At 40.1% G+C, this 72,089-nt stretch overlaps 2 protein-coding genes across 3 annotated transcripts in view; both read left to right on the plus strand.

Moving 5' to 3' along the window:
• The first annotated feature begins 5,502 nt into the window (after positions 1 to 5,502).
• On the plus strand, positions 5,503 to 57,345 carry Qser1 (glutamine and serine rich 1). Its single transcript, XM_051184102.1, has 12 exons — positions 5,503 to 5,733; positions 22,870 to 22,976; positions 24,311 to 28,006; positions 35,185 to 35,507; positions 38,067 to 38,183; positions 38,738 to 38,871; positions 40,271 to 40,488; positions 46,873 to 47,010; positions 48,516 to 48,613; positions 51,486 to 51,638; positions 53,857 to 53,952; positions 56,301 to 57,345. The coding sequence occupies exons 1-12, from the start codon at positions 5,573 to 5,575 to the stop codon at positions 56,439 to 56,441; spliced, it is 5,382 nt and encodes a 1,793-aa protein (XP_051040059.1). The 5' UTR covers positions 5,503 to 5,572; the 3' UTR covers positions 56,442 to 57,345.
• Positions 57,346 to 71,225: 13,880 nt separating this feature from the next.
• Positions 71,226 to 72,089, plus strand: part of Depdc7 (DEP domain containing 7) — a 21,209-nt gene continuing 20,345 nt past the window's right edge. The window contains exon 1 of one of the 2 annotated variants that reach the window (XM_051184075.1): positions 71,226 to 71,388. In XM_051184075.1, coding sequence (XP_051040032.1) covers positions 71,316 to 71,388 — 73 coding nt within the window. In that variant the 5' untranslated portion in view covers positions 71,226 to 71,315. The remainder of the gene's footprint in view (positions 71,389 to 72,089) is intronic. The other variant, XM_051184074.1, reaches the window with a different exon arrangement.

Genomic DNA, 72,089 nt, shown 5'->3' on the forward strand with positions numbered 1-72,089 from the left:
GAGTTTATTAGGGGGCTTGCTTACAGTTTAAGAGAGTGAGTCCATGACCTTCATGGCCCAGAATATGGGAGTACAGCATGCTGAGAGCTCATGTATTGAGACAAAAACCCACAAGGCCCAGAGAAAGCTAACTACGAATGGTGTGGCTTTTGAAATCTTAAAGCCCATCCCCGGAGATATACATTCTCCAACAAGGCCACACCTTCTAATCCTTCCTGAAGAGTTCCACCAACTGCTGACCAAGCATTCAAATGTATACCTAACATTCCAAGCTACCAAAAACTTAAACGTTCCAGCTAGACCTGTCTGTCAGCCACCTGGTGAAGAGATCATGCCTGATCTACCTTATGCCATATTAAAGTGATAGGAGGAATAATTACCCTGTCTCTGGTGCAGTTATTTATGGGGCTATATGCAAGCAGCTCTGCTGAGGTCTGCCCGCTACTTTCCTGTGTCATAGCTTTGAAATTTGCTAACATTTCCATTTTCTCCCCCCCCCTCTCTCTCATACACACACACACACACACACACACCTGCACCCCGATCCCCACCCCGCCCCGCCTCACCCTGGTTGTGCCTAGGCATGCTTTCCCAAATACTCAGAATTTTCTCATTTTTTCCTTCCCATGTTGTTTTCAGTACCCACTTCCACATGTGGCTACTTACAAATTGCTTGGTGCTCTGCCTGCATGCTGATATGCCTCCTGCCATGACAATAATGGACTAAACCTCTGAACTGTAAGCCAGCCCCAATTAAATGTTTTTCTTTAGAAGAGTTGGCTTGGTCATGGTGTCTCTTCACAGTCATAGAACACTGACCAAGGCAGGTTGCTTTTAATCCACTATACATCTAACACTAAGTCTCTCCAGGCATGCAGGCAGACATGGTGTTGGAGTGGTAGCTTAGAGTTCTAAATTGGATGAGCAAGCAGCAGGAAGCGAGAGCCAGTGGGCCTGGCTTGTGTTTGTGACACCTCAAAGCCTGCTCCCAATCACATGCTTCTGCCAACAAGGTCATACTTCTCAGCCCCACCCCACCACACAATCCTTGCCTTAATGAAATCCCGGATCTGTGACAGAAATATGGTGGGTAGTTATAGACCAATTGAAATGCTGTGCTAGTGTTAACTATAATAGAAGTTAGACCTACTGTGGTGACCTTCACCTGTAATTAGGGAGATTCCCAGGAGTTTGTTAGGTCACAGAAAACCCTGACAAAGAGCTGAGGTGCCTATTAAAATATCAAAGTGGACCACTGGCCAGCTCTCCCAGCACTACTCAGTACCTGTGGCTCCTCCTATCACTTCTTACCCAGTCCTCTACTCTAAATGTCTCCCTCCCAGGGGCTGGGTTTCTATGCTCCTTCCCCTCACCCCCATCCCCAGTCATTTTGGCTACAGTGCCTCTTGGTCTCGTCCCTGGCTGCCTCTCTTGGTTGATGGCTGTGGGACCCAGAACAGATTTTGTACACTGTTGCTATGGAATGCTTAATAATATAAACCGGCTAAAATGTAGGCCTGGGTTTCGGTTTATTGACAAGCAGCATGGGGTTCCAGGAAAAGCCATAAGCTGACACCACCCGGAGGGGGCCCAGCATCTAAGGGGAAGTACCTGACATTCCATGCATCCCAACCATTAGATAAGATTAGATAAGATCGCCAGATGTCCTTGAGCCCAGCACAGCACTGATTCTCCCTTTGACAAGACTCCCCTAGACAAATGTCTGTGGTGATATATTATTTATGATTTACTAAAACTCGCCTGAGGATTAGAAAGTAAAGTTAGACACAAGCTATAGAGGTCAAGCAGTGGTGGTACATACCTTTAATCCCAGAACTCAGGAGACTAAGGCAGGTGGATCTCTCTGAGTTCAAGACTCAGTCTAAAAGAGTAACAGAGTTTATGTCTTTAATTGTATGTATTTAAGACAGTAACAGAGTCTCAGAGCTGGCATTCATTCTCCAGCCATGCTGAGGAGAGGTTACAGTCTGAGGCTTGGTGAGAGCTCATGGAGACAGGATCAGCCCTTTTAGCCTGAGGTAGAGGTAAAAGCTAGTGCCTTAGCTGCTTTGCTAATTTGACCCTCAGCTTGAACCCCAATATCTAGGCTTTTTATTTTTCATGTTACAAATACCAGCCAATCAGCATCTTGAATCCTAAGAATCACCTCACCCCCAAATCCTACTATAATAAAAACCCGGGCTGGGCAGCTTGTGGCCATATTGGACAGTTCAAGCTCACAAAACTCGGTCTCCTTGTTAATTTTGGGGGCCCCTGTGATCTAGGCATAACAGTGGCTCCTCTCTTGCTCCCCTCCCATTGTTCAATTTAATCTGCTGCTGGTCATGTTCCATGTTCAGCCTGGAATCTTCCCTCTGCCTGCTTTTTCCCTTATAGCTACAAAAAAAAAAAAAAAAAAAAAAAAAAAAAAAAGGTCTCCATTAGGAGTAGTCATGTCCTTTGATTTAATTTTTTCATCCAGACCTATAATGCATAATGTGAGTTTCAAATCAGCCTTGTGTGTATAATGAAACCTTATGTCAACAAAACCAACCAGCCAATCAATCAATGAAATACATAGTAGAACTTAAAATAGGACAACTAAATTTGAGTGACTGATTTTGCCTGGAGTTGTGGAACCATAATGGAAGGCTTATCATTTCAAATAAATGAGTTTTTGACAAGTTAATGAGCAGACATTTCACAAGCAAAAAGAAAAGGAATAGTGTTAGGAATACAGCAGGTGGGTGAGGAACAGTAGATGGGAAACACAGACCTGCAGATGTGACGTTCTATGAATAGTTTATTGATGGAAGGTTTATCAGAGAAAGAAACAGACAGACAAGAGCTGCCTCCTCAGACAGGGGACTTAAGAGAGGAAGTGGCAGACTTTTTCTCTTAAAGAGACCTCCTAGCCTGCATACAAAGCCAGGGAGAGACACTGAACCAAATTCAAGGGGGGCGAGGCCAGATCTGCCTGGATTACAACAAATGGATTTTTTTTTTTTTAAATCTACTTTTCAAGTCTGGGGATGTCTAAGAGCACTGGCTGCTCTTCCAGAGGACATGGTTTGATTCCCAGCACCTACATGGCAGCTTGCAACTGCTGTAACTCCAGTTCCAGGGGATCTGACACCCTCTTATGGCCTCTGCTGGTATTCAACATGCACATAATGCACAGACATACATGCAGGCAAAACACCTACACACATAAAATAATAATATAAAATCATTATTTTGTAAAAAGCAAATAAAAACTCTACTTTGCTGTATTTATTTTTAGCTGTTTTGCAGTGCTGGGGGTTCAGGACACAAGCTACTAGAGAGTTGTACCTGTGAACTATGCCACCACCAACACACACACACACCTGGATATCCTATTTAACACAAGAACAACAATGTTGATTTCTAAACTTTCACCCTTCCTGGAACAGGCTTGGTTAGGGATTTGCAGCAGATGTGAAAAGTTTGCAGGGGTGGGACTTTATCTTTGCTAAAGACATCCTTCTGATGATCAGAATGCATTTAAAATTCAATTGTACATAGTTTTTCAATTTTGAAAGATTTGCTTACCTATATCAAAATATCCCATTATGCCCTATAAATATGTATAATTACATTATATTAAAATACTTACTGATGGTATTCGTAGACATCTAACAGTTGAGAATAAGCTTGTGTTGATATTAGATTAGAAAAAAATGTTATGCAGCAGGCAAAGGCACACACGGTAATAAGAGCAATATTATTTCAAAATACTAAAAAAATTTAAATATCTTTTCTCTTATGTGGCATAAACAAAAACTATGTAATGGTGTGAGAGACTATAAATGTTTTATTGGCAGTTGTTTGGGTTTTGCCTGTAAACTCACCCTGAGTACCAGTTGTGGGTATCTCAAACTGAGTTCCATAAAACATTTATAACATGCCACTTCATTTCCTACATTTTTCCAGAGAGACAAAAATTTAGTGCTCACAACTTAGAAATATAATAGCTACTTGTGAAAACTTGTTTCATTTAGACTCCAGATCTACGGTCTGCTAGAAGAAAAGTAAATGTTGTAAAGGTTATTTGCGGTACTTTTCAGCAGGATCTGAGATTTGGCAAATTCCTTTCCCAAGAAAAACTACCTTTCAAAGATATCCTTGGTAAAAGCTTACTGAGATTAACATGAAACTGGGAAGGTCACGTGTGTCCACACCTTCGAATTCACTTGTAAATAACCACTACCTTTCTTTACTTCCCCACCTAGAAGCCTGGTTGCAAGAGTCACAGGTGCAGAAGGGCTTTACACTAAAGACTGCATAGAAACAAAAGGAGGTTGGCGCCAGGAGGAAAACAGTCTTGCAGAACAAAATCAGTCTAGGAAGGAGTAGCATAATCTAATACCAGGTATAACAGACGTTTAGATAATCACCGAGATAGTGTATCAACTTTATTAGATCTTCCGCTACGCCTGTCCGATTTGCTTAAACCTTTGTGTTAAGTCTTTATCTCGAGGGCTAGATCTCTTTGCTAAGCACATGGTTAATTTTAACTTTCAATTTTTGGCTCACCAGCCAAACGATTTCTATGATCCCTGAATTTCATTACTCATAAGGAGAAACCGCTTTAATAGGCACAGCCTCAAAGTCATTAAATTACCCACACTACACAGCTTGGAAGTCAGATAAGGCAATGTTTGGGTAGAGTTCTGCAGAGATTACAAATCTTGAGCAGAAAACCCCAATACAGAGTGCATAGTGAGTTCAAATGTATTGTAATTAAAGTCATCCAGATGGTAGTTGGATTAATCAATGATGCGGCAGTATTTATCTTGGGATAGAAGATTCTGAACTCCAGGGTGAGAAAATCCCTTAGGTGGGGGTGGAGACAGTTAATAAGCACCCCTGGGAAAGGCCCATTCAGCGAGGGCTGGAAAATTCGTTTGAATTTGAATCAATTTGAATAGAAATCTCCCCTAGGAAGCAGGAACTAGGAGGAACCAGATCCTTTAAGCCCAGCAAACTTTGGGCATGAAGCGAGCACTGTAAAGCAGCAGCCTGTTGTCTGTGATTTGGGACGCAGGGAAAGAAATCCCAAGCTGGGAGTCGACTGTTTGAGTTCTTTCAAAGAACCCGGGAGGGTAGAGTAACGAACTCCAGGGACAGCGTTGGCAAGCCTTGCCCGCTCCGCACCCACGCGGGTGCTCGAGCGCCTAGGCCTCGTCTCCTCCGCCAGGGTGTCCACGGAGCAGCCCTCGTCCGGCCCGGCCCCCGAAGCCGCAGCCCAGGGCGCGGGGCGCCGAGGGGGCGGGGCGACGAGCGGGCGGAGGGCGCGGGAGGTGCATCCTGGGAAATCCAACAACATGGGGCGCCTGGGCTGCGGACGCTGTGGCCGCCGCGAGTCCCGGCCGCAGGCGCCGCCGCTCGCCTGACGTCCAAGCCGAGGCCCGCCAGCCGCAGCCGGGTTCCTCCCGCTAGCCCTCCCCGCCCCCGTCCCCCCTCCCCCGGCCGCGCCATGTGAAGGGCCGCTCCCGCCGCCTCTTCCTCCCCGCGCCTCCCGCCCGCCCCCGCCGCCTCAGACCCCGCCATGGACGCGCACTACGCGCCAGCGGGCTTCGCTGAGCCTCCCGCGCCCCCCGCCAGCGCCGCCACGCAGCCCGCCGCCCCCGCCTGGGCCTACGAAGCCCGGGTCCCGACCGCCTCCTCCAGCCCCAGCTGCAGCGGCAGCAGCCCCAGCCTCAAGGCCAGGTAGAAAGGGTGGGCTCGGGGTCTCACTGGGCCAGGAAAGGCCGCGGATGCGCCGGGGCCTGTGCCGCCCCTCTGGGGGTCCGGGCCGGGTGGGGACCTTCCGGGCGCCCCTCATCGCTCTCAGGAGAGCCGGTGGACAACTCCTGGCGGGTGGTCCTGCCTTGGTGGGGGCGCATGGGGCAGGATTCGCGCCTGGAGCGGTTCGCGGTGGGAGGCTGAAGGGAAGGTTGGGTGGGAGTGGAGGGGCTCAGTCACCCCTCGGTGCTGGAGTCCCACTTGGTGAAGTTTAGGTTCCAGGCTGAACTCGGTACCTGGGGAACCGGGACTGACTCCGAGGGGAGGCCTACCGGAGCGCCGCAGAGCCCTGGGCAGTGACATTCCATTGTACTGGAACCTGGGTGGCCGACAATATGGTGTAGGGGGCCTCGCAGTATAAAGGTGGGGGCGGTGGCCGAGGGGACGAGGCACGGGGTGGTGTTGCTGACTGACACCGGGGGACCTGGGGTGGCTGGGCTGCAAGGGAACCTCCAGGGCGGTACGCGAACGCTGAACAGGGGCTGGGTGACATATGTTTGCAGTGGTGGCTCTGTTCCACGCGTTCAAAGTTGCTCTTGGGTTTCCTCTCCTTTTAACAACGGCAGGAAGTCAAGAATCCCTCTTTGCTGTCTGTCCCTGAGGGTGACTGAGTGTTGGGAAGCATTGAGGGCTGGCGGTCAAAGAAGGCTCTAAAGGTCGAAAACCCAAAACGTTTCTCCATCTCGGCTTCATTCAATAGCGCGGGCGTTGAAGAGTTCATCTTTGCTCTAGTATGGCCAAAGGACCCCAAAATGTGGACCCCTGTTTGATATTAAAGCTCGCGGGAAATGTGTAGTAGTAGTAGTACCACACTTTGAAACGGTCCCATTCGAAAGATAACTGGAAGGCGTGGTCTGGTTTGGAGGCTTTAGGGAGCGGGTTAGTTTTAAAGCCACCTCCCCTGAACAATACTGAATCTGGTAGGTGCCGCTTCTGGTCCAAGAACAGGGGAATCCTGGCTTGTTAATTAATGACTTCATCCTCAGCTACCAACAGGAAGCTTCGTTGCCTATATGATCTCACCAGGTTTCTAAATAATTTTAATGACACGAGTGAACTTTTTATTTCACTTTACACGTTGCAGTATTCTAATTATCTTTGTTTAAAGGAAAGTGCAGCTTTCGTGATTTAGAATAGATGTGTAAAGAGTAGCTGGTCTTTGTCTTAGATTGTACCTTGGAATTATTCTGAAAGAATGAAAAAATAATGCTTCAACAAAAGGATAATAATAAACCTCAGAAAATCTTAGCCCTTTTGTTTAAAAGAGCCGGGATTTTTAAAAAGAAAGTTAATTTTTTCCAGTTTCGAGGTAACTGGTGATATGCTGAGGTCTGTTGAAAATAACTATAGTTTGTGTTATGTAAGTAAGCTATTTTGAAGAATTTTAGGAATGATATTTGGACCTTCCTTGAATATTTTTGGTGGTAATTTTACTATCATTTTACAGAGAGCATTTTCATTGTCTATGATAATTTACAAATTAACTTTTCTCTTCAGTGGACAGCAATGATAGGTAATATGCAGCATTTCTTATCGCAATTTTAAAAAATGTTCTATTAGGTAAATACACTGAAATGCTGCCTAATTATTGTCTGTTATTTCTTTGAACAGAATACCCCCGAGACAAACAAAAACTGGCTGGTCATATTTTCCAAATGTTATCAGAGTAACACAGAACCACTCCCAAGCCTGTTTGAAAACAAGTTTAAAAGATTTTTGTTATTATTATTTTTTTAGATGTTAGTAATACTTAAATGTAAACCTCCCCTCCCATTGCTTTAAAACATTTTTGGAGGGGTGTGGTCAGAAAATGCAGGCTTTCCCCCTCCCCCACAAAACCTGCTTTGTTAACATGTTGTGTTAGGATCAGGCCATCTGTACAGGGCTGCTCACACATCTTAATTGTACTTTACTTTTCTTTAAAATAGGCACATGTCTTCTTTGATTTTAGTTACATCAGAAATAACTGTATCTGGAATATGCTTTAAGAGTCCTTAAATATTAGGCATTTTGGAAACAGTCATATTTTTACAATATTTAAGAAAGCTGTTTCATAATTCCCATATCATTTGAATGTTTTTGTTTCCCTTTTGTGGCAGTTTCTTCTGAAGGTACAAATGAAGACTAGCTGTGATGATGTAATATGGATATTTATCCATAAAGAATTAGCTTGTCTGCCACCTTATTCCCTGTAACTTATTCCGAAACTGACAAATGGTAATGGCATTCACTTGTTACTGAGATGGGATTTAACATCCTACACTATGTCTTTGCTTGCTCCTAAAATGCACTTTCATCACTCAGTAGGAAGGTGCCTGGTAAATGAGTTTGAAACAATATTTTCTTTGGTACAGCAGTTCCATCAGATGTTAGATTTTAATTTATTTATTTTTTGGCTAGTTTAATGATTTTATTGGTTTTTGAGGCAAGGCTGTCCTGGAACTCAGGATGTAGACCAGGGTGGTCTCAAACTCACAGAGATCTATCTCTGCCTACTCTTTCTCCCCAATGTTGGGACTTAAAGGTGTTTGTGATTATGCCTGGCCATATTTGATTGTTTTAACAGTTGGAAAATGATGAGAAACTCCAGGTTTCTTTTTTGTTGTTGTTTTTCTCTAAAAAGGATTTATGGAGAGGATTTTGGAACCTACATGTTTCTAAAAGAGCACTTGATAATTATTTGTGTAGTTTGGTAATAGGAACTGGTCTTGTACATTTCCGCTTGTTTGTGCCCCTCAGTTTTAGAAACCAGATGATCGTTTACCCATCATCATGACCTTTTAAGGGGTTGTTTGCTTTTGTGTTTTCAATTGTCAATATGGATGCTTTAAGAAAGAATAAACTGAGGAGAGTAAGAAAGGCTAAGGTGGCTTTAAAATTAGGGAGCTTTATAAACCATGTGAGTGACTGATTGGTAATAGGAGCTTGTATCCGCACAGAATGGAGACAAAGATATATTTAACAGTAGCATGGTAACTTGCACCTGTAATTCCTGTAGAGAGGAGGATTTGAGTTCAAGTCTCGCCTTGTCTCAGCCCCACAAAAGGCAATAAGGCTTGGTGACAACACATAAAAAACTCCCAGGTTTCTGGACTGAGCAACTAAATGACTGGAGGTGTGGACAAAGATGAATATGTAAGGAGAAATAGAGGTCAGATGGGTGTAAAAACATGATCTCATCATCAAATGACCTTTATTTATTCAAGTAAAAGGTCAGAGAGATAGTGGAATATGTGTCTGGATGCTCAAAGGAGGTTTGAACTGAAAACAAGTAAGGTCGTCATCTCCTTTGAGATGGCATTTAAAAGCACCTCAACCCCAAGCTTTGTGTAAACATGAAGGATTAGTTAGAAGAATTAAAAACTAGTCAAGAACAAGGAAAAGCTATGGGTCAGAGATGATGGAGAACCAGGAAAATGCAGTACAGTTGAAAGAAGAATGTTCAGTCCATAGCAGAAAGGATACTGAAATAGGATATTGGTGTTGTTTCTAGGCCAAATCATGAAAGCTTATTCATTTAACTGTCATGTGAGAGAATGGCGCCATTAGACTTAACCGTACAGCATCAAAGTATAATAGCTAAACATAGAAGTTCAAGACTCACAGTGCCCAAGTTTAAATCTCAGCCCCATCACCTAGAAGCTTTGTGGCTGCAGGTATATTGCTTAATGTATCTGTGCCTTAGTTTCCTCATCCATTAAAGAAAAGTAGAAAGAATACAAACTCTAGGGTTGGAGAGATGGCTCAGCAGTTAAAGGAGGGCATTTGCTGCTCTTGCAGAGGACCCAGGTTTGACTCAGTTCCAACCACCTCAGTTCCAGGAGATTTTAATGCTCTTCTCTGGGGGCACCTTGCATCCGTGTGATGCTCATATATACATGTAGATACAACATTCATACACATAAAATTGTATTTTAGAAAAGTCTATTGCAAAGGGTTTTTTGTGGAAAACATTATATGTGGCTTAGAACAGTGGCTAGTACAATCAATTGCTCATGAAATAAATGACACTTATTACAATAATACTGTTTCCATGAGTTAATAGTTTCGAACTGTACTACTAGAAGTTTGGTTGAAATAACCTTTTGCTAATTTGGGATTGTCTTTACTTATACATTGTGAATTATAAGAGCTTTTGAAAACTTGAAGAGCACTCGGGCCTTAAGACTTTAATCCTAGCACTCAGGAGGCAGAGGCAGGTGGATCTACAGCCAGCCTGGTCTACAGAACAAGTTCCAGGCAACTAGGGCTACATAGAGAAACTTTCAAGACTCACTCAGAGGCTGGGGATAGTTCAGTGAGAAAATTGCTTGCCTAGTATGCTGTGTAGGCCTTGGGTTCACATAAAAACCGGGTATGATGATACATGTCTTTGATGGAGTGAATGTTGTGGGTACATCTAATTCCCCCTCCACCCTGTAGCAGGGGTCAAGATGAAGGGTTTGGATGTTTGTGATCATGGAAGCATATGGGTCACTTCTTGTCTTCACATTTCCTTGCTGTGCTCTCTGGAACCAATACTAAAGTCTGCCATAGCATACATGTTTTTTCTTTTGTTCATTAAATCGGTATCCAAATACCTGACAGATGTGAGGTAATGTAGCCTTTATCATCAAATATTTTTTTAGTGAAAGCTCAAGAAATCTAATGACTTGCATTTAATGACTCATTAAAATGTACCAAATATTCGAGTTCCTGATACTAGACCCAAGTAGAAGTAGGAAAGACACTGTCCTGTCTGTCTCTTGTGATCTACAAGGGTGACAGGGTAATTAATATACTTGTTACTTGGCTTCTAAATGCTGGTGTAAGCTGGTGCTTAGATTTCATCCTTCTCTCTTTATCACTTGATACGAATGAGATGACATATAAAATTTATATCTTTATTTTTGCATCTAGTGCCTGACATCTTCATGTAGATATTAAATAGGTGTTTCAAACATAGTAATTCTAAAACAAATCTTTCCCATTTAGTAAAGACTGTTGCTGTTTACCATAGTTCCCACAGAAACTTAATTTTTTCCTGTTGCTTTCTTTGCTTCTACTTTAGGCCTTCTAAACTTTGTTTTAATTATTTGTTTTATAGGTATGAGTGTTTTGCCTGCATGTACATCTCTGTACCACATGTACAAGATGCTCTTACAAGTTGGAGGAGGGCTAGGATCCCCTAGAACAGTAGTTACAGATGATTGTGAGCCACCATATTGGTACTGGGAATCAAACCCACGTCCTCTGCAAGAACAGCCAGTGCTTTTAACCTCTGAGCCATCTCTCCAGCCCCATACAACATTTTATTATGTATAGATGGGTAGAGTTAACTTTTCACAACTCAAATTGAGTGATGCTTATCTTGTTTTAAAACTTCCAGCATTACTCAGAGTCACATGTTTTTCACATTGCACCATCCCTGTAGTCTGGTTGGCCTTTTCTCCTGCAACATGCTGAAATTAGGGCTTGTGTGCTGGCTGTTCTTTCACCTGGAGTTGTCTTTCTTTGCAGTTTCTGGGCAATTCAGCTCTTTCCCAGATGTTTTCCTGACTGCCCTGATGGAGGGACACGGAACTGTTAGTAGTTCCTTTCAGAATGCAGTTTCCCCTTCACATCATCTTCAGAATCTTAATCTTTGAACTAATTCTATTGATTTTTCTGTAACTTTGTAGTGTTGCTATTCTTTAACCATCTCACTAGCCCTACTACTAGGATACACATTTCATGAGACTAGCATTCATATAGTAATTGATAGCATAAGCTAGAGAGTAAGAAAGGGTTTGTATTTTGACTCAATTAGTTTCAGTATGATTGTAAACAAGTTTCTTTTCTTTTTTAAAAGATTATTTATTATATATACAGTATTCTGCCTCCATGCATGCCTGCATGACAGAAGAGGGCATCTTAACCACTGAGCTATCTTTCAAGCCCCCTAGTTTCAGATTCCTAAGGATTAAGTAAAAAAAAAAAAGCATATAGAACAGTGCATACAGCAACACGTATTGCCATCATTGCTGCACTCTGAATGCCAGTAAACATTCAGCAAATGTAATAACTGCTACCAGGTACATAGTTTGTTTCCTTCAGGAGAGGTACAGATATGGCTGGGGGACTTACAGTAAAAATTCTTTCTATTTAAGATGATCTTAAAGCATTTGTCAGTTAGATTGCACACAAACTGACTTGCATTATTAGTGTTGCCTAATAGAAAGGGGTTAACACAAAGCAGGAGCTTCGAAGAAAAGGTGTCCAAGAGAAAGGACTTGGACTCCGCTCTGCTAGTTTGGGGCTGGTCTTTGAACTGGCATAGCATCACTTCTGTAATGTCAGTCTGTGAAGTCTATGGGTAAGTGCAGTCATTATGGGAGGGAGACTGTATAAAGGTATGTGTTTAATTGTGGGGGCTCACTAGAGTCATACTACCATAGAGTGCGTACTAAATAGTTTAGTCTCCATAAAGATTAGGAAACTAAAAGATTTGTAGAAGGCTGATATTGTGAATGAATTTGTGTTTATGTCTCTGTAAATGTGTGCCAATGGTGTAATAAAGAATTTTTATTTCACTTAATGTTTTTATTAATTTGAGAATTTCATACTGTGTTTTGATCATAACCATGCACATCCCTCAACCCTATTTTTTGAGATAGGATCTTACTTTATAGACTTTGACCTTGGTTACATATTCACGGACCCATCTGCCTCTGCCTCCCAATTTCTGGATTAAAGGCATGTGTTCCTTTTATTTTTCTACAAGTATGTTTACTTTTAATGTGTGGGGTTTTTTTCTTTTTTTTTTTTTTTTTTCTTTTCTTTTTTTTTTTTTTTAAACCTGCGTGTATGTCTGCACCATACATGTGTACTACTTGTGGGGGCCAAAGAGATGTCCCTAGAACTGGAGTTACTGGGAATTGAACTTGGGTCATTGGGAAGAGTAGCCTCCGTTTTTGATACTGAACCATGAACCATCTTTCCAGCCGCACCACCACAGTTTTGGTTTTGGCTTTTTGTTTGTTTGTTTGGTTGGTTGGTTTTGGTTTTTAGAGACTGGGTGAGACTGGATTTCTCTGTGTACCAGTTCTGGCTGTCCTGGAACTCATGCTTTCCGGGCTAGCCTTGAGTCCAAAGAGATCCATCTACCTTCTTCCTCAAGAGTGCTGGGATTAAAGGTATGTGCCACCACTGCCTGTCCACTGTTGTTTTTTTAAGTGACAGAAATTGTTCATAAGTTTGTCAGTATTTAACTTTGTGTGTTATAAAAATATTTGTATTCATAGCACGTGCATTCGATCGTGTGTGTGTGTGTGTGTGTGTGTGTGTGTGTGTGTGTGTGTGTGTACATGGAGCCAGGGGTAAGTGGTATCTTTATCACTCTCTACTAGTTTTTTTTTTTTTTTTTTTTTTGAGATAGGGTCTATTACCATACCTGGAGCTCATAGTTCAACTCTCTTGAACCTTGGGATCTGCCTCCTACAATATGTGCCACCATGCTTGGCTTTTTTTTTTTTTTTTTTTTTTTTTGGGGGGGGGGGGGGGATACTGGGAATCCAAATCCAGTTTCTCATACTTGAGTACCAGGTACTGTTGAGCCATCTTCCTAGTGCACCACCTGTTTTGAACTTAGTATACATTGCATAAACATAGGCCGATTCACTTTTGTCAGTAAATACTATACAACTCTCATAGGCATTAAAGATTCGGTAGCAGTAATACAGGAAAAAAAAAATCTTTGTTCTTAGCCAGTCATAGTTATTATTCTAGCATGCTTAGCAGGAGCCTGAGTTCCAGAGTTACATAGAGAAACCCTGTCTTAAAAACAAAATGAAAGTTTTGTGGGGGGGTTTTGTGTGTTTGAGATGGAGAGTCATTGAGTTCAGGCTGGATTCTATCTGGCTGTGTAGCTGAGAATGACCTTGAGCCTCTTGAGCCTCCTTCCACTTCCCAAGTGTTGGGATCACACATGAGTGTGCTACCATGCATCAGCCAAAAATCTTTACCCTTGTTGAGCTTAATTTAACTACCTAGCTCCTAGGAAGTCAGAGGGACAGTTCTTTGAGGAACTAGCTAAGGAAGCAGCATGTGCAAATGTCCTACGGCAAGGAGTTTGACAGTTGCCTTCCCTGATACAATCTCAGTGGTCTTGCAAGCCCTGAAGGACTTGCTGAAATTACTGGCTGCTGGCCCCATGATCTGAATCTGTCCTCTGGGATACAGCCCTATAATTTGCATTCCTAACAAGTTCCTATGAGATGCTATGGCCGCTCACTTAAGAAGCACACTGAGAACATTGATGTGGATCTTGTCTCTCTTGGCAACTGTTTAAGTTAGAGCTACCTCTTCACAGAGCTTTCCTGACCACCAAATTTATTTTTAGTTTTATGTAGGTATCTTCATGTGGGTATGTGATTACAGATGATAAGAGGTGTCAAAACCATTGAAGCTAGAGTACAAAAAGTTGTGATCCTCCTGATTTGAGTGTATGGAACGAACGGACCCTCTGGAAGAGCAGCAAGTGTTTTAACCTCTGAGCCATCTTTCCATCTCCCCTCCCAATTTAAATAGAACCAAAGTAGTGAGTTTAGAGGTTTGTATAAAGACAAAGGATGTTCAGAAATCAAGGTTTTTGGGGATGACATATTTATTCTCAGGCTTTAGCTGAGAACTGATGGCAGTTATTAGGTTCCAGATATTGTGTACTACTCTAATAATTTTTTTTTGTGTGTGTGTGTATAATCAGCTCCTCTGGCTATGCAATAGATATTCTTGTTAACCCATTTTACACTAAACTGAAGCATAGAGAGGTTAATTTTCTTAAGACCATTAATGCTGTTAAATGGCAGAGGCAGTTTTTGAACTCTGGAAATGTGATGGAGAACATGCTGTTAACTACAAGGTATTTTAGTACTCTGGGGAAAATCCTTTTGTAAGGTCGAAGCTATAGGATAAAACAAAACTGTTAAATGAAGTAAAAAGTAAAAGAAAGGGATGGAAGACTTTGAAGAAGGGTCTTTAAGGCTTAGCATCTGAACTGAGGCTGTGCTCACATTTGTTTCTTGTTTTTTGTTTGTTTGTTTGTTTTCTCCCCCCTCCTCTTTCCAAGACAGGGTTTCTCTGTAGCTTTGGAACCTGTCCTGAAACTCACTCTAGAGACCAGGCTGGCCTTGACCTCACAGAGCTCTCCACCTGCCTCTGCCTCGCCTCTCAAGTGCTGGGATTAAAGGTGTGTGCTACTTATGGACATCCATTTGTTTCAAAGGATTGGGATTCTTTTTCCTAAAGCATACTTTGGGTAAAAGTTTTTAGACTAAGGTCATGGGTTTCTACCAGATTGAACAATTTGCCATAATGTGTAGAAAATTTGGAAATACTAAAGTGTCTCATTTTTAAATTATTGTTCAGTATACAGTTTTATATTAATTTTCTTTTGGTTTCTTATGGGACTTCCATAGATTCTGCTTTGTTTTCTAATCTTTAAATGGACACACCAGTTTTTCACTGTGTGTATTAATTACTTGTTTTGTTGCTGTGACAAAATACTTGAATGGTCAGGACTGTGTCAGGCAAGGTCTAGTGGCAGGAGCAGGTAGAGGCTAGTGACATTGCATCTACAGTTGGGAATGTATCAATTCTAAGACCCCACCCCATAGAAAGGTACTACTTATAAGGTGGATCTTCCTATCTTGATGGACCTAGATAGTCCCTCACAGACATGCTCAGATTTTTGTCAAATTTGATTTGATTCAAATTGACAATTAAGTGAACCATTACAATTCCAGCCCTTGTCAACTTGACACTCAAATATCACTTTTAAGTCACAACATTCCACACTGTGCCCCCATAGGCTATCTCATTGAAAAATGTATTCAGTCCAACTTCAAAAGTGTCATGGTATTTAGCAGTTCCAACATTGTTTAAAAATCCAAAGTCCAAAAATCTTATCTGAGACTCAAGGTACTTTCTTAACTCCGAGTGCCTATAAACTTAAAAAACAAAAAGTTACACTCTGCTGACACAATAAACATTCTCATTCCATTAAGAACAGGCATAGTAAGAAATGATTGGATCAAAGCAAGACCCAACCAAACCCAGCCAGGAAGAACTATAAACTCTGAAGGTATACGCTAGTTTTCCATCACTGTGACAGAATACCTGAGCAGATAATTAATTTATAATGAAAAAAGACTTATTCTGGCTTATGTTTCAGTCAATAGTAGCTTGAACTTTGACCTTGGGCCTGTGGCACTACAGAGCTTCATGGCAGGAACATATGGTGGATTTAAAGCCATTCATTTCCCTGCTAGAAAACAGAGACTTGGGGGTGGGAATGGAGTTCCATTATGCCCTTCAAAGAGTACAGCCCCAGTGACATAATGTCTTTAAGGCTTTTCTCCATTGACAATTCAAGATCAATACCAGGGTCTGAGAGAAGGCTCTGCAATTACGAGGTACTGTTCTCTTGCAGAGGACCCAGGTTTGGTTCCCAACACCCACACATTTGCTCACAACCAGGCCCTCTTCTGCCTTCTCCAGGCTCCACACATGCAGGTGGTGCAGATATATATATACATGCGAGTACAATACTTATACATTTTGGTGGTTTGAATGAAAATGGCCCCCATAGGCTCATAGGCAGTGGCGCTGTTAGGAGGTGTGGCTTTGTTGGAGGAAGTGTCACAGTGGGGGTGGGCTTTGAGGCTATGCTCAAGATACCACCCAGTAAGTGTCACAGTCCACTGCCTATTACTTCATATCAAGGTGTAGCCAGCTGTTTTGAGTTGTTTGTACACTGTGTAAAGATACATTGCTGTGGTTGGTTTAATAAAGAGCTGAATGGCCAGTATTTAGGCAGGAGGTAAAGGAGAGAGAAGAAATAAAAGGAGATAATTGAGCACACAGGAGACATGGAGAGGAAACAGGAGGTGCGAGATGGAAGAGAGGTGTTTATACCTACATTACTATGTTAAGTTAGAAGAGCTAGTAAGGAACAAACCTAAACTATAGGCCAAGCTTTCATAATTAGACGTCTCTGTGTCATTATTTGGGAGTTGGCTAGTCCAGAAAAAAACTCCTGATAGCCAGCACTATGTCTGCCTGCATGCTGCCATGCTCCCCACCGTGATAATAATGGACTAAACCTCTGGAACTGTAAGCTGCCACTTTAATTAAACATTTATAAGAGTTGCTGTGTCGTGGTGTCTCTTCACAACAATAGAAACCAAAACTGAGATATAATTTAATTTTTTTCCCCCCCTGAGATAGAGTTTCTCTGTGTAATAGTCCTGGCTATCCTGGAACTCAACTTTGTAGACCAGGCTGGCCTGGAACTTATAGAGATTGTCTGTCTCTGCTATGATTAAAGGCTCAAGCCATTACCACCACCTGGCTCTTAATTTTTTTTAAATATTAAAGCTGTAAGAAGACATTCATCGTGGCTTATCTTAAAAAAAAGAAAAGGGAAAAAAAAAGGTTTTGAAATTTTTTTAAGATGGGTAGTCCTGGCTGGTCTTATGCTCACAAGAGAGCTTCCTGGCCTCTGTTTCCCAAATGCTGGGATTAAATGTACTCACCACCATACCAAGTAAATAAGTTAAATTTCTTTACTTACTTATTTGTGTGTCACGGTACTTGTGTGTTCAGAGAACACCTTGCAAGAGGTAGTTCTTGCCTGCTGAACCATCTCTGTAGCCCTGACTTTTTCTGTTATAACTTATCTTTGTAATTACATATATTTGTTGAATAAAGAAAGAAATGTATCCTTGTCTACTATGTTCTTGTTTCATTATATCATATAGACTAGACAGTTATATATTGATTGCCTAGTCTCCTACTATTTTATAGCAGGAATCTTGTCTTGTGTATGCCTTATACATTTTACATGTATATACTGAATAAATACATAGGTACTTAAGCTGAAAATTTTCTATGGAAAAAAATTTGAGCATAGCTAAATGGGTACATAAGAAATATTTATAACTGCACTTCCAGTACAGTTTTGTAAATATATATTTTTAGGCCTTTTATATTTTTAAGATTTATTTATTTGTGTGTGTGTGTGTACATGTGTATGTACATTTGAACCCTCAAAAGACAGACAAGGCTGTCTGATCCCCTGGGACTGGAGTTACAGTTGGTTGTAAGTCACCTGCCATGGGAATTGTACCTTTGTCAGGTCCTTTGAAAGAGTAGTATACAATTTTAACTTCTTTTCGACCTTTAAGCGCTGTCTGCGTTGTCCCTGGGTTCAGTCCCAGAACTCTTGAAAGTTTTCAAAGTGAATGTGTGGTGTACCTTCTCAAAACTTTTAATAATTTATTCATTTATGTGAATACAAGTTTTTAGGCCCTCTTGATGATAAAATGCCATATTTATTTGAGTCTTGATAACCTCATAACATCCTCTAGTAGACGTCCACCAGTGTGTTGTTAACAATTTCATTTCCAGGACTTTGTATATGCTGTTTCATTTTCCTTGAATACTTCTTTCTTTCCTTAGATAATTTTGTCTCTTCTTTCAATACTCCACTGCCATTTCCTAGGGAAAGTCTTCCCATACAATATTAGATTTTTCTGTTTCCTTAGCTTTTTTATTTATTTTTCTTAGTCTCTAGTCAAACACTTGGCGGTCAGTAAATGTTAGTTAACATCTATATAGATGTAACCTTTAGGTACAATAATGATGGCATTGATGGAGCATTTATGATGTGCCCGATGTAGCACTGTGTAAAGTGTTTCTTAGGCATTTCATCAGTTTACTTGTTAATGTCTTGCTTCTCTGGCAGCAGCCAGGCCACTCAGGCTATGGCCTGGTAGGAATTCTGTTCCTGCAGGTGCCTGCTGTGTTGCTGCCAGTGATAAGTATAGCTTTTAATTAAATCTCTATTCTATTTATCAATAAGACCTTAGAGTCAAAGTCTGGGATGAAAACCTGCTAGCCCAGAGAAGTTGAGCAAGTAGCTGACCTCTCTTTCCCGGCATTGGTACCTTCAAGAGAGAGAGAGCTACCTGTGCTCCACCAAAACAAAAGAACCCACACTACACTGAGTCCCTCCCTGCTACTTCCTGTGCATCTCTATCTGTCCTCCAGATGTCCTCTGACTCTCTATGATTGCTTTCAGTCTCTACTAGTTGTTAACTCAGCCTCCTGACCCAAGCTTGATTTTATTTAATTAACAAAAACTCAAATATCCCACAGTATTTACTGTCACAACATCTGGCAGGGGCAGTTGTTATTGCCCATATTTTATAGTTGAGTAAACCAAGCCTTATGTGATTAGTCCCAAGTCATGGAATTTGTGAGAACTGAGTTTAAGTCCTGTGTAGTCGCAGAACCTGTTCATTAAAAAACAAACATTTGTTGCAAAGATTCTTAATTACTTTTCAGATTTGTAATAAGTAATAATTCTTAAGCTATAGGGCTTTGTTTTTAAGTTTCAGACTATGATTAGCTAAAACAAAGTTTTGGCTAGTAAGTATGATGGACATTTTAGGGTACAAACATGAGATTAATTCCGTAGATTTAGTTTTTGTTTTTATACAGATTTTTTTAAAAAAAAATATTTACTGTGTGTGTGTGCCCATGCGCGTGCACGTGTGGTGGCGGTGGTGGTGGTATGTGCTTTTGTAAGTGAGGTGCCCACAGACTTCGGAAAAGGAAGTCAGCATCAGATCATCTGGAGTTACAGGCAGTTGTGAGCTAGGTTCTGGATCCAAACTCAGGTCCTATGCAAGAACAGTAATCCCTCTTACCATCTGAGCCATCTCCACCCCAAGATTGTTTTTTAATTAAGAAAATATTTTTATGTGTTTTGCTTGTGTGTGTGTGTGTGTGTGTGTGTGTGTGTGTATGTATGTATGTATGTATGTATGTATGTATGTGTACCATGTGTGTGCCTGGTGCCCATGGAAGCCAGAGGTGTCAGAAACCCTGGTTACCCAAAATTAATTACAAATGGTATGAGCAGCCATGTGCTGCTGGGAACTAATTGAATCCTGGTCTTCTCCAAAAACAGTGAGTGTTCTTAACCACTCAGCTGTATCTCCAGTCCCAAATAAAGTTAAAGTAAAATATTTATCTTAACAGAATATTAGAGCTTTGGGTTTTATAAGTGAGAGAATTGGTGCTCTAGAAAGCTGTCAACTCTGCTCAGAGATCTGCATGAGCAATTGTATAATCATGACTGATACTCAGGGGCTCCTGATTACACTCATGGATTTTTATCTTCCTCAGTCATGGAAAGATGATATTGCCAAAGCTTAAGAAAAAAAGAACTTTAAAGAGAATGCTTTTTCTTTGTATTCTAGTTTCCAGTTTCCAATGGCTAAATTCTTTAACACAAAGAGAACAAAGTGGCATACTTTCTTAGGACAAAATCATGCATCAACTGGTTAAGAAACTTATCCCTTATGTGCAAATTCTAGCTTGTTTATCTACTATTTAACACATTTCAGAGGACTTTTGATTAATTGATTTTTAAATTTGGAATGTGTTTTATTTCTTAAGCATTATAGACATAGGGGTAGGCCACCAAAGGATGGCTTAACAGAAGCTTGCTGTCCAATCTGGCAACCTGAATTCAATCCCAGAACCCATTTAAAAGCATAGGGAAGTTCTAGTAAACCAGCTCCACAGATGTTGTCCTTTGACCTCCCCATAAGTGCTGTGGCACATGCATGCCCCCACATCACAGGAAACTTGGTGTTCTTGGTTAATGCTATTTGGATTAAATTTTTAGGGAAAGATTATACTTAAAACAGGGTAAAGAGTGGCAATGAAATAATGGTTTTGAGGAGAAAGTCAATTTTACTTTTGAGTTTAAATGACAGCAACTAAAGAAAGATGATCATTTCTCATTCAAGGTTTTGACTCACTTTATTCTAAAGCCGGATCACTCCCATTCATGATTGTGCGGAGTGGTGATGGAAGCCTGGAACACATCTCTTTGTTCATTCTCGTTTCTAGGCCTCAGCACAGGGTAGTATTATGAGTGTATTTGTGGGGGTGGGGGAGGCTATGTGGAACCTTAAACACACATACATGCTTTCTAAGCTGATCCAAATACAGGAATTAGAAACGGTATCCGTATTCTGAAGAACTTTTTTTTTTTCCACTTTAGAGTTAAGAAAAAATAAATTGGCCATTGTTTAAAACTTCTAGAAGCTGTACTTTTGTCATGGCACCTCCTTGGCTGTCGGATGAAGCTGAATATCTCCTCAGCCATTGTTTGTTGGAAACTCATTGAAATGGACTATGACTATCTTCTTATTGATAATGTTGCACAGAAAGAAACAATTATCGCTGATCACTGGGTGATCACGGGTTATATAGCTGTCAGACCATTTTCTCAGCCCATAATTAACCACATTCCTATTAGCTGCTGCTTCCTGTTCTGTCCTAGCCCCAGTCCCTGACAAGCACAGTGATCCTTGTTTCGCCAGGGATTTGCTTACTTGGGAATTTCATACAAATGGAATTGCATATGGACTAGTCTCTTTTGTGTTTAGTTTCTGCTTTATATTTTATATGTTCATCCTTTTTGTGTCTGAACAGTATACCATTATATATGTACCACACTAAGATTGCATCTTATTCTGAGTTATCATCAAGAAAATAAACAGGCCAGGCATTGGTGGTGCATGCCTTTAATCCCAGCACTCAGGAGGCAGAGGCAGGTGGGTCTTGACAGATTCCAAAACAATACAGACAAACCCTGTCTTGAAAAACCAAAAAAAGAAAAAAGATAAAAAGGAAATAAAAAAGAAAGAAAGAAAGAAAACAGATGTAAAGGTTGTGGGAAGGGGAGAAAACCCTTTATATACTATCTATTCAAATGTGAATTATCAAGATTTCCTCAAAGAACTAAAACTAAGACTACATATCACACTGCTATACTACTCCTGGGTGGTATACTCTAAGGCGTCAAAGCATAGGGCAGAGATAGCTGCAGTGCTGGGTATCTTGTTTCAAATATCAATATTCACATTAGCCAGGTTGTGATATTGGCTTAGATGCTCATCAGTGGATGAATGGACGAGGAAACTGTGATATAAGGACAGGCCATACTTGTACAAAAATGTCATTGGGAAACAGTTGTTTTATATAGTATTTTCACTAGTTTAAATTCTGTATATTCAGACACGATCTAGAACCTTTTTTTTTTTTTTTGGAGACAGTTTCTTTGTGTAGCACTGACTGTCCTAGAACTCACAGAGGTCTGCCTGCTTCTTCCTCTTCAGTTCTGGAATTAAAGGCATTGTGCCACCATCTCCTTTTTTGAAGAGGAAGGTAAACTAAGATGGAGATAGTTATGGAAAATGGGAATCTGGAGAAATATGAAAATGCAAAGCATTATCTATCAAGCCAATATACTAATTTTAAAAGTTATTTGTTTTGGTACTGTCTGTATGATGATTAAGTTGCATTGTGCAACTTATTTATAAAATTTAATAACCTAATCCTTAGAGGGGGAATATTCCAGCATATAAACTATAATAAACATATGCATACACTACCATCCCTACCTGTTGGCGGTTGCCAGTTACCTTACCAGGACACCCCTTGGGGGAGGGGTGAGAACAACTCAGGCACTGGGGAGTCAGTGAGTAGCAGAGTAAGCTGCAGACTCTTTTATTAAGGAAGTTAGGCCTGCCTTTATACCCCCTCCCAAGGTCCTATTGGCTCAAGTGGCTGACTCGGCTGCATGTCCTTTCCTCATTGGTGTCTCTGAGTCAGGTGTCTCTGGGTGTTGAGGCAAGCTTGGAGGCTTGGCTCAGGGAGAAAGTGACTGCCTCCAATGTGGGCTAGCCTGAGCACGGGGACTGCAGCTTGGGTAGGCTGGCCGCAGTTTCTCCTACACTTACCTGTGAAGTTTATTTCTGTTTTTTTCTTTTGGTTGTTTGCTAGTTCCATGTGTTCTTTGGCTAAAGCAACTTGCAACTGCTAGTTGCTCCCCTGTAAATATTTTGATTATCTCATTTGGGGTATGTGTGTAAAAATTATATAGTACTTTTTATTATATATTTATTATATTTTATAACATTATTATATTCTATATTTTCATACTTTACTCTCTCATTTAAGCTATGAAGATGGACACCCCTCACAGTCGGAATCAGATATCCTTCAAAGACAGACATTTGTAGCCTCTCATCAGCTCCCTGGTTATGGCACCACTCCTCAAGCAACTGGTAATAGTTCTGTTGAGTATATTATAAGTCTGGGCATATTGAGTGAATAAGAAGAAAAATCAGCTTTCACAGTTTGGTTTATAAGCATAATGTATAAGACATCTATGCCCTGGGAATGCTAAAATGAAAATGAGATAGAGTTTGGCTTTAATGGTAATAGACTTACACATTTTTCTTTCTTGCACCTTTGGAGGTTTAATATATACCTAACCAGAGTCAGGCATAGTGGAGCACACCTTTAATCCCAGCACTCAAGAAGGAAGATGCTGGTGGATCTCTGTAAGTTTGAGGCCAATCTGGTCTACATAATGAGTTCCAGTTCAGCTAGAGCTACCTAGTAAAACCCTGTCTCAAAAAAAAAAGTAAAAACAAAAATAACACACATACTCATAGAAACCTATAGTTAATAAAAATAAATCTTTTAAGAAAAAAAAGAATGCTGTCTTAAATATACAGCCTCTTAACATTTCCTTATTAATTGTTGATTTTCATAACAGTTATTTATCTTGTTATCGGACAGTTCATGAGAAGTCAGTATTTGAAGCGCAAGAGACTTCTTCAATGACTGTAATTAGGATTAACAAAAAAGAAAGAAAAAGAACTTTACAGTGTTAACAACATCTAATTTTTTAATTTATTATGTTGGGTGTAGGCAATTTAGTGTTTTAATTGTAATGTTTTGTACATATTAGTTCATTATCTTGTGTTAGGGATGTGGGGTAAATTAATTGCCAAAGGGTTATGAACACTTTTACTGGCTTCCATTTTCATATGGCATTTGTCCAATTCCCTATATGTAAACTCACCTATTTTAAGTGTTATAGATATAAATTGCCACATTATATATTTTAATACTGTCCACTTTCATTTAATCCATGAAGATGGATATCCCTCACAGTGGGAATCAGATATCCTTCAAAGACAGACATTTGTAGCCTCTCGACAGCTCTCTGGTTATGGCACCACACTTCCAGAACTTTGATTTTGCTTTAAGAAAATATGCTAAAAGCCAGGTAGTGGTGGTGCATTCCTTTAATACCAGCCAGCTCTCAGGATGCAGAGACAGGTGGTCTCTTTGAATTAGAGGACACCCTGGTCTACAGAGTGAGTTCTAGGACTGACAAGGCTACACAGAGAAACCCTGTCTTTAAAAAAAAAAAAAAAAAGCTAATTTTAAAAATATAATTTAAAAAGTTTACATACAGTTTACATACAGATTTAATTTGTAAGGCTTTTAAGGGTTGCCCATCACTACTATGTCAATATTTACTTAAATATATATGCTAATGTGTACACTATAATTACATAAATATTTTTGGGTGTTCCCTTCATAGGCATGCATTCTTCAGCAGCAACTGAACTGTTTGTTGCAGGACCCTTGCCAACAACTGGGACACTTCCACCACCTATGCTGCCTGCTTATCAGCATCCTGCCACCTTTAGCAATAGGAACTTTGCAACCACCTCACCTTTGGTGCTTCAGGATTCATCTTTTAACACTACATCAAATGGAATTTTAAATCCTCATGATCCTTTGCTACAGATTAAGACTTCCCAGGGAACTGTTCCAACTGCTTTGGCATTTGAGCGCCTGAGCAGTTCTGCATTAAGTAACAGCCTACCACCTCAGTCTTCAACATATCGCTCAGCTCAAGAGTCGGCACCCCATCTTTTACAACCTCAATTTAGTTTGTTGCCTTCAACACTTGGGGGAGCTCAGCAAACCCCTCAAGCCTACAGTTCAGCTCTTTTTACTAGTTCTGCTGCTTCCATTGAAAGAGCCCTTCTTCGAGAATGTAGTGTTATTAAACACCACCAGCGGCCTTCAGGTACCCAGTCTATTCAGGCACAACTGACTGGTTCACAGCATCCTTTACATAGTTATCTATCAAGTGCAAGTATTGGTAATTTTCAGGAAACATCCAGACAGTCATCTTTATCCTGTAGCTCAATTCGAGATTCTACTCAGGTGAGCAATGGAGCATTGCAACAGAAGACCCCGCAGGTCTCAGCAGAACTTGCTCAGTCTTACTCATCTGTAATCCCATCATCAGGGTACCTTCCTTCTGCTACAAAAGTAGATGGCTGTTCTACAAAGCAACCACTAACATCAACTGCAATTCTGAAGCCTCAAAGTGTAATTCCTCCTGTGCAAACGCTAAACTATTCTAAACCTTTACATAACCAGAGTTCTGTAATATCAGGTCAAGCACAAATTTATTCTACAGCACAGCTACCCAGCCTTTTATCAGTCAGTCAGTCCCAAAATTATGGTTTAGTACAGCCACATAATGTGCCATCTATTGTTCACTCACAAGTTTATAGGTCCAGCAGGGTTGAGAAATTGCCATCCTTGTACAAAACATTGACTTTTCCTGTGTCATCTCAGCCTGTAACTTCTGAAAATCAGACACTTAGTTATTCATCCAATCAGCAAGAAGTGCTGTCTTTAGTTACAAATGAGAATTACCCTGCTCAAACAAGAGACCTCTCATCAGTCAGTCAGTCTCAAAATTATTCATCTGGTCATTCTCAGGGTTTATCACCAGTTAGCCAAGCACAGGTCAGTTATTCATCTCAGTCACAAGTTTTATCAGTTGTTAGCCCTTCAGAAAGCTATGCAACAGGACAGTCTCTGACATTAACAGCCCCTTCTCTTTCTTATTCTTCTGCCTCTCGGGGTCAGACCTTGCCAGATTCTAGCCCAACACCAAATTATATTTCTATGCATTCATCCCCAAACACTCATACCCAAGGATCTTCACCACCTCAGCCCCAAAAGTTTTTGTCTACTGTGCAGGCATCTTTTGCATCTTCTACTCATGGTCAGGCAATACAGAATAGCATACCCTCCCCTGATCCAAAGTCTTATGCTGAGAGAAAACATGACTCAAATGTATATACATCTTCAAAGCAAGATGATGATTTTCCGATGCAAAAATTACAAGCATTGCAGTCACAGTCATCTCTTGAGTCATCAAGCCAAAGGCTACCTGATGGAGAAGTGAATGCTCCAGAGTCAGTTTATAAGATATCAAAGTCAGATGACCGATATTCTCAGAATATAACCAGAAACAACTCCCACCTTGAAGACCAAGTTGTTGGAGTTGCTCTTCAGGGTTCAAAACAAGAAGAAAACATGGTTGGTCCAGTGACACAGCTTAACCAGACTAGTGGCCAGCCTAATAATGCAGTAAACCCTGATCTTAAGAAGGCAACTAATTTAATGCAAGCTCCACAGATAAGGTTGAATAGTAAAGACCTTAGCCAGCAGCATTCTCTCATACAGAAGATGCATGAAGCCAAGATTCAGGAACAGCATGATCAAATAGTTAGTGCCTCATCTCAGATACAGATTCCAAATCACGCTTTAGGGCATAGTCATCAGGCTCTTCCTAATACACCAGTCCTTTTAGATTCTGCCTGTGACTTACAGATTCTTCAGCAGGCTGGGATTCTACAGGCAAGCCTGGGACCAGCAAAGGCATCTTTACAGGTACCGCGTGTTGAGAGTCCTCAACAGGTTGTCCACCCTTTCCTTCAGATGGATGGTCATATTATCCAGCGCAATGGTGAGCATCCGCAGCAGCAGCTCCATCCTCAGAGTTCTGATATGATGAAGCTAGACCTCCCTGAACCTTCAAAACCTCTGCAACAGCTAGCAACAAAAGGCCCTTTCAGTGAAACCAGTCAACATGATTCTAAGAATCAGTTTGTTTCTCTTGGATCAATATGCTTCCCAGAGGCAATGCTTCTTAGTGATGAGAGAAATATTTTATCAAACGTAGATGACATCTTGGCAGCTACAGCAGCAGCTTGTGGAGTTACACCTTCTGACTTTTCCAAGTCTACTTCAAATGAAACCATGCAGGCAGTTGAAGGTGGTGATTCGAAATCTCCTTTTCAGCCATCATTAGATACCAGGCACGTGGGTACAGATTTTAACTCCATAGCAGCTACAGTAGGAAAGCCACAGAATATTAATGACATTTCCTTAAATGGAAATCAGGTGACTGTAAACCTTTCATCGGTACCCAGCCTTCAGTCAAAAACAATTCTTGATCAACAACAGCACATGGAAACACCTAGCCAAAATATACCCACTAAAGCACCTTCAGTCATGGTTGGACCAGGTCATGAAGTGCAGGAGCAAAGTTCTGACCCATTTGAGAAGCAGTTGGCTCTGAATCATGAATCTAAAGAAGATAGTGAAATTGCTGTTGACGGTGCATTGAGTAATAACAGAAATCAAGAGTTTGTCTCTGCTAGCCAGAACATAAGTGGAGAGAGTGCAGCATCAGAGAGTGATTTTACCCTAGTGGGTGATGACAGTGGTATGTCAGGAAACCATAGAAGGAACACACTTACACTGCTGGCCATGGCCCAGCCTGGGGACACAGCTAGTGGCAAGACTGAAGACGAAAAGCAAGATGCCACATACTTTAACCTTCCAAAGAAAAAAGCTAAAGGGAAAGGACAAGGTAAAGAGGAAGAGGACAATAGTCAAAAACAAATGAAAAAGTCTGCCCAAGGCAAGCGCCAGAACCCCAGGGGTACAGACATGTATTCGCCATACACTCCTGCTTCCTCAGAAAGCTGTGATGAAGGTTACCAGCATCAAGAAAAGATGAGGCAGAAGATCAAAGAAGTAGAGGAAAAGCAGCCAGAGGTCAAAACTGGATTTATCGCTTCTTTTCTAGACTTCCTGAAGTGTGGGCCCAAGCAACAGTTTTCCACCCTTGCTGTTCGAATGCCTAATAGGACCAGACGATCAGGAACCCAAGTCACCCGTACCTTGTATCCCCCACCACTTGGAAAGATGTCACCTGCAACACCTGGACCATCAGCATTTGATACTGGAGGAGTCAGTCCATCAGAAAAAGTTGACAATGTACTTAAAAATTTAGAACAATTATCTTCCTTTTCTTCTGATGAGGAAGATCCTGGCATGTGTGGCCAAGATGCCTACAAGAACATCTCTGCTCCCTTAACTGCGCTGGATGCTACTTCTGATAAAACAAAGAAAACAGGTAACGTTTTAAATAGATTCACAGCTGTCACATCCTGCCATTAGCTTTTTAGCTATGGCACACATTTTTAAAACCTTTTTGGTTTTATGCTGCTGTACAAATACATCTTATGGACAAGAAATGTCTTGGAGCTTTGCTTTTTGATTTTTCTTAAATGTAGGAGTTTGGTTATAACACAAATATCACCTTACCAGTCTGCTACCTGCACTTCTCCAAGTGTAGACATCTTAAGGCAGTTTTAGAATAGGAGGCATTATATCATATAGGTCCTCTTATATAAACCTAGCATGTTTTCTTAATGTTCCTGTTTACTCAAAGTTTAGCATTTTAATATTAGATGTGGTTGCGTACAAAATGCATATTAATCTGGTAGAGTGAACTTCAGGATTCTGTGCTGGTTTCTCATTATATTCCCAAATCTTGGGATAGATAGACACCTCACTTTTTCCTTTGATTAGCAAAAGAAAGATTTTGAGAAGCACTACTATTAATAAGCAGTTGACAGGTAATTAACACTTTTTTTTTTTTTTTTTTTTTTTTTTTTTGAAATAAGGTCTCATTATGTAAACCAGACTGACCTTGAACTGAGTGCTGAGATTAGAGGCATGAGCCTCCAGTGCAGCAGGTTAAGGAAAACATATTACAGCAGTTTATATAGCCAACACTTCTACTTCTGGTCCAGGAACAAGGGTTAGCACCGAGGAGATGTGCACACAGGAAGGGGCTGCAGAAGTGGTTCAGGAGTTGAGAACACATATTTCTTTCCCAGAGGACCTGAGTTTGATTTCCCCTAGTGTTGAGAGTATCACAGCCACCTGTAACTTGAGCATTGGGGGGCCATCTGATGCCTCTGGCTTCTTTGGGCATCTGCACTCTTGTACCCAATTATACACATGCACATCATTAAAAATAAATAGAGAAAGATGCACACAGTGATATAACTGAGAGCAAGTGAACTTTGGAAGCCCATGTTACTAGTGACTAGCAAGTGACAGGCCAGCATCTGAACCTATAATTTGGCTGAGCTCTTGTATAAATAGGAGTTTTAAGACAAACTCCTGTAATTTACTTCTTGGGGTCTGGACTTGAGGCTGTCTTCACCAAAGTGATGCGAAACAACTGGTATCCTAGATAGTTAACATAAATGTCTGATATTAAATATGTGTAAAGGATTCCTATTTGGAGTTTTATGAAACTCTATCTCAAAAAAATAAACTTTGTGTGGTGGTGCATGCCTTTAATCTCAGCACTCAGGAGGCAGAGGCAGAAAGATACCTGAATTCAAGATCAACTTGGTCTACATAGAGAGTTCCCGGCTGCTTGGTGTGAGACCCTGTCTCAAAAAAACAAAGTCAATCAAATGAACAAAAGAAGCACAACTGATTTTATGCCACAGGAAAATGAGCTTGGAGTCTGATAGTCTTTAGATTTAAAGGTATTATTGTGGATAATCCTAGTAAGATTTTAATTTGTTTCCAATTCAGAATGCTTTGTAGTTTATTATTCTATTCCCTCTTAGGTTTATAGAACAAACCTTTTGTAATCTTTGATATAAACATACATCTCTGCACCATTCTGTTGCCTTATCAGTATAACCCATTGTGTGTGTGTGTATGTATGTATGTATGTATATATCACATTTTCTTTATCTGCCCCCCTCCCCCCCCCACCACGCCCAGTATTTTAAAGATAAGTGTTTCTTTGGATAGCCTTGGCTGTCCTAGAAATAACTAGCTCTGGACTAGGCTGGCCTCAAACTCAGTGATCCATCTGCCTCTGCCTTCCAAGTGTTGGGATTAAAGACGTATGCTACCACTTCTCAGCCATCTTGCTCGTGTCTTGATGAACATCTACTCTGATTTCATCTCTGTGTTAGTATAACTACAGTAGTCATGAATCCTGATACCAGCTACGTGCTAAGGTATCTTCAGGCAGGTAACCTGGGAGTGGCATAGTCATAGTATTCTAGTTTTAGTTCATGGAGGTTTTCTTTTGTATTTTGAGAGACCTCAAACTTGATTTCTTAGTGGTTTTTATTAATACCAATTTACATTCCCAGTAGCAGATAGAAGTGTGTAGTGTTCCTAAGTCCCATCCCAAATCCTCCCATGTGATTTCATTCATCCATTCTCTCTTTTAGTTCATTGAGACAGGCTCTGGCCTGGAACTCACTATCACCAGGCTGGCCCACAACCTTTTAAAACTTGCACTGGGATTACACTTGTCCATAATAACCACACTTGGCTTGTTTATTTTCTTGATAGTAGTAGCTATTTTTATTGTAATGATAGAGTTTCAGTGTAGTTTTAATTTGAATTTTCTTGATGGCTAAGGATTTTGGACATTTTTTTTTTTTCATATATGGATGGGCATATACTTTCCAGGACTATCTATTCAGATCATTGTTTCATTTTTACTTGAATTTTTAATTTATTTTTTACTGTTTAGATAACTCTCAAAGGTTCTGTTGTTTTTCTGTCAGCTTAGTGTCTGCACCTGAATCTGCTGATATTTTAATTAGCATTTGTGCCCCTCGGTCTGAAGTTAGCACCCTGTTGCTCAGACTAGACTAAGCTTGGCTATATTGCCTGTCCTGCTGACACTGGCTAGGCTACTGACTATAAATGTAGGTTTTAACTAAGTCTCTATCTGTTTAACAATAAAGACTCAGGAGTCAGCTTGGGGTGTGTGTGTGTGTGTGTGTGTGTGTGTGTGTGTGTGTGTCTGTCTGTCTGTCTGTCTGTCTGTCTGTCTACTAGATCAGAGAAGCCAAAAAGCAACCAGCTGACCTTCCTTTTTGGCCAGAGGCCCGGCTACAGAATATTTCTCCTCACTGGCTCAAACCAAAAAAAAAACTGAGAATTTCTGAGTCCCTCCCTATTCCTTCCTGTGCATCTCTCTATCAGGATTTCTGGCTCCTCTGCCCTCTCTATGGCTGATTTCCTGTCAACTAGTCACTGGATCTGCCCCCAATCCAAGGTTAATTTTATTAATACAGTCTTGGGGTTTCACAGTGAGATCAAATGTCCCTCAATAGAGTTCAGGTGTTAAGATAACTGGCTGTTCTTCCAAGTACTTACTGACAACCCTCTGTAATTCCATTTCCAGGGGATCTGACAGCCTCTTTTTACTTCCATGGCATGCACATGGTACACAAATATGTATGCAGAAAATCAACCATATGAAGAAGAGATAATAAAGTAATTTTAAAAATAATGATTGGAGTTATTTATATACTCTACATACACTCCGGAGATTGGAGAGATGGATTTTCTTTTTTGTTTGTTTGTTTTTTGTTTTTCAAGGCAGGGTTTCTCTGTGTAGGTTTGGAGCCTGTCCTGGAACTAGTTCTTATAGACCAGGCTGGTCTTGAACTCACAGAGATCCACCTGCTTCTGCCTCCTGAGTGCTGAGAGATCAAAGGCATTCACCACCACTGCCTGGCATCACCTAGTGCTTTTAACTGCTGAGTCATCTTTCTGGCCCTTTTCTTTTGTTATTGAAGTTGTCTGTGTATTCTTAAGTTGTTTTTGTTGTCCAGAAACTTTGTAATTCTGCCCAATCCAAGTCCTAACTTGTTTCTGTATGTTAAAGCTCTTTCTTTTTGTTTGTTTTTTGTTTTTTAAGGGTTATTTATCACATACAGTGTTCTGCATGCATGCATACCTTCATGCCAAAAGAGTACACCAGATCTCAAGACAGATGGTTTTAAGATACCATGTGGTTTCTGGGACCTCTGGAAGAGCAGCCAGTGTTCTTAACCCCTGAGCATCTCTCCAACCCTCTTTCTCTATTTATTGTTTATTTACATGCTACTTTTGCAGTACTGAAGGTAGAACCCAAGGCCTACCACATGCTAACAATGTGGTTATATCCTCAGTGGGAATTTACTTGATATAGTTTGGATTATTGTAATTAGGTTCACCACCATCCCCAGGCCAGGTGCATTAGATTTTTCTAGTTAGATTTTCTTTTTCCATGATAAAATCTCTCCTTTTTTTTCCATTTAATGATTTCAGTTTCTAACATTGCCATCCTAATTTTGTTATTGTTTGCCTTTTAATATGTATTTTTCTATTTCTGTGTTTTCTTTTGGAACATTTTTTTTTCTTCTGCAGTGTAAGTTACATATGGGAATATTCAAATATGCAAAGCAAAATACTCAGTATGTTTTTCATATATTTGAAAATGCAAGCACTGTCCAAGATATCCATATTTCCTGAACACCATGTAGTAATTTCATAAGCAAAATTTAGCAAGGAGTTGAACAAAGAAAGTACTCATCTTCCTAAATAATTCTCTGTTTAAAACAGAAATTAAAACTGAATGGACACTTACTTGGAACAGAAAGGCAACATTATAAACAAAGGAAAGTGGCTAGAATGTGTAATAAAGAAGGAAAATTGTTATAGTAAATGTTGTTCTCTAGAGAACATAACCTGTGGGCTCTCCACTATGTGACTTGCTTTGCTTTTACACTTTCTTAGTATACATGTAGATACATTGTACTTAGCTTTAAATTTTCATCTTTAATATCCCTAGTGCCACATTATATAGCATTGCTACATTTCTTCTCCTTTACTTATTTGGTATATACTTTTAAGAATTGTTTTTGGCAGCAGCCAGGCAGATGTGGTGACAGGTGCCTTTAGTTAGTCTCAGTACTTGGGTCAGAGGCATGAATTCAAAGCTAGCTTGGTCTATTTGGATAGAACAGACCCTGTCTCCAAAAAAAAAAAAAAAGTTGCTTTGTTTTTTTAATGTATTTATTTACATTTCTGTTTTGTTTTGAGACAGGGTCTCATATATCCTAGACTGATCTGGAACTCTATGTAACAAAAGATGATCTTGGAACTTCTGATCTTCTTGCCTCCACCTTCGAATTCTTTTTTCTCATTTGTATTGAATGAACTTGTGTGCTTGTTGGTATTTGTTTATTTTGAAATAAGGTTCTAAAACTCACTGTGTAGACTAAACTGACCTTGAACTCAGAGCTCTGTGTGCCTCTCTGCCTTCTGAATTCTGGGATTAAATTCATACACTACCATGCTGAGCCTGTTTACTCATGTTTGAGATATATAGCTCTGACTGGTTGAAACTCAATATATAGATCAAGATAACCTTGAACTCATATATTAAAGTTGTGTGCTACCATGTCCAGTTATTGATAATTTTTAGTATTTTGCTCAAATATGTTTATATCCCTTGCCCATTTTTTAAAAAATTATTTACTTTTATTACATATACAGTGTTCTGTCTGCATATTTGCCTACATGCCAGAAGAGGGCACCAGATCTCATGACAGATGGTTGTGAGCCACCATGTGGTTGCTGGGAACTGAACTCAAGACCTCTGGAAGAGCAGTCAGTGCTCTTCTGGGCCATATCTCCAACCCCTTGCCCATTTTTTCAAAACGGCTTATTTTACACTTGTACGTGGCCATGGAGGTCAGAAGTATGTCAAAGCCTTTAGAGCTGGAGTTCCAGGGGTTTGTGTGGCACCCAGTGGGAAATGCTGGAATCTGACCTCTTAGATACCCTTAACCACTAAACCTGAACCATCTCTCCAGTTCCCTTTGTGTTAATGGATATAGTTCTTCCCGCCAACATAGTCTCACAGCCGCATCAGCCCCAAATGAATACATAGTTGCTATATTAATTATGAAATGTTGGCTGATGACTGGGACTTCTTATTGACTAGCTCTGTCTTAATTATTAACCCATTTCTATCAATCTGTGTATTGCCCTGAGGCTGTGGGTAGTGTTTGGCTGCTTGTAAATCTGTCCATCTGGTGCCCTCATGGTGTTACTCCTCCAATAGCATCATGACTGTGTCAGGTGAGCTCACTCTGTCTACTTTTCCCAGAATCCTCCTCTCCTAGCCCTACCTATCTCCCTGCCTGGCCAATCGGTGTTTTTCATCAACCAATAAGAGAAACAAAAAGAATAACATCTCCCATCACTTTTGCCCTTTTTAGGAATTGATAATTCGTCTTTTTATGATAGAACTGTGAGTGGTCTACTTATATCCTAGATACGCATCTCTGATAATTACCTAAGTTTAAACATTTCTCATCTATTTGACTGATGACAACAGTTATAGCATGCATAAGTTTTATATATTTAATGAATTCCACTTTGTTTTTCCTTTGGTTCCATAGGCACTTGGTGGTATGCTAAAATCATAACCTAACTTAGGTCATAAGGATTGACACCTATTTTTATTCAAATAACTGTATAACTTTAGGGTTTGCATTTAGGTGTGTGATCTGTTTTTATTTAATTTTTTATATGACACAAGGTATGGTGATATTTTGTTTATGATCTAACAAATAAAGAATGCCTGAAGACCAAAGAGCAAAGCTAGCCACATTAGTTATCCATAGAGGCCAGACAGTGGTGGCACACACTTTTAATTCTAGCACTCAGGAGACAGGCAGATGGATTTCTGTTAGTTCAAAGCCACCCTGGGCTATACAAAATTGATTCAGTCTAAAAGTGAAACAGCTCACACTAAGGTGATCCCAGCACTAATGGGGTGGAAACACGAAGGGAAATGTCTTAGCTTAACGGAAAGAGGAATATAAAGTGGGAGAAGACAGTGTGGGGCATTCTGAAGATGCAGAGGCAGGTAGATCAAGGCCAGTCTAAGCTACATAATGAGACTCTCATAAAGTGAGTTGGAGAGTATTTTGTTATTTTTGGAGTTTATTAAGTATTAGTATTTGTTCCTTCACTCTTCGTAGAATGTAGTAGTCTAATTTATTTAATTTGTTTGTATATAGCGTTGTTTTAAGATATTTGTTTGGTTTTTGTTGTTGTATGTGTGGTGGGTAGTGTTTGGCTTATAAGTCTGTTCACTCCGTGCATACCAATACCCTTGGAGGCCAGAGATCTCCTAGAACTAGAATTAGAGGCAGTAGTGAGGTGTCATGCAGGTTGCTGGGAATCTAAGCAGGGTCCTCTGGAAAGTAGCCAGTGTTCTTAACCACTGGGCCAGCTCTCCAGTCTGCTTCTTTACTTTTTCCTATCCTGCTATCCTTCTAGGCATTCTTAAGGCTTTGGTTTCCTGATCCTTTCTTATTTTATCCCTTTTGTGTATGTCTGCCTTTTGAAATTATCTTTGTTGCGTTTATGTAATTTGAAGTATTTGTCAATAATTCTGTTTCTGTGGTTCAGTTGCAGAAGCTCTACCTGTGCCAACTCCTGGTGCATCTGCAGAGACTCCAAGTGTTGCTCCCACTTGCTCCACCACTAGTGCAGGGAAACAAGACCTTCACTTGACTTCATCTGCTTCAAACCCCCTGGAAAAAGCAAACTCCACAGAAGCCCCCAAAGCCATCGAACTCGATAGTCTTCCTTCAGACCAGTTTGCAAAAGGACAGGACACAGTTGCAATAGAAGGTTTTACAGATGAGGAAAATATAGAAAGTGGCGGAGAAGGCCAATACAGAGAACGTGATGAATTTGTGGTAAAGATAGAAGATATAGAGACATTTAAGGTCAGTGAATGTTTCCAGGTTTAAAGGGCCTAATTTAGTTGGAATGTCTGTTTTCATGATGATTTCAATGGCATACTTGTCATTCATTACAAAACGTTAAAAATTTTATGAGTGTCTTGTTACTGTGTAACAGATTAGACTGGATGTCAGATTTATAATTCATTTAATTAATTAATTTGGTCTCTTATTCTGTAGCCCAAGGTGGCACTTATGACATGGGCTGTCATGCCCAGCTGATCTTTGCTTTTTAGAATGGGGTCTTATGTAGTACAGGCTAGCCTTTAACATGCCATGAAGCTGAAACTGACCTTGAACTTCTGATCTTCTAGCCTCCACTTCTGAAACACTGGGATTACAGATATATGCCACCATACACAGATTTATGCAGTCCTTAGGAGTAAATCAGGGCTTTGTGTGTGCTAGCCAATCACTTTACCACTTAGCTACAACTGAAGTCCGAAATTAGAGCAGTTTTGTTAATTTTCTCAAGACTTCCAACTGAATATATTATGAGGGAGTTTAAGAAAATGTTTATATAATTAAAGGAAAAATAACAGAACTAACATAAATATGAAATTGGATTTAATTTCATTGTTGCTGGAGCGTCTTGTCTTGTCCCGCCAGGTCCTGCTGCTGCATTGCCCCAAATAAGCACACAGACACTGTATTAATTATAAAACTGTTGGCTGATGGCTAGGGCTTCTTACTGGCTAGCTCTCTCTTAATTAACCCATTCTATTAATGTAAGTATTTCCACGTGGTCTTAGCATGGTGGTCTTAGCTTACCGGAGAAGTGTCCAAACCTGTTACTCCTTCCTCGGCTACATGGCATCTTCTCATGGTCTCTTTCTGCCTACCTTTCACAGAATTTGCCTCGTCTCCTAGCCCGCCTTTCTTCCTGCCTCTACTGGCCAAACAGTGTTTTATTCATCAACCAATAAGAGAAACATATATAGAAGGACATCCCCCATCATCCCATAATTTTTGTTTTGTTTTTTTGAGACAGGGTTTCTCTCTGTACACTGGCTGTCTAGAACTCACTGTTGGCCTCGAACACACAGAGATATGCCTAACACTTCTCTAGTACTTGTCACCTAACAGTAAATCTTTGGGAAAAAAATAAATTAAACTTAGATTTTTTTTGGGGGGGGGGAGCCCAGCAACCCCTTTCCTCCGAGTTATTTAATTTGACCACTGTTTTCAAGAAAAGTGTTTCCTAAATCACTGTCGCTGAAAGCAGCTTTCTTGCTATAATCACTCAGTGTTCCTTTCTTTTCCTCCCTGGTGCTGGAATTAAGGGCTTGCATCACCACTGCCCTGCTCATAATTTAAATTGTAGTGCTATGAGTAGAGTGGTACAATTAATTCATACAAAACTATTTGAGTCATACTTTTTGTGGGTAGTTTTGATTTTGAGATAGGCTCTTGTTAGTCAGCTTGTGGTCTGGAGAGATAGCTCACACTGGTTAAGAGCACTGGCTGCTCTTTCAGAGGACCTGGCCAGGTTCAATTTCTAGCACCCACGTGGCAGCTCACATCTATCTGTAACTCTAGTTCCAGGGGACTTAAAACCCATGACAAAACACTAATGCACATAAAATTAAGTTAATTTAATATCATACTTGATATAGTTCAGAATAGCCTTGAACAGGATATCCTTGAATTACTGGCATTTCTCTTGACTCATCTTTCTAAGTGTTGGAATAACAGGTATGAGCCACCATACTTAGCTAGGCATACTTAAAATATTTTTGGAAGTTTGTTTGTTTGCTTTTGCTGGTGTTGTTTTAAAATTGGGATGGAAAGCAAAGGAAATAGCACTAGGAAGACTCTGTCTATGATCCTACCATTCACTGTTAATACCATTACAACTGTTATATTTGTTTTGGCTATTTATTATAAAACTGCACAAATGAGGCCAGGTGATAGTGGCTTGTGCCTTTAATCCCAACACTCAGGCAGAGGCAAGTGGATCTCTGAGTTTGAGGCCAAGCATGATCTACATAAGGAGTTCCAGGACAGCCAAGGCTATACATAGAAACCCTGATTGGAAACAAAACAAAACAAAATAGCAAATGATACCATAATACATGCCATTAGCAAGTCATGGGATTCATAGGAATATTGAAGCCCAAGACTGAGTAGAATCATTTTTAGGACCTGGGTTTAGCAATGTGGCAGAGACATAACATAGCTTTTTTTTTTTTTTTTTTAACATGTTTAATCAAGGCCTTGTGTTTAATACCACTACTACAAAGATGTTGGGGGGGGGGTCATTATTGTAGAAATTCAGCCATAGATAACAAATGGAAAGTTAAGTTGGGCATGGTGGTATACACCCTTAATACCAGCACTCAGAGGTGCATCATCTCTGTAGGTTTAAATTCAGTTTGGGCTACCTACAAACCCTCCTTCACCCCTACCTCTTAGCTTCCCCATGACTCCCTCCCTCCAAAAAAAATTGAGTTTAAGGTAGGTCTTCAAGATTCCTCCTCACAGTAATGTTCTATAAATATATGTTGATATTTTCCTAAATATAATTAATTCTGCTTATCATAGGAGGCTTTAACTATAGGAAAAGAGCCCCCAGCCATTTGGAAAGTACAGAAAGCCTTGTTACAGAAATTTGTTCCTGAAATTCGAGATGGACAAAGAGAATTTGCAGCTACAAATAGTGTAAGTAAAATGCTTAATTTCATCAGCTTCTCTAAACTACTCTCTGGGATGCAATGAGTAGTTAGATGCATTGATACTATTTCTGATAATGGCATTGGCTGCTCTTGCAGAGGACCTGGATTCTGTTCCTAGAACCCTCATGACAGGTATGATTCTGGGGAATCCTGTGCTCTCTTCTGATAGTTGAGAACACCTACACTCACCTGCTCACATGTACCCAAATATTTAAATGAAATAACAGCTAGAGAGATGTCTCTGCAATTTATAATGCAGAATGCTCTTGAAGAGGACCTGAATTCATGTTAGGAAACTCAAAACTTCTTGTAATTCCAGCTTCTCCTCAAGTATCTGCATTCACTTGTACCTGCTCCTTCTCTCACTCACACATTTAACAATCTCTCCCTGTTCCCCATGCATCTTTCTCAAAATCAGGATAACTAATCTGATTAGGGCTATATTTTGGAAAATGCAAAGGATAGCTGGCAGTGAGGTAAATGAAGTATTATTTATGTGTAGATTATGTAATTGTATAATTCAAATACTTCTTTCTTTAGTACCTCGGATATTTTGGAGATGCAAAAACTAAATACAAAAGGATATATGTGAAGGTCATTGAAAATGCAAACAAAAGGGAGTATGTCAGAGTGTGTTCCAAAAAGCCAAGAAACAGGCCTTCACAAGCTATCAGGTATTTGTTTTCTTATGTAATATATTAATGTGCTTTTTTGAGTATTGTTACTGTACAAAGGATCACATCAGTTAAAGAGACCGAGAATGATGACTTCAGCATAGTAAAGCTAGTGGCTTCCTGTGGTGGAGCAGGTACCTTCTTTGCTTGGATCCTTTTGGTGTTACTGTAATAAAGTGCAAAAAACAGAAGGTGCCAATGTTTGAATCTAACTCTTTGTGACAGAACCTTTCTGACGCTCTCTTTTCCATCAATGAAAGTATTAAATGAATGTAAAGTTTACATTAAGGTAATTGGGGGGTGACAACACACACAAATGTGCATTATAGGTCAGCAGAATTTTTATCATAGATCAATGTGCCTGGGTTGTCTGCAGCGTGAATGTGGAAGGTAACTGGTATGACTCTGTGATGGGTATTGGAATGTGTGTAAAACCCTAGGTATTCTCATCAGTCTACTGTGTAACATGAAGAATAAAAGACCCAGAGGCAGATATTGGGGTTTAAGCTTTAAGCTGAAGACAGGAAAGCAAAGCAGCCAGCCACTAGCTCTCAGCTCTCAGCTCTCAGCTCTCAGCTCTCAGCTCTCAGCTCTCAGCTCTCAGCTCTCAGCTCAGACCAAAGGGGTGATCATCAGACTGCTCCTGACTTCACTGCTCCTCACATTCACTCATACAGCTATTCTCTCTGCAGCGTGGCTAGAGAGTAATTCTCAGACTGAATGCCTCTGCCTTTTATACCTCTCAAATCCTCAGATTAAAGGTGTGAGCTCTGGTAGCCAAGGGTGGTCTTGGACTCAGAGATCTTTCTATCTCTTAATCCCGAGTCCTAGAATTAAAGGTGTGTGCCTTATTTCTATGGATAACTAGTATAGCTGCTTACTACTTTGATCTCCAGTGGCTTTAATAAATCATAAACAATATATCACCATACCTTCTCATGAAGGTCTATTTTAATTAAATTGCTATCATTTTTCAAGATGCAGACCCAGTTGTTATGATGGAATTTAACCACACTAATTTCTGGATTCAGCATAGAACAAATTTTCAGGGGTCTCCCAGTCAGATACAGTTGCATTTCTATATCAAAACCTAGCGCCACTAGAGCTTTCAGGGCTAGACTTGGCTTTCTGTATATCAAGTTCTCTGGAAAAGAGCCTTAAGGGGTACGATCCCCATCAAAGATTGAGTTAATAGCTCTTTAATAACTGAACATAGAGTGCCAGTGTTAAACAATCTGTTTCAAGAAAATGTTTTGGGAGTCACTGTTGATTTGTAACTTACGAACTTTATTTTGAAAATGTTCTGAGCATGTGTAATCTTTTCTTATTAATCATAAGATATCTCTTCAGTCTTAAAAGACTTAATGTTGTTAATGAAATTTTTGTTTTAACATTGCAGGAATGTTCCATCTAAGCCAAGTAGTGGCAGTAAAAGTTCTGACCCACCAGTATCAAAAACTACAACTATAAAAGCCCCTTCCACAAAACCCAAAGTTAAACAGCTCAAAATGAAGGCTGAGCCACCACCAAAGAAGCGGAAGAAATGGAAAGAAGAATTTTCATCATCACAATCGGAATCATCTCCTGAGGTCCGTTCTAGCAGTAGTGAGGATGAGGGTGAGTTCCCCAAGAAATTAGTATTCTGATACTTTCCAACCGTGTGCAGGAATGGAGGGCATGGTGATGGTGACAGTTCAGAATTCATTGGTTTACTGGAAGATTGTATTGTACAAGTTCCTTATGTTTTGTATTAATCACACCTTTAGATCACATTTGGCCTCTGTAAAATAGGAAAGGCAGACAGAACTCAATTTCCTGGCCTGAGGAATCCCAGTTGCCCACTAAGTCTGGGGATTACTAAGAATTGTTAGTTCTCAGGCTGGTGAGATGGCGCAGTGGCCATCAGAGGATCTGGGCAATTCCCAGCACCCATATCAGGCAACTCAAAACTGTAATTGCATTCCTGTGGTGTACATAAACTCATAGAGGCATGTACATGTGCACATAAACAAAACAACTCTTAAGAGAAAAAAAAAGAAAAAATCAGCCATGCATGGTACATTCCTTTACAGGATCTCTGTGAATTTGAGGCCAGCCTGGTCAACATACTGAGTTCCAGGACAGCCCAAGCTTCATAGTAAGGCCATGTCTCAAAACAAACAAACCAAAAAACCTTCAGGCTATGCCTGTGTATATGCCAGAATAAAAAAGGAAACAATTCTAGGATAAAGCAATCCAATCTATACTTAATCAGTACAATGTGATAATATAAGGTAGTAAGTATATCTGCTAGTAATTATCATAGTAGAATTTAAAACATGTACAATGCAAGACTACATATCGTACATTCCATTAGCTATGAAAACATGTAGTATAGTATATGCAAGAAATTTCAAACCATTCTGCAAATGTCAGAGCTTAGCAGACTGCTTTGATTGCTACCCAAGTGAATAAATTTATTGGAATACAGCCCCACAGATACTGTTTGGAAATACATGATTTCATATAATTTTCCAGTTAGTGGCAGTTTTGAGTTGTTGGTACAGAGACCGTGTGACCAGAAAAAAACTAAAATCCTCACCACTTGTGTGGCGTTTTTGTTTTATTGATTTTTCAAGTCAGGGTTTATCTGTAGCCCTACATGTCTTGGAACTGTAGACAAGGCTGGCTTTGAACTCAGAGCTTTCACCTGCCTCTGGCTCCTGAGTTCTGGGATAAAAGGCGAGTGGCCCCATTGCCTGGCTCAGTATATGACACCTATAGTGAGCCGGACAGTGGTGGCATATCTTTAATCCCAGCACTTGGAAAGCGGAGGCAGGTGGATCTCTGTGAGTTCGAAGCCAGCCTGGTCTACAGAGCTAGTCCCAGATAGCCAAGGAACACAGAGAAACCCTGTCTCAAAAAAAAAAAAAAAAAGCAAACAAAAAACCTAGTGTTATTGTGAAGGGAAAAGGAAGACCATTGAAGTCATACTGAAGTGGCAAAGCTAGTATTCTTTATAAACAAAGGAGAATTTTTGGAGGAAAATAAGTAGGAAGCAACATGAGGAAGTTTAACTATTAGCGGTTTTGGGCAAAAAATGGTATCAGAACCAAAATAGTATCAGCAAAAATGGAAGAGGAGACAAATAACAGGAAATGGGGGCGTGGTCTTCTGCACTTAAATGGGGAATTAGTTGGTTGTTAAGGATATAATTGAGATTGATATGTGGCATAGTCTGAGAGCTATTCTTAGAAGCCATTTGATTAGAATTGGAGCCATAATGTATATAAAATCATCAATATTGGAATCTACTTTAAATGTTTGTTTCGTTTTGAGAAGTGGTCTCTATGAAGTCCTGGCTATCATGGAGCTCAATATGTAGACTAGACTATCTTGGAACTCAGAGATTCTCTTGCCTTTGCCTTCTGAGTGCTGAGATTAAAGGCATGTGTGGGTTTTGTTGTTGTTGTTAGTTGTTCTCTGACCTACATATGTGCTATGACAAACATGCAATGTGTATACACATACAAGAAAGTGTAAATTAAATATTCAAGGTAGGAACATATGTACATACTGGTATTTATAAGGAAGTTCACAACACAGTACATATATTTAAGTCATTTTTACTTTTTGTAGTTAACAGTAGTAGAACTTGGGTTCTGAAGTTGTGATTATGGAGATTACTCAAGTAACTAGGAAAAAAATTCTTGCACATATTACATAGCAGACCACTAGGTGTCATTAATTAAGTAGCATGCTTTGGCTTTTAAGTCAAATAATATGGATATATATGCTGGTTCTATTTTCACATTGTATGTGTACATGTATGTGTAGGTGTTCGTATGCTATAGCACACATGTGGAGGTCCAGGGAGAACTTTTTGGGGAATCACCCCCCCCATGTGAAATAGGGGTCCAGGAATCACTGCAGTTATCAGGATTTACAGCAAATGTCTTTTCCTGCTGAACTATCTCAAAAGTTATAGTTCTGTTGTCATTGTTGTTTTGTTTGTTTGTTTTGAATCAGACTCTTTGTATAATCCTAGCTGTCCTGGAACTTACTATGTAGACCAAGCTGACCTTGAGCTTACAGAGAGATCCACCTACCTCTGCCTCTTTCTCTTGAGTGCTGGGATTAGAGGCATGCACCACCACACCTGGCCTGCATAGTGGTATTTTTAAACTCTTTCAAAATACTTTTATAGTTTTTGAAGTGCATTGTGGATTACAAATAGGCTGAGTCTATTTAAATTTACTACGTAGCAATTAAAGTTTTAGAATTTAAAGTATTTTTTAAATGATCAGTTACTACTTATTAACACAGTGGTTTTTTTTTTTTGTTTTTTTTGTTTTTTTCATGTCCTTTGTACATTCAGTTTGTTACTATATGTCAGTTTGGTTAGAGTCTGTTGTTGGGAAGAAGAGAATTGGAATTGCCTTTTCAGATACATGATATGGACAGTTAGGCTTTTAACAATTTCTTCACTTATGTCTATGAGTGTTTGCCTGCATGTATGTGTGTGCCTGGTATCTATCCACAGGGGTCAGAAGATGCATAAGATCCCCTCAAACTGGAGTTACAGATAGTTGTGAATGACATTGTGACTGCTGAGAACCAAAGCTAGGTCCTCTACAAGAGCAGCAAGTACTCTTAACTACTTAGCTAGCACCAGCCCTGACAATTAATAGTTCTTGCTCTGCTGAACACTGCTTGTGCTCTGTTATATTAATCTCTACTGGTTTGTCTTGCTCTTTAAGTGCATGTTTCATGTATCATAATCTCACAATACACATTGTCATTTAGAAACATCGGTTAGCTTAGTGATGAAGATCGTATAAAAATTCATATATTTACAAAAGTTTTGCTTACTATTTGGTGTGTGTGTTATTCAGTAGCATTAATTACATTATTGTCGTACCCTCAGGACTACTTATTCCCATAACTCTTATCACCCAAAATTTATACTATATAAACAGTGGCTTTCCGTTTTCCCCTACTCCAGTTGCTTGTAACCTCTGGCCCTGTCTGTCCTGGAACTCATTCTAGACCAGGCTGGCCTCAAACTCAGAGCTCCACCTGCTTCTGCCTCCCAAGTGCTGGGATTAAAGGGGTGTACCACCACATCTGTCTCCATTACTTGCTTATTATTGGAATGGTTCCTTGTCTTTTTTTGTTGCTAAATTTAGAATTTCTTGATATCTGTCTCTGGATGGAATATGTTTTTGAGACAGGGTCTCTGTAGCCCAAGCTGGTTTCCAATTCCCTATAACCCTCAAGATGGCCTTGAATTCTTGATCCCCCTGCCTCCTTGGTGCTGTGATTACTCTGTGTTTCACCTCATGTGGCTACATTCTGGGTTTAAAAACCTTTATTGTCTGTATGATTTTAAAACACTTCTTCCTATTCTGTAGGGTGTCTTTTTAAATAATTTTAATATCTGAGGGAGCCCAACTTAACTGCTTCTGATTCTTGTGCTTTTGTGATGGTTAAACTCCATTACTCAATCCAAGGAAACCAAGGTTTAAAATCTTCTTCATTTTCCTTTTAGATTTCTTTGATTTTAGGTCTTAAATTTAGGTCCTATTTTATTTTAGAACATTTACAAAATAACATTAGGGTTGAGGGTATGGCTTACTCGTAGAACATTTATCTGGCATGCATAGGAAGAGTTCAATAATTAATACTGAAAAATAAAACAGTAATTTAACTACTGATATCACCAGTAAGGCCTTTAAATATTATGAAGCTGTCCAACTTGCAATATACAAGTTTTCTAGAATTCTAAATTTTATTTGGAATCATCTGAATTTTATCATTGACTAGTGCTGACTAAGGTTTTCTTTTGTTGGTTTTTGAGACAAGGTCTCACTGTGTAGTTCAGGTTGGCTTCAAACTCAGAGGTCTGCCTGCCTCTGCCACCAAAGTGCTGGAGTTAAAGGTGGGAGCCATTATGCCCAGTCTGGTTTTCATTTTAATGAGACAGGGTTCTCACTACTTAGCCCCTGGCTAGCATTGCCTCTGCTTACTGATCGTTAGGATTAAAGACTTGTACCACCATAATAATTGGAGCTAATTATTATGTTTAGTGTGTCTATATCTGTTTTATCGTGTGTGTGTGTGGATCAGAGTTTCTGCATTTGAGTACAGTGCCTACAGAGGTCAGAAGGATACATTTTGAATCCCCTGGAACTGGAGTTACTATAGGTGCTGTGAACCAAATTTGCATTCTTTTCAGGAGCAGTATGTGCTCTTAATCACTGAGCCATCTCTCCAGTACCCACTTTTTATCTTAAGATGGACTTTGTTTTATATGTATGAGTGTTTTGCTTGCATTTGTGTGTATGCAGTACAATAGGGCCTTGTACCCACAGAGGCCAGAACAGGATTTTGGGTCCCTGAGAATTTGAGTTCCAGTGAGGTACTCTGAAAGAGCATCCTGTGCTCTTAACTATTGAACCATCTCTTCAGTCTTGGCCTTTATTGAACCCTTAATCCTTATACCTCTAGAGGCCTCTGGAGTACTGGGATTACAGTCATGTGCTGCCAATCCCATTTAATCATGGAGTTCTTGCCGCTGAATTTAAGTGAAATTTTTATATATGCATAGTCTATATTTGTATTTAAAAATATAATGTGTGCCACTAGAATTCTGTAGTAATTTTAAGTGTAGGGAAAAAAAAGATAGGCTATCTTCGTTCCTGAGTGTCCGCTAATGTTTTATTTGCTTTTGGTTTTTTGAGACAGTATTTCACTGTGAAACGCTTGATTCTGGAACTAACCCTGAACAGCTTGGCTTTCAACTCACTGATATCCACCTGCATCTCCCTATCCCCTCCTCCATCCCTAAGTGCCACTACTGTCTGGCTGTTTGGTTTCTTGAAACACAAGTCTCACTATGTTAACCTTAGCTGGCCTGGAACTTACGCAGACCAGCTTGGCCTTGAATTTAATAGATTGCCTTCTGCCTCTGCCTCCCTTTACTGTGCCAAGTCATTGGGACCACAACTAAAAGAGGTAGCAGCAATTGCCTAAGGTATGAGTTGTCAGAAAAGAAACTGGCTCTCACCTGACCTGTGTGTCAGATGTTACATTAGTGTCAGACATCACAATCAACTGGGAAGTTTTTTATATATGTAAGCTTTATCACCGTTCTTAACTCCACCACTTGCAAAGATTCTTTATGAGAAAGCTACCATTCTAGGCTTTGTTCTGTATTGCAAGGTCTGCACTGCTGGCCTGGTGACACACATACTATAAGTTCAGCACTTGGGAGGTTAATGCTTTTTGAAGACTGCTGAGTGAAAACCCTGCATCAACAGAAAAATGAACTCTACAGTGATTGATTGTGTCTCTTATGTGGGAACAGGGCTGGCCTTAAACATGGTAAGTTGCTATTGATGAACTCCTGATCTTCCTGCCTCACCTATTACGTGCTGGGATTGCAGGTGTGTACTGCCGTAACTTCATCTGGGATGTTTTCTGTCTGTGCTTCTGTGTCTTCGCATATTCATTTGTATGTTGGTGCATATATGCATATATAGGCCAGAGATTGGTGTCTGCTGCCTTCCTTGTCACCTGACTTTTTACGGTATCTTTCACTAAACATGGAGTGTGGTGATTAGGCAAGACTGACTGACTGGCTAACTAGCTCCAGCTTCAAAGTGCTGGGACTCAAAGTGTGTTTTTGTTTTTGTTTCTCTAAGTAACATCTCTGGCTGCTCTGGAACATACTGTGTAGACCAGGCTGACCTCAAACTCAGAGATCTGCCTGCCTCTGCCACCACCACCTGGCTCAGCACTTGGCTTTTAATATGGGTAAATGGAGATCCAATCCAGATCTTCATGTTATCACTTGACTGACTGAGGCATTTCCCCAACACTGTCTAGGTTTTCTCCAAACAAATAATTAGGCTCAAATTGGAAGAAATTATATCCTCAATCTTGTTTATAGGCTACTGTTAATAAATAAAAATAAATTATCAGGAAAGGAAAATTTATTATCTCACTTATTTGTCCTAGAATTTAATCCTCCGGCTCCCTTTGTCACTCGTTTTCTGAACACAAGAGCAATGAAGGAAACTTTCAAGAGTTACATGGAGTTGCTTGTTAGCATTGCTCTGGATCCAGACACGATGCAAGCCCTAGAAAAGAGCAATGGTATGGCCTGCCAAGGAGCACATTCAAAATGTTTTTGTTTGTTTAAATGAATTTTCTCACTGTTGTCTCTTTTATTTTGTTATTTATTCTTGTCGGTTTTTTGATTGTTTTGAAACATCTCATTCTATAGACAGGGCTGGCCCTGAACTCAAAAGAGATCCACATACCTCTGACTCCTAAGTGCTAAGTACTGTGTGTGTCACCACACTTGACATTTTTTTTTTCCCTAATGCTTGCTTGTCTTATGTTACAGCATATGTAATATATGTCAGTACTGTACTGGGAAATCAAGTCTAATAACCTCTGGTATTTAATACAATATCAAAAATTATTGATTTATTACCTTTGTATTTTTACTCCACCCTCTTTTTGTTTTTATTTGGGGGGGTTGAGATAAGGTTAAAGGTATGAGTCATCACACCTGTTCCCTTTTCTAACATAACCATTTTGACATATTTTTGACAATAGGTTATAATAATTTTTCTTCCCCTACTTTGTCTTTGCCTCAAATTACAGTGAATTAAGAGTATCTCAGTCCAGTGTGATGATGCCCACTTTTAATCACAGCATTTAAGAGTCAGAGGCAAGTGTATGTCTGTGGGTTCTAGGCCAGCCTGGTCTAGGTAGTGAGTTCAGGCCAGCTAGAGTTAGATAGTATCTGTGACTCAATCACAAACAAACCAAGGAATCGCTGAGTGGGGTTGTGGTTAATGGTAAGACACTTACTAACTAGTGTGTGCAAGGCCCTGGCCCCATCTCTACTACTAGCCAGAAAAACAAGTCTTGTTCATACTCGGTGTTTTACAGAACTTTAGAATGTTTGTTTTTATTGTATTACTATTGTTAGATAATAAATGAGGTTTAGAGAAATTAATCATCTAGTGGTCATGCTTTTATTTTAGTTGAGCTAAGGTGCCAGACGTAGTGATGTACACATGTAATCCCAGCACTTGAGAGGCTGAAGCAGGTAGAATGAAGCTAACCTGGTCTATGTTCTATACTAGCCTGGGCTACAAAAAGAGACCTGTCACAAAAAAAAAGAAAGAAAGAAAGAAAGAAAGAAAGAAAGAAAGAAAGAAAAGAAAAGAAATGCAAGACCTTGCCAACATCCCATTGCTGTGTAGAGGTGCTGCTTTCTCACATGCTATGATAAATCTATTTTCCAGGCTGACCTCTGAAAGCTACATGCCTATTTCTTTTCTCCTGTAGGTTTTAATTTCGACACAAGGGTTTCTCTGTGTAGCTTTGGAGCCTGTCCTGGAACTTGCTCTTGTAGAGCAGCCTGGTCTTGGGCTCACAGAGATCCACCTGTCTCTGCCTCCTAAGTGTTGGGATTAAAGACATACACCATCACCACCCAGCCAAATGCCTATTTCTTAAAAGCTGTATTTTACATAAGCCAACAAATTTAATGTCTTCTAATATGCAGATAGTTTATGAAAAAAATGGTGTTAGAGAATATTCATTATGATAGTTTATCCTATTGAAATAAATTGTCATTTCAGATGAGCTACTTTTACCACATATGAAAAAAATAGATGGAATGCTGAATGATAACCGGAAAAGACTTCTTGTGAATCTTCATTTGGACCAGCCATTCAAGGTATTTCCTCTTGGTGATGTATTAACAAACCTCAGTGGCAGTCAGTCCCAAACCACCAGAAAGAAATTGTATTAAAGTCATTCTCACGAATGTGATTATTTTTTCCTCCCTCACTCCCTCCCTCCCTCCCTCCCTCTCACTCTCCAGCACAGTTGGTTTTTGCAGAGCTGGGAATTGAATGTAGGACCTCATGCATGCTAGGCAAAGTGCTCTGCCACTGCACTATACTCCCAGCACCACTGTAACAAGATTTGTTGTTTATTCATTATGAGTTTGTTTAGCATGTTTTTAGCTTTTTTGTTTTATGTTTAAGTTCATCCTTTAGTTATTTGTACATTTAACATTCCTCTTAAAATATTCTCATATTTCCCAAAAGTAATTCTCTTCAACTGCCATATTCATGTCTTGTATTCCTTTTATATCCTTTTTTCTTTCAAAGACATATTTTTCTGTGTGTGGGTGGCTGCAAAATGTGCATGCAATCTTTTTGTAACTTCTAAAAGGTTACGTATTTGGGGCTGGAGAGATGGCTCCACAAATAAGAACACATGGTACTCTTCGGACCCGGGTTGTATTTCTCTCACCCACATGGTGACTCACAACAATCTATAAGTACAGTCTCAGGGGATCCAGTGCCCTTTTCTGCCCCACACGTGATTCATAGATATACATTCAGGCAAAATACTCATATATAAATAAATCTTAAAAATAATTTTAAAATATTTTAAAACTTAGACATTGTACCTATAATTAAAGATTAGCTGGGTGTGGAAACATAACTATAATCCCAACACTTGAAAAGTGGAGGCAGGAAAATGAGGAATTCTAGTTTTACTGTTAATGTATCTTAACAATATAAGTTGGTATTTTTATTACCTAAAATATAGAATTGAAAGATGATCTGAATTCAGAAAATTTATCATAAAAACTCCTCAGTACAGAAAACTTCTCGGGTTTCCTTTTTAATGTGTAACGTTTTGATCTATTTGATTATATCTACTTGGGCAAAGTTTGTTGTTTTTCCATTGATGGTAATTATATGCATTTGTAAGAAAAGTTAAATTTTTAAAAAATGCTTCAAATAGGAGATTATGAGAAGTGTTTGCTTTAGAAGTAATTAGCACAGCCAGAACATGGTAGATCATACTTATAAGTTCAGCATTTTAGAACTGAGGCAGGAGGCTGTCTGTGAGCTCTAGGCTAGGTTGGCCTGCATAATAAGATTCTGTTTCAAAAACAAAACACACAAACACTTTTTAAAAACCAAACAAAAGAAATATGTAATATAGTAGTAGGGGTATATAGTTAGTTCATGGTAGAATGCTTGCTTAAAATACATGAGGTCCCAGATTCCATGATCTACACAGCTCCCAAATAAAGGAGAGAAAGCAAAAATATTTAGTTCAATTTCCACTTGCTACGATAAATTTGGTGCCTTTTAAATTTTGATTTATTTATCTTTTATGTTTATGGGTATTCTACCTGCATGTATGTAAGTACACTGCATGCATGCAGTAATGCCCTCAGAGGCCGGAAGACTGTCTGATCCCACTCTAACTGGAATTAAAAACCTTTGTGAGCTTCCATGGGGGTGCTGGTAACCAAACCTGATGCCTGTGAGAGTAGTGTTCAACCACTGACAGGTCTCTAGCCCCACATTTGGTTATTTTAAAAGTATGCCATAAAACCTTCCAAAGTTAGTGGTGCTCTGTCTTTACCCGTAAGGATCTTTAGCATCTTGTCCTCATTGGAAAATGTAAGTTTTCTCCTTTTATCTCCAGTGACTTAGTGCCAGTAGTTTTTAGACTTGAAATTCATCTTGTTGTAACTGGCAATTCTGGATCCAGAATTATTTAACTAGGGTATTTTTAAGTGCAAAGCACCAGTGTATATGATAAAAACCCAAGTAATGTGAGGAAGGAGTGAGGTAGAAATTGATGGGAGTGCCTTAAGTAGATATGCGAAAGGTTTTGTTAAGTTTATCAAATGACAGTTCCCTGTTACATTTAGACCTAAGAAAAAATTTTGTATGTTTTTTAAGTGTACTCTTTTTAAGTTTACAATACCTGTTTGTAGAAACTGGAAATCTGGAAGAGAATAGTGAAAGTTAAATTACATTCTGATCCATAAATGTAACAGCACTTTTAGCCCTTAATGCATAATAACTCATGGGGCTGCTAGCTAACTGCCATTTTAGAAAGCTGTGATCAAAGTCATCATAGTTGTTGTCTTCAGGGATCATTCTGTTACTGTATGCAGCTTCTCAGGTCACGATGCCTTACCAAGCAGGTGAAGACATAAAAGTGAGTGGTTTGAAGACTAGACTCGGAATGAGTCTGCCATGTGGCTGCTGCTCATCAGTAGTGGCTCCTTTTCTGTGGTCAAAGCACCATCAAACTGCTTCAGAATTTTTTCTGTGCAGTCCCGGAAAACAGTAATTCTTCTTACTGCCTTTTATCCCTATCCTCGTTTAGAATCTGATGACCTTCGTGTAGCTGGTTTGCCTCTGGTTCAGGGTATTAGTAAGGGTGGAAGAAATGCATATATCCCTATTTCACAGTCAAAAGTCATTACTAGTAATAACTCAGGACTTCTTCAGCGTGGAATGTTGTTGCTCAAAAAAGTCAGGTCAGATTCAAAGAATGAGAGACAGAACCCTCACTCTGTGGGAGAAGGTTCAATGATCTATAACTACATCCCACTGTGACTATCTACGCTCACGTGTGTGTGTGTGTGTGTGTGTGTGTGTGTGTGTGTGTGTGTGTGTGTGTGTGGGCGCGCACGTGCACTTGCATGTATATAAATTTTGAATGGCTGCGAATTCCAGTTAGTTTTCTTCTGATGTCAGTTATTATCCTTCATTATTTTAAAGAATGCTTTGGAAAGTTTTCCTGAACTAACAATTATTACTCGAGACTCTAAAGCAAAAAGTGGAGGATCTACTATTTCTAAAATAAAAATGAATGGCAAAGCTTATAATAAGAAAACTCTAAGGACTTCTAAAACAACCACTAAGTCTGCACAGGTAAGTACGTATTGCTTAATGAATGTATACCTATTCCAGTTATGCAGCTCCCAAGACACCTTTGAAACAAGCATATGTGCTATCATGAAGTGTCGTCTTTGGGGTAGAATAAGCAGTTTGTTATTTATTCTGTGTATGCATTGAACTGTACCTGGCAATAGAGAGTGTTCACTGAATTTATAAAATAAACTAATAAGGGAAGCATCTGATGTTGTAGTTTATATTTTTGCATATAGTTTTAAAACTATTTTTAATTCATTAAGAATATTGATGTGTCACCAGGGGTGGTGGTGCATGCCTATAATCCCAGCACTTGGAGGCAGAGCCAGGCAGATCTTAGTGAGTTCAAGACCAGCCAGGGGCAACAAAGTGAATTCCAGGACAGCCAGGACTATTACACAGAGAAACCCTGTCTGGGGGAGGTGGGGGAGAGAATATGTATAACATGTTTTAGAGTATATATGCATTGTGGAGTGGTAAAACAAGAAAATTAATCATTTTTTACCTGTTCAAAATTGCCTGTATGTACTTTGGAAACACATATTTCATAAGACTGAATATTGATGTATCTCTAAAGTCACAAAAATGATATCTGTTTCTCTCTATAGTATATGTTATTACAAACTTTTCAGAAAATAGTTCAGCATTATAACAGTTTCACATCAAAAAAATGCATTCAGTAATTCGGGCTTGATGGGACATACCTGACTCCTAGCACTTGGTAGGTGGAGGCAGAAGGATCAGAAGTTTGAGGACAGCCTCAGCTGCATAGCACTTTCAAGGGTAGTCTGGGTTATATGAGACCCTGTCTCAGAGAAAAACGGGATTTTACATTCACAGTTTCCACAGCTACTAGTCTACAACTGTTCTTATGGTGGTTGTAGCATTCTTCTGTGGGAAAGAAATATGTGTGACAGATACAAGGTTTAAAACACACACACACACAATGTATACAGTTATTGCAAAGTAGTTTACAAGAACCAGGTTCAGTGTCATATACCTTTAATCCCAGAGAGAGGCAATGGAAACTCTTGAGTTCTAGGACAGCAAGAATAATGGAGAGACCCTGTCTCAGAAACAAAACTAGCATTTATGTTTGTTTGGGGGTGGGTTTTTTGTTTCTTTGTTTTTTTGTTTTTTGTTTTTTAAGAGATAAGGTCTCACTGTGCTATCCTGGAATTTGCTGTATAAACCAGGCTTTAAATGCATTGACCCACCTGCTTCTGGAGTACTAGGATTAAAATCATGCATGAAGCTTGGTTTAAAATTATTTACTTCATGCAAAGAAGATCCATTGATTGACTCCCAGACAACTACAGCAAAACACTTTGTGTATTTATAGTGACAAGTACAGTTTTAAGTACTAGGGGTCTGGAGAGGTGGCTCTTGCACACCTATATACATAATCAAAAGTAATAAGTAACTAGGGTACCATAGTAAAAGCTAGCCAAAAATCCATGTGTTCATATAATTTTTATTTAGGGCACAAAGATGGAATGGTATGCATACAATAAATCCAAAGTTACTCAAGTTGTACATTGGTTAAAAAAACTATGCTGGAACTGGTGTGGAGTGGATGCTTTGAGTCGGTTTTATTGGGTGATTCCTTGTCAGAAAATGAATGTTCCTGTTTCAAAAGAAAGGAAGAAATAAATGAGAAAATTAATGTTACTTAAATATTCAAACCTAGCCTAGAGTAAGAGCATGAAAGACTATGTAACATGCCACTAGCCACACTTATCTCTGAAGCCGTAATAGGAACCTTTTAGTGTGCATCTGGAATGGTAGCTCCTGGTTACAATTATATGCACTACTTGGGAAGCAGATGGTAGGAGGATGAGGGGTTCAAGGCCAGCCTCAGCCATGTGGCTCAGTTTTAAGAACAGGACGCACTAGGGCCTGCCTGAGCTGCAGAGTAAGGTTCTGCCTCAAAACAAGAAAAGGCTTTTATTCTTTTGTTATCTTACATGTTTTCTGTTTTTTTGTAATGCTAGTTTTTCAAATAACAAATACTCATAACTCAATAAAGGGTGGTTTATCATGATTTAAAACATAATTTATATTTAAGCTCCCATGTATATTAATACAGCTTCATACCTAGCCATGTAAGACATTTTCTAGGTTGAAATTCAACTGTGAATCTAGTTTTTTTTTTTTTTTTTTTTTTTTTAGCTCTAATGTTACATGAAAAGTACCTGTAAATTTCTTTCTTTTTTAGGAGTTTGCTGTTGATCCGGAGAAAATACAATTATATTCATTGTATCATTCACTCCATCATTATAAATACCATGTCTATCTAATATGTAAGAATGAGGTAATTTCTTTTTACTTATTTAAAATGAAATAACATGCTTTTCTGAATTTTCTGTTTGTGTTTTGTTTTGGGTTTTTTGTTTATTCAAGACAGGGTTTCTCTGTGTAGCCCCAGCTGTTCTCACTCTGTAGACCAGGCTGGCCTCTGGTCTGCCTGCCTCTGCCTCCTGAGTTTCTTTTAAGATTTACTTATTATACATGTTCTATCTACATGTATCCCTGCAGGCCAGAAGAGGGCACCAGATCTCATTATAGATTGTTGTGAGCCACACCATGTGGTTGCTGGGCATTGAACTCAGGACATCTAGAAATGCAGTCAGTACTCTTAACCTCCGAGCCATCTCTCCAGCCCCTAAATTTTCTTAAAGAAACTAACTATGTATGTGTGTGTGTGTGTGTGTGTGTGTGTGTGTGTGTGTGTGTGCGCGCTTTAAAAATAATTACAAAATGTGTGTTCACTTAGCTGCCTGTATTCTTTTGTAAGTAATGACTAGATTTGAGTTTCTCTACTCTTGGTGCCAAGAAGCATGAAACCCTCCTCACTTGTTGGGATATATGTGGCTGTATTTCTCAGCTGCTAGCACTTGATCACAAGTCCATAATATGTAGTGTTTTGAGCTGGGTGTGGTAGCACACACAGTCCTTTAATCTCGGTCCCAGAAGGCAGAGGCAGACTGATAAGACAGCCTGGTCTACAAAGCTAGTTCCAGGACAGCCAGGGCTAAACAAAGAAACCCTGTCTCAAATTAGAAAAAAGGAAGTTAGAATTATAATTTTTTTGATGTTGATAAGTTTTGAGATGGAAAGGTTATATGACATCATCAGAATTTTTGTTTGTTTGTTTGTTTGTTTTAAAACAGGGTTTCTCTGTGTAGCCCTGCCTGCCCTGGAACTTATTCTGTAGACCATGTGGCCTCGAACTCACAAAGATCTCTGCCTCCTGAGTGCTGGGATTAAAGATGTGTGCCACCACTCTCTGGCTCAGTAGCACCTATCCTAACCCATACTATAATGTTGTGTTTTGTTTTTTGGTTTTGTTTTGCTGTTTTGATTTTTCAAGACAGGGTTTCTCTGAAGGTTTGGAGACTGTCCTGGGACTCTGTTTAAAGACCAGGCTGGCCTCAAACTCACAGATATCTACCTGCCTCTGTCTCCCGAGTGCTGGTATTGATTAAAGATGTATGCCACCACCTCCTGGCCTTGTTTTATTTTAAAGACTTGTTTTTATTTTGTGTTTTTCAATGTTTTGCCTGTGTGTATGTGTATGCACTATTTGTAATGTGTCTTCAGAGGTCAGAAGAAGGCACATAGGAGCTTCTGGAACTAGAGTATGGACAGTTGTGAACCGCTAGGTCTTCAAGAATAGCAACTGCTCTTAACTGCTATGTCCTGTCCAGTCTACAGTTCTGAACTGTACATAATGTGTTAGGCGGCAGCCTCAAATAAAAAGAGGTTCAAAAGTCTAAAGGAGAAAGAAAATATGGTGGCACAAGCTGTGTTGACTGTGTTTACAGTGACCTGAGATAGAGCTCACAGCAGTATTTGTCATTTTACAAGTGGGGGTGCTGGAGACAGCTCAGTGGTTTAGAGGTGCTCTACCCGAGGACTTGAGTTCAAATCCTGCACACATATGGTCTAGTTCTAGATAACATCTGTAACTCCAGTTCCAAGGAATCTGACACCCTCTTAGGGCTTCTGTAGGCATCTGGTACACAAGTGGATACATATACATGCATGTAGGCAAAAACATCCTTTTATGTAAAATAGTATTTATCTTTGGTTTTTAATACAGTAAGAAGGAATTGTGAAAGCATGAAGCACTTTACCAAGGCTTTTACCTGCCCTGTGCACCCAAGATTACAGGAGTTGATTTCATCAAAACTTGTCTGAAATAATCATTTGCTATGGCTGTGAATAAAGGGGGGGGGTGAAAAAAGATAAGTACAAAAGCTGTTTCGTGCCTTTAACCCTAGCACTCAGGAGCCAGAGGCAGGAGGATCATTGTGAGTTTACAGCCTAGTCTATATGATAAGTTCTGAGCTAGCCAAGACTACTTAGTAAGACCATGTTGCTTTAATAATAAGGGGCTGGAGAGATGGTTATTGGTTATCTTATTGATTAAGAGCTTTGGTGCTCTTCCAGAGCAACCAGGTTGATTACCAGCAGCCACATGGCAACTCACACCTAGTCCAGGGAATCTGACTCCCTTACATAGACGTGCATGTAGGCAGAATAGCAGTGTACATAAAAGTAAAAGTAAATAAATTTAAAATGAGTACCTGCAGGCTTTAGAAAGCATTTAAGTGTAACATGATCTGTGTAAACTAATACAACCTATTTCTTTTTTAGATATCATCTGTGCAGAAAAAAAATGAAGATTTAGGACAGGAAGAAATTGTCCAACTTTGTATGAAAAATGTGAAGTGGGTGGAGGACTTATTTGAAAAATTTGGGGAACTTCTAAATCATGTACAACAGAAATGTTCCTAATATTTCCATAAAAATCCCACCTTTCTTTTAGCACTAATGAGATGTCATAGTGTCACAGATAATCAAATATCCACCAGTGGTGTCTTGCAGACATGCCCTCTCCCATGGGGAACTTTGACCAGAACCTTTGCTGAGGGCAGTGGTGCTGCCATGGAAGCCAGTCCTTTTATCCTAATGAGTGGTTTTTCTAATTTTATAAACTGGGGTGACTGAGGTTTATTTTCAGAAACATCTTTTGACAAATAATAAAGCATGCACTAAGTATAATTTTATTGCTAGAGAAAAATTGAAGTGACCTGACTTCCCCCATGACTGGTGTCAGAACAAAAGAGGTGGCAGAAAGCATTCGTGTCTGGTCACAATTCGGAAAGTATTGTACATCGTGTAAACAGGCCTGTGTGGTGTGACATCCTATATGAGAATGTCTTCAGTTTAAAACATGAAACTCAGAAGCTGCGCTCTGCTCTATGGAGTCCTTTAACGCAGCCAGGAATCTGGGTGTGAACTGTGCAATTCTGTGACTTCTTTTTGTGTCAAGTTATATTGTGATGAAAAAAGTGACGTACTATTTTCCCTGTTTTAAAGAAAAGTATTTTTGTTTATAGTGTTTTTTTTTTCCTTTTGGAAATTTTTCAATTGTACATTTTATTTCACTAATAGTTGTATTTTTCACAAAGAAGATGTGGTTTTAATTTTTCTATCCTTCATTTTGTTTTCTGTAAACCCTGTGTAGGTACATGTCATTTCCATTATACATTCTGTCTTGAAATGGCCATTTTTGTTTTGCCCTAGTGTTAACTCCGAATATTCATTTGGTGCTAGAATTAGTTTAGCTTTATAAATGGGACTGTGTGAAACACTGCACTAATTTCATATTTCATAAAATAAATTTCTTACCAAACTAGCACTTGATTTATACTGATTTGTCAAAGTAAAAGTTGACTACTGCTGGGCGTCTTTCATCCCAGCACTTGGGAGGCAGAGGCAAGTGGTCAAGAGCTCAAGGCCAGCCTGGTTGAGTTAGAGGCCAGCCTGTTGGACATAGTGAGCTCCAGGACAAACAAGCAAAAAGTTAACTACTGGTAACATTTTGATGGCCCAGTGGGTAAAAGCACTTGCAGCCAAGCCTGACAAACTGAGTTTGATTCCCAAGACCCACACTGTGAAAGAAGAGAACGTGTGTAAGACACACACACACACACACACACACACACACACACACACACACACACTGATTAATAAGACAGTATGCAGTGTTACACACAGCTTTCCTAGCTCTCAGAACTGGAAGTGGAGTTCTCCTTTGGTGCCTTTAACCCTTATGCACACTAGTATAGCTTTCCTAAGTTTAACAGCATTTCAAGTGGTTTAGCTGAGACAGTGAATGTATCAGGTTCATCATTACCTTGCATTATTTCTTTTTGTTGCCAACAGGATGCCTTGTTTCTGAAGATTTAATAGTGTCATTGTAAAGGATCACAGTTTTTAGGAGTCTAAAGAAGTAAATCATCAAACCTTTGTTTATTTTACCACCATTTAGTGCCTTACTCCCCATCTAGAAAGCAGTGTTACTGTCCAATGCCCAGATGTGACATACTTACTTGGATAAGCCTGTTGTCTTGGTTTTGAGGATAGGCAGTAAACTGACAACAGTTGAAGTTAATATGCCACATGATCTAAGAATAAAACACTGTTCACATTGGGTGGAAATGAGCATCTGAGTTACACTAACATTTATTTCTGGTGATTATCTTAATAAAAGCAATATCCTTAACATTTGTACCTGCTATTATACTCAATAGTACCAAGTAATGGAAGTTTCTCTCTAGGGTCAAATGTATCATTTCTGAAAGTTTTAAAATGCTTATTTGAGAACAAGAACAACCTATTGGGTTTATTTTATATAGTCCATATGGGAGGTGCCAGTGGCGGGGGAAATCATGAGATTCATTTTACAAGCAGAGTAGAACAGGAAACAGCCATATTCCATTCTGATAATATTGACTCTGGGCATAAAGTCAAGTATGTTTCCAACATGGAGTTGGCATGCCTATACACCTTTACCTGCATATTGAATTATAAAGAGTAAAATACATATTTGAACTTCATTTTCATGAATGCATCTACAATGAAAATACACATTTCTGTTGTTTAAAGCAGGGTCTCACACCTTTGCCCAGCCTGGTCTAGAACTCACTATGTAGTCCAAGTTGGCTCCAGGTTCATGGCAACCCACCTGCCTCAGCCTCCAGAATGCTGGGATCATAGGCATATGCCACCATGCTGGGCTTTCTATTTCCTTTTGAACTGCAGTTGCCCTTAACCAGTTTACATTTGTATTACTGTTTGTAATATACAACCACAATGTAGAAGGCCATGTGCTCTGATCCTCCCTCAGAGGCCCTGTTGTTTAGCTGCATTATTTCCTCGTTTATTCTGTATAACATAGGAAAACTTCAACCTCAGGCCTTAGGGAAAAGTAGGATTATATTATAACCATACACCAGTCCTTTGTCTGAAGGAAGCTAAATAAATGTTTAGTTGGTTAGTGTTTGCCATGGAATTTTAAATGTATAATATAGGAAAACATTTAGGTTGTAGATAAAGAGGTGAAGCACATATTACCATAAAACAGATGTTAAGAAAGATTGGATTCTCCTACCTATAGAGGTCTGGCGGGTTGGGGATGTAGCTCAGTGCAGAGCATGTGGCTAGCTTGTCCCAGGTCTGGGTATCCTCCTCCACCTCCTCCCTCCAGTGCACATAGCAACCTGGAGTAAGTTGATGTAGAAGGTGTTCTGTGCTGATTTGTTACTAGCCCAGGAGAGTGATTGCCAAAAGGGCCTCCTTGTTGTTTTGATATAACCCCATTAGTAGTTGATCCCTTATAAGTCTAATTTTATGATGATTTGTCACGTTAACTTGAACTAGAAGCTATCCATTTTCCTATGATTTTGCCAAATTGAAAATATTGGTCAGATAAGAAATAATCCTATTTTTAAATGTTTAATATACTTTTGTTTAATTTTGATAGTTTTAAATTTCTAAAACTTGAAAATTTATGGATGGGTTTACACTTCAGGGCTATTTTCAAAGCTTCACATTTTAAGACTAATTTTTCTATTTACTATTTATTTTCCTTGAAGCAGATAAATTCCAATCTATAGGTCTAAGTATATGACTAGAAGCTGTTTTTGTTTGTGTGTTGGTGTCCATTGCTGGCTGGAGAGTCCCCTTCTCACTGTCCTTGTAGTTCAGTCTTTACCTGCTTGATTCCCTGGTGAGGTCAGCACTCCGGTTATTGGTGCAGCTTTGTTTCAGATGTGTAGGTTACAAATCTTAATGTATTTGCAGAATGTAATTTTTTGTTTTAAATGTTTTGTTTCACAAAAATGCTTTTCCAATACAGTGAAATAGCCCAGGATAGCTGCTCCTGTGTCAGGTATACCGGATACAACTGCACAAATGAACAGTGTAGAACTCTTGTTTGTGCTTCAAGTCAGATGCACAACTTTTAACATCCGTGTTCACAAATGCTTGTTTTTTTTTTTTTTTAATCACTTCTATTTATAAAACAAACAACTAAGCCTAAGGATACAAAGAAACCTGCATTTGTACTCCAGAATTTTCAACTGGTCCATTTTACCATGTATGGAAATGTGAAAGACAATTTTGTATATTTGTTACTAACTCAGATCATTAAAATGAAAACAATTTTTTTAAACAAATCAAAATGTGTTTGTATTTTTTTTTTTTTTGGTTATAAGAATTACAAGCAGCAGATATTGGATAACTAAAAGTATCACTGTGTTCATATTTCTCAGAGAATACATAAAGTATTACCAGTCCAGGTTTTATGTATATATATATATAAAGTGCCAGCACTTGGAAGGCAGAGGCAAGCAGGTGTCTTAAGTTGGAGGCCAGCCAAGGCTGCATTTTGAGACCAAAATAAACCGTGAGTCTCAAAAATAAACCCCAAGCCCTAGCTATCCTGGGACTAGATCTGTAGACCAGTCTGGTCTTGAACTCAAGAGACCTGCCTCCTAAGTGCTGGGATTAAAGGCATTCACCACCACTACCTGGCAGCCCAAGTATTTCAAGTGAAGTTATTGCCAACATGTAGTCTTACATAATTATTTTAGGCTGCTAAAAACCCTACCTTTTAATCCCTTTGTTTTACACAGAAAAGGCCTCATAGGTCTGTGGTGGTTTGAATGAAAATGGTTCCCATAGGCCCATAGGGAGTGTGGCACTGTTAAAAGTTATGGCCTTGTTGGAGTAGATGTGGTCTTGTTGGAGGTTTCCTAGCTCAAGCCAAGCCCAGTGGCTCTGTCTCTTTATACTGCGTTTGAATGCAGACATAGACCTCTAAGCTACCTCTATAGCATTGTGTCTGCCTGCATAGAAAAATGCTTCCCAACCATGATGATAATGGACAAAACCTCTATACTGTAAGCCCTCCCCCAGTGAAATGTCTCCCTTTTGTCACTGTGGTCATGGTGTCTTTTCACAGCCGTAGGAACTCTAAAACAATGGTGCTAGAGTGATGGCTCAGCCATTAAGAGGGCCTGTTCTTGCAGGGGACTTGGGTTTGATTCCCAGCACCCATGTGACATCTCACAATCACCTATTACTCCAGCTCCAAAAGATCCAACATCCTCTTCTGACTTTGATCAGCACCTGGCACATGCGTGGTGCACACACAATGCAGGCAATGCACTCAAATAAAAAGGAAGTTATGCTGGGTGCTGGTGGCACATGCATTTAATACCAGGTCTACAGAGTGAGTTCTAGTACACACAGGGTTATTCAAATGATCTATATTGGAAAGCTAAAGAGTAGCTCTTAACTATGTTTCATTACTGTCTTGTTCTACCATTTTGGTAAAATGTATTTAACATCCATCTTGGGGGTTCTATTGCTATGAATAATCACCCTGACCATGGCAACTTTTATAAAGGAAAACATTTAATTGGGGCGGCTCTTTTACAGTTTAGAGGTTCAGTTCATTATCATGGTAGGACATGGTATGCAGGCAGACATAGTGCTAGAAAAGGGGTGGAGGGTTCTATGTGGTGATACTTTGTTTATGATCTAATAAATCTTGCCAGAAGATGACAGTGCAAAGCTAGCCATAGCCATAGAGGCCAGGAAGTGGTAGTACACACCTTTAATCCCAGCACTCTGGAGACAGAGTTCAAGGCCACCCTGGGCTACAAGAGAGTGAATCCGTCTAAAAGAGAAACAGAGCTCACACCTTTGATCCCAGCATTAGGGAGGTGGAGACAGGAGTGATATGGCTGGGCAGAGAGAGGAATATAAGGCAGAAGGAGAAAAGAATGCATAAAGTCAGGTTCAGTGGATCATCCCTGAGCCCCTTTGGTCTGAACATTGGTGAGAACTCTCTAGTGGCTGGCTACTTTGTCTCTCTTCAGCTTTAATCCTGTCTCCACAGTGACACAGTTCCTCAAACGAGGCCTCCCATCCCACTAATGCCTTTCCCACTGGGAGCCATTTTCTTTCAAATCACCATGGCACCTGAGAGAAGTTCTCTAGGGTCAATTATTTAACCTTGACCTTGAGATGATTTTTCTGGGCCTGAGAAATGGCTCAGCAGGTAAAACATACTCCTTATAAGCCCAAATGACCTGAGTTTGAACCCTGGAACCCAAGTAAAGCTGTAAAGAGAAATAGCTTTACAAAATGTCCTCTGGTATTCTTGCATCCTCTGCCCCATCATATACAAAATTTAATTAAAAAATAATACTAGCTGGGTGGTGGTGGTGCACTTGGGAGGCAGAGGCAGGTAGATCTCTGAGTTCAAGACCAGACTGGTTCCAGGACAGTCTCCAAAGCCACAAAGAAACCCTGTCTTGAAAAACAACAATAATAAAATCACTTTTACATTTTTTTGTCTTCTAAGTAGAAATATTAAAAGAAAGATCTATTAGAAAGGAAAAGTCCATGTGGATGGAAAAAGAGTAAAGTTTTTCCTTTACAAAGTTGTTGAAAGCCTAAATATTCCTTCAGTTCCCAATGCTGGGGAGTCACAAGTCTTGGCACAGATTACCCTTCTGTTGCTCAGCTTTAAGTAAATCATCAATTTCAAAAGGAACCATGTTAATCAAAATGAAAAGCATACTCCATAAAGTAAAGCTGAGCTTGCTTATTGATCATTTTCAGTTATGTACATATCTCCTCTGAAGATATGAATAATTGAGTGCTGAGTGCTTTCAGATGAAAAGGTACAATTACTAATTGGTCTGTTAAACTTTATCTACTTTGTGATGTTAACTAGCAGTCAAGAAATTATCTTATGTGTTTTACACATAGCTGTGATGTCTGAGGAGGTAACTGTTTTTATCCAAATGGAGATGATTGTTTAGTTTGGCTTCTAGAAGTATTTAGGACAAATCGCTTAACTTCCCAATGCCCTCTTCACAACCCTTCACTGCTGGTTTTTTTTTTTTTTTTTCTTGTCCCACACTTGTAAAGGAGTAAGTCAGGGGAATGTGTTGCCCTTTATTAATTGGCAAAATCAGTGCACAGTAATTACAAAACAAGCTGCTCCCACTGGCTTCCTCTTCCCCAGGGAATGGGGACCCTAACCCAGCAGCACTCCTCGAATTGTTGGCTGCAGCATCTCCACCTCTCAAGAGAACGCACATCTCCCAGCCCCCCATTTTATTCGTCATGTACCCAGTAAAGACTCTGCTCTTGGGGCTAAAAACAATTGGCTAGCAAACCAGCATCAGAATTCCTGTAACAATGTGTATGAGGGATTTGTTTGCATGTATGATACGCATTTCATGCCTGGTGCCCCAGGAGGCCAGAAGAACACTGAGTCACCTGGAACTGGAGTCACAAACAGTGCTAAGGGGCCCTGTATGTAGGCTCTGGGGACTGACACCAAGCTGCACGTGATCTTAATTGCTGAGCCATCTCTCTAGCCCCCGCCCCCATTTTATAAACCTTTAAAGTAGCATACCAAGTAATTTGTTGAATTATAGACCATATGTCATTATGTTTTTATCTTATTCTAATCCACTGCCCTCCCTTATCTCCCAGTATCTTTTGCTAGTCCCCTTTTCAAACAGTCATGTCTGCAGTTTTCACATTACATGCATCCATCCCATCACCCTTTCCCTGCCCTTTTTAAGGTCTCTTCCCGCTGGCTCAGAGGTTAAGAGCACTGGCTGCTCTTCTAGAGGACTGGTTTAATTCTGAGCACCCACATGGCAGCTCATTACTGCATGTAACTCCTGCTCCAAGGGATCCGACACCTTACACAGACATGCATGCAGGTAAAATGCCAATGCAAATAAAATAAAAATCATTAAAAAAAAAAAACCTTCCCTTATCCCATCTCTACTTAAATGATCTCTCTCTCTCTCTCTCTCTCTCTCTCTCTCTCTCTCTCTCTCTCTCTCTCACACACACACACACACACACACACACACACACACACACACACAAATTCAGATTCCTCTTGAGACCACAATATGTGAGTATGGCTCACTTTGCTCAACTTGACCTCCAGTTCTAGCCATATATTACAGGCCTGTGAGTCTGTGGAAATGGCCTCTAGAGAGGTAGTTTTGTTTCAAAGTCTCACTATGAACACCAACCTAGCCTCAAACTCACAGAAGTCGCCTGCCTCTGCTGTAATTAAAGGAGTGTGTGACCTCCCCCAGTGAGGAAGAAACAGCAGGAGTATGTACAGTGAGAAGGCAGCCTGTGCAAACTCAGGAGAAACCAAACCAGCCAACTCTACAAATCTGTGCATCCAGCCTTAACATATTGTGTTCATTTTTCTTGGGGAGATGTAAACAAGCGTCTGTTCGCTGTAGATGGAGTGCCAAAAGGTGTGGTTCCAAGCACGTGTAGCTTGGTGAACCAGAGTTGATCTGGCTTGCTTACAGGTGCACGAAAGACCCTAAGACAGCTGCATCACGGAAAGGTCCCGCCTCAGGATGAGTGACAGCTGCTTATTTTTGTATATATATCTGCATGTGAGGACAACAAAAGGGTGCCAGATCCCCTGGAGGTGGGGCTACAGGCAGTTGTGATTTGCCTACACGGGTGCTAGGACTTGAAATTGGGTCATCTGCAAGAACAATATGTGCTCTTAACCACCAAAGGTTAATCACCTCCAGCACCCAGGTGATGGCTTCTTGGAGACTATTTAAATGTAAATGTCTATCACCTGTCTTTATTTTTGTGAACAGGTGGCTTACACTATCCTGAATCTTGTTATGTAGATCAAAGTTAGCCTCAAGTTTGGCATCCTCTACCTGAGCCTCCTGTGAGCTAAGGTCACCAGGGTAAGTCCCCTAGGCTGCAACTGAAAGTCTTGTATTTGTATGTCCACCCCAGCTTTCTTGTAGTTACATGATACATTTTTTTCTGTGATTTTATTTTCAATACATTTGTTTACTCATTTATTGGTGCTGTGAATTGAATCCCCAGGGCCTTATACATGTTAAATATGTATCACTTGCCTGTACTCCTACAATATAAATTTATTTATTCATTTTTATGCATGTAATATTCATGGAGGCCAGAAGAGGGAGTCAAATCCCTTGAAACTGGAGTTATAAATGGTATGAGCTACCTACCTCATGGGTGCTGGGATTGTCGTCCTCTGCAAGGAGAGCAAGTGTTCAACCCTATTTGACATTTCTGTTTTTTATTTTTTTGTTTAGTTGTTTGTTAGGATAGGGTCTCCCTGTAGCCTAGACTGGACCTGAACTCATCATATTAATCCTTCTTCCTCATGTACCTCCATGCTGGGATTACAGCTGTGTTTCACCAAGCCCAACTAAGTAAATATTGTCTTTTTTTTTTCTTTGTATTTTGAGACAGGGCCTTTCTACATAGCTCCAGTTATCCTGGAACTCACTCTGGAGATCAGGCTGGCCTGGAACCCACAGAGATCTGACTGCCTCTGTCTCCTGGGTTCTGGGGTTAAAGGCATATGACAACATGTTCAGCTAGTAAATATTTTATAATATAACCTTGAAATTATTTTTTCATTATACTCTTTGCTTTGGGTAATTGCTCTTCAGATGAACTTAATCCTGGTAATGTATGGAAATGTCACCTTATTATATAGTCCTATTCTCTTTCTCCCTCTTTTGTTGTATTGTTAGACATACTGCCTCTCCTAGTGTAAGCATCTTAACAATACATTGCTGTGAGTGCTAGCTTATCACTTGGAGTTAGTTCCTTAGCACAATACAAATTTGTTTCCACATCACACTCTTGTACTATTACATGTTCATAGGCCTAAGAACACAATGTCTACATATTGCAAACAAATGCTTTTAAAATCATTTTAATAAGAATGGAGGTATATCTTGCCTAAATTGTGTGAGGTCCTGGGTTGAATTCCCCACCATTCAAAATATGTAAACAGATAAAATACCACCTAGTATATCTCAGGAGGCAGAGACAAGCAGATCTCTATGAGTTTGAGGTCAGCCTTGTCTACATGGAGAGTTGCTGGACAGTGAGGGCTACATATCGAGACTGTCTCACAAGAAAATATGAGCTTGAGGCTAGAAAGTTGGCTCAGGAGTTAAGAGCACTTGTCACTCTTACAGAAGACCTGGGTTCGGTTCCCAGCACCCACATGGTGGTTCACACCATCTGTAACTTCAGTTCTAGGACATCTGACACACTCTTCAAACTTTGACAGGTGCCAGACATACACATACTGTACACATACATATATATGCAGGCAATGTATGCATAAAATAATTCTGGGGAAAAAATGGATGACATCTGAGGAATGACATTGAAGAAAGCATGCAGGCATGCACAAGTAGAAAAATAAAATTTAAAAACAAAAATAATATTTGGACTTGCAAGTTAGCTCAACAGTTAAAGGCACCTGCTGTCAAGGCTGATGGCCTGAATTCCATTCCTGGAAACTGCATGGTATAAGGATCTCTCAGAAGTTGTCTTCTGACTTCCACATGTGCACTGTGATTTTTGCCTGTACACACACACACACACACACACACACACACACGCACGCGCGTGCATGCAGACATACATACATACACACATACATACACATACATACACACAATATACACACATACATGCATACATACACACATATACATACATACACATACACATACACACACTATGTAAAACATGTAAAATAATCTTTGATTTTTCAAACAGGGTTTCTCTTTATAGCCCTGGCTCTCCAAGAGCTCACTCTGTAGACTATGCTGGCCTTGAATTTAGAGATCCCTCTGCCTCTGCCTCTCAAGTGCTGGGATTAAAGGCATGTACCACTATTGCCTTACACATTTTAATTTTTATAAGCATTAGTTGCAATGTTTTTAAGGGATAAGGCAAAAAGATAATTTTTATTGAAATACTATAATATGTATCCTTAAACATACAATAAGTTGCTTTTAGTATATTTATAAGGTTTTGCAACCATCATCACTAAGTCCAGAAAGCCTCATCAGTCTAGAAAGAAATCCCCTATCTATTATTATTCATTAATCTATTTCTCTCCCATCAATCTCTAGGAACCAGGTATCTGCCTTCACTATGAATATGTACATTTTAGATGATTATACTAATGGCATCTGAGTTCTTTCACTTAACATAACATTTTCAAGATTCAGTCATGTGGTCACCTATATTACTACTTCATTTGATTATTGGGCTAAATGTCCCTGTGTAGATATGGTACATTTGTTTATTCATCAGTCTATGAACATTTGAGTTGCTTCTGCTTTTTAGCTAATATAAACAGTGCTGCTTTGGACATTCATACAAAAGCTTTTGGTGGTCATCTTTCCATTATCTTGAGCCTGCAAGATCTGAGCCATATGGTAACTGTAACTGTAGCCCAGGTTCTAATAGGTCTTAATAATAAAAACCCAGAGTCATATATCAGGGTATATGCTGAAAGACCAGAGAAGTAAAGGAGCCAGCTCTAGAGAGACTTCTTTGATGGGAGATGCCCTAATCCCTACACTTCTTAACTCTACCGAATCCTCAGACCAAATGAGTAAACCTGTCTCTAGGAATCCTCAAACTGAATTCAATGAGCTCTGTCTCCTCCCTCCTTATATTCCTCTCTCTCTTCCCTGCAGCCATATCACTCCTGTCTCTACCTCCCTAGTGCTGGGATTAAGCTATGAAATACAGATATGAAATAGTTATAAGAGAGTTATAAGCTATGAAATATGGATATGAGATAGGGAGCTATAAATATTAGTTCAATTGGTAGCCTGGGATTTAATCCCCAGAACTCAATAGGAAGCTGAAAGATCAGATGTTCAAAATCATCCTTACAAATACAGTGAGCCCCAGGCCAGCCTGGGCTATGTGAGACCCTGTCTACAAATAAACAAACAAATGGTGAAAATAATTACAGATCACAAGTCTAATAAAGGGTTAATATAAAGAAGAACTAAAACTTAACAACAACAAAACAGGGAACCATGTTGTAGAATAATCTTTTGTACACTGTGAAGATGTGTCACTCTGATTGGTTTAATAAAAAGCTGAGGGGCCTGGAGAGATGGCTCAGTGGTTAACAGCACTGATAGTTCTTCCAGAGGTCTTGAGTTCAATTCCCAGCAACCACACAGTGGCTCACAACCATCTCAAATGAGATTTGGTGCTAGGCAGGATCTGGGGGCAGAGAGAAAGAAGGCGGAGGTTACCAGCTAGATGCAGAGCAAGCAGGATGGGCATTATGAAGACGAGATAATAAAGCCATGAGACAAAAAGTAAATTAATAGAAATGGGTTAATTTAGGTTATAAGAGCTAGTTAGAAACAAGCCTAAGCTAGCTACCAGTTGGACTTTCATAATAAGCCTCCATGTCATTACTGGGGAGCTGATGGTCCTGGTGAAAGAGTCCAACTACAGTCCCAGACTGGAGAGATGGCTGCTCTTCCAGAGGACCTAGGTTCAATTCCTAGAGCCTACTTTGTAGCTTGCCACCATCTGTAACACCAGTTCCAGAGGATCCAACACCCTCTTCTGGCCTCTGGTGTACAGACATACATGAAAGCAAAACATCCATATACACACAAAAAAAAATTAAACTTTTCAAATAAATTAAAACTTTTCAAAAGTGAGCTGACTCAAAAATGAACTACCACAGATGTTTCTCACAAAAAAGACACAGAAATGACCAATAAGCATATGAACTAGTTCTCAACACCATTTCTGCACTCCCAGCGTGCAGGAAGTTGTAGCAAGAAGATCCCACGTTTGAAGCCACTGTGCTATGTGGCAAGATCCTACCTCAAAATAAAACCAAAAATAAAGACCGGAGGTGTAACTTGGAGGCAGAGCACTTGCTTAGCTTGTCCAAGGATCTGAATTCCAGCTCCAGCACTGGGAGGAAACTCAAAGATTCTTGGGACTACTAAAATAATAAAGACATGCAAAATTTAAAACATCAATGATATAGAAAAGCTCTGGTACATTGCTGGTGGAGCTGTAAAATGGCATGACTATTACTGAAAAAAAAAAGAGACAAATTCCTCAAAAAAAAAAACTAAAAAAGATTACAATATGATACAGGGATCTCATTTCTGCGCATATAAGCAATGAACTGAAGGAAGGAGCTCTCAGAGTGTGTGTTTGAGGTGCTGGGGATGGAACTCGGTCTTATACACACCAAACAAGTCTTCTATCACTGAGCTCTTCTCCAGCTCCAAAAATGGAATCTTCTAGAGATATTTGCCACCCATGTTCAGTGGAGAATGATTCACAACCAGGCAGGCAGTGGTGGCACACACCTTTAATTCCAGTACTTTGGGGACAGAGTCTGGGGTATCTCCAAGATTGAGGCCAGCCTGGTCTACATATTTCATTCCAGGACAGCCAGGTCTACACAGAGAAACCCTGTCTCAACAAACAAACAAAAAGACATGGAAACAGTTGGAATACTCACTGATAGATGAACAGACAAAGAAAATGTGACTTATCGACGAAAAACAAACAAAACCCCCAACCCCCCAAAGCATTTTCCAGATACAACAGGCAGATGTATATATGATATTACAATGATTCAAATTAATAGCACCATAATAGAATGATTATATTGAATGAATAAAAGAAAAGGAGGTGGCATTTTTTATAAGTGAACCAATGTAATAAAGATATTCAATGACCAAAAAAAAAAAAAAAAAAAAAAAAAAAAAAAGAAAGAAAGAAAGAAATTACAGTGACTATGACAACATATATAAAACCTATCCAAGTTAAAGCCAACAAAAACTCTAGCACAGAGGAGGGGATGTGGGCACACAGTCCCATCTCTAGTTGAGAGGCTGTTGGTTGTGATAGCTGCTGGGAGAAAGTCAGCCTTCTTTAAAGATATGACCCCTGGTATATGAGTGACACTCCAGGGCAGGCCCTCTGCCAACATAAACTGAGCTTAATAGGTTTAAGACACAGACAGAGAGCAAGCACACCCACAAGAGCATGCATTCAAACATGCAGGGAGGGGGGAGTAGAGGCAAGCAGATCTCTGTGAGTTCGAGTCCAGCCTGGTATACAGAGCGAGTTCTAGGAAAGGCTCCAAAGCTGTTACAGAGAGAAACCCTGTCTCTGGGGCATGGGGCGGGGGTAGAAAACGAAAAAGAAAAGATTTGTTTTCCTTAGATAGACCAGAAATTAGGAAAACATGCTGTACAACCATGGCCATGAAGACTTGAGGTAGGGTGTCTGCAGAGGCCAGAAGGGGGCATCAGAAACCCTGGAGCTGGAGTTACAGACAGACAGTTGTGAGCCAGTACAAAGGTACTGGGATGGGAATAGAGCTCTTCTGGCCTGCTGAGTCATTTCTCCTGTCGTCCCACCCCTCAAAGACGTAGGGAGTTAGAGAAAGGGCGAGCAATGCCAGGGCATGCCTTTATTCCCAGAACTCAGGGGACAGAGGCAGTCGGGAATTCTCAAGTTTCTGGCCAGTCTGGTCTACAGAGCAAATTTAAGGCCAGCTAGGGTATATAGTGAGTCCACATCTTTCTTCAGAAGAAGAACGGAAAAGAAAAAAGAAAAGGAAACAAAACAAAACAAAACAAAAGGGCATGCATCCATCAATGGGTTTAATGATCTTCCTACACCATTCAACACTGTGCCTCTGATTTCCCTGCCTCAACTACAAGAAACCTAGGTGCTTCCAGCAACAACCTTCTCTTTCTTCCAGCTCCAGCCTGCTCTCCCACTTCCCGCAGCATGCCCCATGCTCACCAGACCCAGGGTTAATTTAGAATCAACACAGATTTCCTTGGCAGGCTGCCCCATGATCTTTGGTTGCTGCGGTCCTCTGACCTCTAGACATTGCTCTCCTGAGCCAGATAAGGCTTTGTTTGCTCTTTAGAGGGACGGGATCTATGGAGGAAAAAACTCGAAGCATTTATTATCGTGACACACTTGGAAGCATTTATGGTTCAAATACTAAACGCTAAACTTGACTTCAGGTAATCTTCGTGAAAAGCCCAGCCAACCTGTTCCTCATAGGCGCAGGTGAAGGCGCTGGGACCTGGAGCAGTGAGGCTCGGGCGAGGGTATACCCGCGAGGGACACCTTTAGACTCAGCGGGTCCAGCCTCGGGCTAGTGCCGACGAGCACTCCAAAGTCCGCGCCGCGAGAAGTACTTTTTACCTGGGCATGGCCCACCTTGAGCGCCCCAGGCTTTCGGAGCGCAGAGGCGGCAGCCTCGGAGCCTGCCAGGGTGACACGTGACCACCAGGGGCGGAGCCCGCGAGCCCCGCCCCCCGGCGGGCCAGTTAACCCGAGGCCCCGGAGCGGGCGCGCAGTTTGCGGAGCAGCCGCGGCAGCTGCGTGGACGGCCGTGCCTAGCCCGCCGCGGTCATGGCCACGGTTCGGGAGAAGGCGGCGGCGCTGAACTTGTCGGCTCTGCACAGCCCCGCACAGAGGCCTCCGGGTGGGTCCGAGGGCCGCGGCAGCGTGGGGCGGGCGCGGGCTGTGGGCGGGCGGGCGGCGTGCACGGCGGGCTGGGCGGCCGCGACGATCCGCTTTCTTCCCACCGAAGGGCAGCGAGCCCCCGACCCCGCCGCAGCCATCCCGGCATTTTAGGAACTTTCCCGAATTTAGCTCGCAGTGGGGACCCGGGCGAAGCTCCGCAGCCTGGCTGTGACAAGCGCGGAGTTTTGGATAGCTTCCTGCCCAGAGTCTTGAGGACGAACTCTTGACTGCTTGGTAGGACCAGAGGTCGGTGGCTCGAGCCCCAGATTAGGAAGATGAAACATATGTTGTGTGAATTTAACACTTTATGTACAAGCAGTGTTTCCGTGAGTCCGTTTTATGCCTTTTTTTTCTTTGATAGTTACATGACTTTGGGAGGGAGACATGTATTGAATCACTGAGGGCGGGTTTAAGATCTTTGAACTGAATCAGCTAATCCGTTCTAAAATTCCGACCCTATTGTATCTCTGATAATGCAAATGGAGTGAGTCGGGTGACTTGGGATACTTGGCTTTGTCTGGATAATGTGCCGCTTTCCCCTTTCCTGGAACTGGAGAAATTGGCTCTGTACCAAAGCTTTACATTTGTAAAATGCCAGTTTGTGAAACAGTGATTCCTTCCTCTAGGTAGATCAGTGTATCTCAGTGAGCCCACTCTTGT

Source organism: Phodopus roborovskii, unplaced genomic scaffold (genome assembly GCF_943737965.1).
Source record: "Phodopus roborovskii unplaced genomic scaffold, PHOROB, whole genome shotgun sequence".
NCBI lineage: Eukaryota > Metazoa > Chordata > Mammalia > Rodentia > Cricetidae > Phodopus > Phodopus roborovskii.

What these genes read in the sequence shown, in the direction of transcription:
- Qser1 (XM_051184102.1), top strand. Translation starts at nt 5,573, where the DNA reads ATGGACGCGCACTACGCGCCAGCGGGCTTCGCTGAGCCTCCCGCGCCC. An exon ending in AGCCCCAGCCTCAAGGCCAG is followed by an intron (nt 5,734 to 22,869) that starts GTAGAAAGGGTG and finishes CTCTCATTTAAG; the next exon opens with CTATGAAGATGGACACCCCT. An exon ending in CACCACTCCTCAAGCAACTG is followed by an intron (nt 22,977 to 24,310) that starts GTAATAGTTCTG and finishes TTCCCTTCATAG; the next exon opens with GCATGCATTCTTCAGCAGCA.